The sequence below is a fragment of the Vipera ursinii genome (genome assembly GCF_947247035.1).
Source record: "Vipera ursinii genome assembly, chromosome: 4".
NCBI lineage: Eukaryota > Metazoa > Chordata > Lepidosauria > Squamata > Viperidae > Vipera > Vipera ursinii.
Window position 1 is genome coordinate 107,881,637 of NC_139514.1, and position 60,948 is coordinate 107,942,584.

General features: G+C 46.5%; 2 protein-coding genes across 4 annotated transcripts; one reads left to right on the forward strand and one right to left on the reverse strand.

Moving 5' to 3' along the window:
* Positions 1-29,906: 29,906 nt before the first annotated feature.
* Positions 29,907-53,451, reverse strand: UCHL3 (ubiquitin C-terminal hydrolase L3). Of its 3 annotated transcripts, XM_083362358.1 has the most exons (9): positions 53,353-53,451; positions 53,233-53,244; positions 52,923-53,051; positions 50,940-51,096; positions 49,832-49,917; positions 46,956-47,003; positions 34,610-34,685; positions 32,382-32,440; positions 29,907-30,109 (listed from the first exon to the last, which is right to left on the reverse strand). In XM_083362358.1, exons 1-9 carry the CDS (start codon positions 53,392-53,394, stop codon positions 30,026-30,028), a joined length of 693 nt encoding a protein of 230 aa, XP_083218484.1. In that variant the 5' UTR covers positions 53,395-53,451; the 3' UTR covers positions 29,907-30,025. The 3 variants fall into 3 exon arrangements, with proteins under 3 accessions (XP_083218484.1, XP_083218485.1, XP_083218483.1); XM_083362359.1 differs by lacking the exon at positions 53,233-53,244 and having other exon boundaries at positions 53,353-53,402; XM_083362357.1 differs by lacking the exons at positions 53,233-53,244; positions 53,353-53,451 and having other exon boundaries at positions 52,923-53,171.
* Positions 53,452-53,582: 131 nt separating this feature from the next.
* On the forward strand, positions 53,583-60,277 carry COMMD6 (COMM domain containing 6). The gene is made up of 6 exons (XM_083363068.1): positions 53,583-53,718; positions 54,866-54,931; positions 55,008-55,084; positions 55,279-55,447; positions 57,754-57,906; positions 59,611-60,277. The coding sequence occupies exons 1-6, from the start codon at positions 53,644-53,646 to the stop codon at positions 59,659-59,661; spliced, it is 591 nt and encodes a 196-aa protein (XP_083219194.1). The 5' UTR covers positions 53,583-53,643; the 3' UTR covers positions 59,662-60,277.
* The last annotated feature ends 671 nt before the right edge of the window (positions 60,278-60,948 follow it).

A 60,948-nucleotide genomic window follows, 5' to 3' on the forward strand; every position in this document is an offset into this window, starting at 1 on the left:
TCAACAAGCTCTCTCACACACACACACCACAACTGCTTTCTCTAGGGACCTCCTACCCACATTCTTTTTATGTCTCTACTACTAAATTATGAAGTGTTGCATTAATGGGATGGCCACAAAAATACTTAGGAGTCATCATCTGGAAAAAAATTTACTCTTGCAAACATGAGCTTCAAATCCACGCCCCTGAGATACTCCTGGTAATGGGAATATTATTGTGCTCGCTTGAAAGGGCCTTTCCAGACAATCCACCTGGCCTTAGAGAAGGTGCTGTGAGGACAAATGGGGTGAGCAGCTGCCCCTAATGGCTAGAGAGATTTGATTAGCAGCAAGGAAATTATTGTGGTGGTAGTTCCAGATGAGAAAGTAAGCAAGTTGAACACGTGAATCTGCTGACCTTGTGGTTTTTCCCCCCTCTCTTTTCTAATCAACTAGCAAAAACAAAGAGGTTCTGGACCCTTTAATATTTATAGCCACTTCCACTAGCATCTGCAAATTAAAATGATCCTTCGAAAGAAAATTCCATTTCCAAATGGGATTTGTGTGTGTGTGTGTGTGTGAATGCAATTGTTACCTCTAATAAATCAAATCGTAATTAATAAAGGATGTTCCAAAGCCATTTCATTTGTTCACACCAGCTACAAAGGTCCCCAAGAAATGTGGTCTGAAGTCTTAACCTTTCTGGAAGATGGCATCTTGACCTTCAGTTGTCCACACGGTCTCTGTGCCTAGAACAGGGCTGTTCAAACTTGGCAACTTTAAGACTTGAGGGCTGGCTGAGGAATTCTGGGAGTTGAAGTCCACAAGTCTTAAAGTTTGTCAAGTTTGAAGACCCCTGGCCTAGAAGATAGTGGTGACGTCTCCTTCAAGGCAGACTCAACATTGGGGTGGTCCACGTTGATTCCTTGGGCATGATATCGAAGGGGCTAGCACTGTCTTCTTCCAGGATAAATTTCTGATTTCATACATGCAGCCCTGATCTAATTCAAGCTTGGTTCATGAGTTAGGGAAAGTCAGCCAGAGAAGGTCAAATGGAGAATATGTGAGCTATGATTGGTACAGAACAAAACAGGCAAAACAGGTGGACGTAACTCTAAATGAAGCAGTGAAACTGATCATGGGATGTCTGAAACCAACCCCTATACAAAAGGTACATTGTCTAGCTAGCTGCTTTCCTTCCTCCAAATTTCCACCGGGAAAGTGCTGTGCAGAAAGTGTGGGTTAAAGTGAAATCTAAAGTGAAATACACCTATTATACAGCCAACAAACTTCAAGGTCGAGGCTACAAATGAGGAACAGCTTCCTTAAAACTTCTACCCCTTCTAACAACCAGGTGCCACAAATCACCCTGGAGCTATAGAAGGCAAGTAAGGTGCTATCAGACAGCTGGGAACAGCCAGAGAACTATCTGCCATCTGGTGAAGAACAACGGATGGAAACTAGTCAAGGAGAGAAGCAACCTAGAACTAAGGAGAAACTTCCTGACAGTTAGAACAATTAACCAGTGGAACAACCTGCCTCCAGAGGTGGTGAATGCTCCAACACTGGAGGTTTTTAAGAAGAGACTGGACAGCCATTTGCCTGAAATGGTATAGGGTTTCCTGCCTGAGCAGGGGGTTGGACTAGATGACCTCCAAGGTCCCTTCCAACTTTATATTATTATTATTATTATTATTATTATTATTATTATTATTATTATTATTATTATTATTATTATTATTATTATAACCTTGGCCTGTATGGAAACTGCTAAATAGATTGCCCTGCCAAGGACAATCTAAGAAAATGGGGCTTCCCTTAGAAAGGGAAACAATGTGTGAATGTGGAGAAGAACAATCTATCTCACATACAGTATGTTAAGGTGCATACACTGTCCTTCAACATGTATGAAGACCTCATGCCGGTGCGAGAAAATGGCCCAATACTGGGTGAATGTCATTTAGTTATAATCCTATTTATTTCACATACTTTTTACATGTGCTGTATTTCTATGAACCTATTTTATACTTATTTTACATGCTCAGTGTTTAACGTTATGTGTCTAGAATCTGAAGGCGCTTCTGACACAAACAAAGAAAGGCCAGCTACCAATATCTAAGATTTCGCATCGATCCACTGTCTTAGTTAATTCAACCCCAACTTCAAAGCCATTTCCATTCATTAAGGCAGGGGTCTTCAAACTTGGCCCTTTTATGACAGGTGGACTTCAACTCCCAGAATTCCTCAGCCAGGCATGCTGGTTGAGGAATTCTGGGAGTTGAAGTCCACAAGTCATAAAAGGGCCAATTTTGAAGATCCCTGCATTAAGGCGAGTTAAATCCAGGGAAGCAGAGTTTTCCTGTAAGGGGCTCAGAGTACGACTGCTTAAAAACAAGGCAACTTTGCTGTTACTGCAATCAGGTTTGTTTGGCTTTTCCAGGATCTCCACATCTGGATCCCATCACAAGCACTCAGAAGATGTTACAAACACAGGCAGTAAAGATGTTACAAACAAAGGCAGTAAAGAGATGTTTATGAGGATTGGAATGGGCTGCCGTGGGGCAAACGAAGGCCAAGCTACAGCGGGTATGGCTGCCATGTGTCCCGTTTTCCTCAGCGGCCCCAGCTTGGCACAAAGACCTGCAGGTAGAATTGGAAAAAATTGACTCTTCAACCAAAGCCCCACAGAATGAGCAGTCCAGGAAAAGCCAAAGAGAAGAAACCACTGAGAAAGAATGAGGCTTTATGGCCGGGAATAGTTCCACAGGCGAATTTTCTTTTCTTACACTCAAAGGGACCATTGGTAAACTCTGGAGAAGGTAAGCAGAAGCAGCATTACTCCATGTCTCCTTCCCTTTCCCCCCCCCCCCCCGCCCATGTTGCACTCCAGCTCTGATGGACTTGCAGCTTCATCATTCCCAGGAGATGGAGTGACTGGAATCCTGATCACATCTAGGAGGGGGAGACCCATTCCAGGCCTTGCAAGGAAAAGCAGTGGGTTAGGACGCTGAGCTTGTCGATCAGATGGTCGGCACTTTGGCAGGTCGAATCCTGAGTGCCGCATAACAGAGTGAGCGCCTGTTATTTGTCCCAGCTTCTGCCAACCTAGCAGTTGAAAAGCACGTAAAAATGCAAGTAGAAAAATAGGGATCACTACAGTGGGAAGGTAACAGCGTTCCGTGCGCCTTTGGCGTCTAGTCATGCCGGCCACATGACCACAGAGACGTCCTCGGACAAGCGCTGGCTCTTCGGCTTTGAAACGGAGATGAGCACCGGCCCCTAGAGTCGGAAACGACTAGCACGCATGTGCAGGGGAACCTTTACCTTTACGTTTTACTCTTCATACAGTGGGAGACCCCGAGAGCTACCTGGGACAGAATAACAAGAGTTGGAAGGGACCTTGGAAGTCCTCTAATCTAATCCCATGCTTGGGCATGAAACTCTATACCCATGGTGGCGAACCTATGGCACGCGTGCCACAGGTGACACGCAGAACCCTCTCTGTGGGCGCATGTGCCGTTGCCCCAGTCCTAGGCCTTCAGCTGGGTTTTATAAAACCTTTTTGCTTTAGGCCTCCGCTGCCATGTGCAAAAAAAAAAAAGAAAGAAAGGTTCGATCAATCAATTTCAACTTCTCTCGGGAAAAATAAAGATCTCGCAAAGTTGGATTGATTGAACTTTTTAGTCCCACCCAGTCTGCCATTACCACCGCAGCCACGCCTACCCAAAGGACCACACCCCACCCAATGGACCACACCCACCCGGCACCCGACAATACATAAGTGGGTTTTGGATTGCAGTTTGGGCACTTGGTCTCTAAAAGGTTCGCCATCACTGCCCTATACCATTTCAGTCAAATGGTTGTCCAATCTCTTTCTTAAAATCCTCCAGTGCTGGAGCTTCCACAATTTCTGGAGGGAAGTCGTCCCACTCATTCTCACTGTCAGGATTTTTTCCCTTATTTCTAGGTTGCTTCTCTCCTTGATTAGCTTCCATCCATTGCCTTATATCCTGCCTTCAGATGCTTTGGAGAACAGGTTGATCCCCCTGTGGCAGCCCCTTAGATATTAGAACACTGCTATCATGTCACCCCTAGTCCTTCTTTTCACTAAACCAAGCATACCCAATGTGCTGGACCAGTAGATACTCAGCTGCTCCATTTTATATCTAGTTTAGGAATTAAGAACTGTGTTAGTGTATTCAGCATTTACAGGGTTAATACAACACCCTTAGTAGCATTGTATGTAAGAACATGTAGCATTTACAGGGTTAAACATTATTTCCTCAAGAGATGCCCTATGGGAATTGTAGTCTAACTGTTTAGTGAATACCATGCTTACCTAGTTAAGTGGGTGGAGTTTAAAGTTTTATGGCAGGACTTCCGGGCTTTTTTGTCTTTGTTCTACATCTCTTCACGAGAAGCAAGCAAGGACGCTTCTTCGCTCCGAAACAACATGGGGTAAATTTACCTTTAATCTTTTACAAAGTCAGGATGGAAAGATCTGCCATGGTTGGATGAACTTATCCGCCAACATAAGTCTGCCTAGGATTCCTGACCAATAAAAAGTCTGTTTAAAACCATTCTGCAGAGTTTATGCTATCCGGATCATTAATTATGAAGCATCTTAATTCATGTTCCACGATACCCAATTCCTACAACCCGTTCTTTGTGTGTTTTAGCCTCCAGTCCCTTAAACATCCTTGTTGCTCTTCTCTGCTCTTTTTCCAGAGAGGACATCCCTCCGGACAAGAGGGGGGGATTCTGGGGATGAGATCAGAAAACAGCTTTTTTCTTTTTTTAATCCCATTTATATCCCGCCCTTCTCCGAAGACTCAGGGCAGCTTACAATTTAAAGCACAAATCAATGTGCTTAGCAATAGCCTTCATTCTATGTATATGCCTGCTTATTAGGGCTTTCGCCCCCCCCCCAAGCGGCATTATTACAAAGTCAGCTTATTGCCCCCAACAATCTGGGTCCTCATTTTACCTACCTCGGAAGGATGGAAGGCTGAGTCAACCTTGAGCCTGGTGGGACTCGAACCTGCACTAATTGCAGGCAGCTGGTGTTACTTAAGGAGGCATTAGCCCACTGCTCCACCAAGGCTTGAGGGAAGGGAAGGATCTTCACATTGCCACATTGAGATCCCAGATCCAGTGGGGCTGGAAAGTGTGGTTCACACTGAAACAGATGTGGATAGTCCCTGGCCTGCACCATACAAATCAAAACTAGACCAACGCACACGGCAAATGCCATTTAAATACAGCATGTACACAGTTAGTCCTTAACTTACGGCCACAATTGACCCTAAAATTTCTCTGGCTAAGTGAGACAGTTATTGAGTTTCGCCCCATTTCATGGCCTTTCTTGCCACAGTTGTTAAGTGAATCACTGCATTTCTTAAGTTAGGAACACGGTTGTTAAGTGAATCTGGCTTCCCCATGGACTTTGCTTGTCAGGTGGTTGCAAAAGGGGTTCACGTGACCCTGGACGCTGCAACCGTCGTAAATATGAGTCAGCTGCCCAGCGTCCGAATTTTGATCACGTGGGGGTGCTGCAATGGCCGTATGAAAGGGGCTCCTAAGTCACTTATTTCAGTGCCGTTATAATTTTGAGCAGTCACTAAATGAACCATTGTTAAGTCGAGAACTATCTTATCTGCCAATGAAGATGATATCTGAAAAGAGTGAGCTTTGCCCCACATTTGTGGATGAAGGAAGGAACCCAATCTCCCTTTCTGACATTTGACATGAAGGGGTTTTTTTTCCTTCTTCCTTTATTTGTGATTTGGCAGAGATGCGGTCTCTGGATGTATTTTGAAATAAGTCCAAAGGTTTTTGCCCAACTCCTGTTTTCACCCACCCCGAGACACGAATATCCCCTTGGCAGCTATTTATACATATCCTTTAAGCAGATGTTTAAAGAATCAAGCCAAGAGCATAACATAGGAACTCTAAAAAGCCCACCCAGGTTTTACAACAGGAGTGCATTGCTTGATGGAGATGCCGGTAGATTATCCATTGTCCTTCAGATTTTTTCTAAATCAACATCTGATTTTTCTTCACTCAGCCCTCCGGCTGTTCAACACACCATTATCCAATCCCAGAATATTCCTCCAGTTGCTCTTGGCCCAAAACAAGAGACCAAGCAGCCTTTTTCTTAGATTCTTCTCCTATTTGTCTTGACTGACCCCCCTCCCCACCCCACAAAACCTGATCAAGCCCAAGAAAGATTTAAGGACAATGGAAAGTTCTTCATGTAGATTTAGGAACTCGGTGCAAGATGAATCTTTTTCTGTTGTTGTTGTTTTGGCCTTGGCAGAAAAGCAAACCCTGAAAACAGCGGTAGACAAGATGGTTCTAGAGCAAATTCCAGAAATAGCAGCCTAACACAGCTAACCTTGGCTGCTAACCTTAACAGCAACTGTGTTTAAAACTCTAAAAGCCGTTCTTCTTCCTAGAAGATTATTCAGTGTGTACAGCGTTTCTAACCATCGACATGGGCAACCGACAATCAAAGAAAGACAATCCACTTGGAGCGAAAACCGAGTGGCACCCAGGGAAATCCAACAATTTGCTGAGTCCTATAACCTGATGGTGACCTCAAATCAAGGCACATCTCTTGGCATATCAAACCAGGAGGTCTGTAAATAACTCTGGTTAACAATGGTTAGTACCCTGGTTTGGGGAAAGAGCAGGTAGGAATCACAGTTTCGGACGTGGTATTAAAGAAGGTCCCTCCATTTGGGTTAGATTTTTGGGCAGTGGGGTGGGGGAAGAAAAAATGGGGTGATAAAATGCATGAAGATACTTGCTGGTTGCTGACTAATCAAGTTTCTTCTCTCTGTTCTTTCTGCAAATTCTCACGGTAACAACAATGCAAAAATGGACGGTTCTGTCTTTCCTACTGATCTGCTCGGCTGACTTAAGGAGCTGGTTATTTTCAGGTGGGTTTGTCTGACATTACAGTAATTTCTTTCAGATTTTTGGATAAACAGCCTCAACTTTTACTTTTGACATTCACCAGATTTTTTTTTTTAAATTTTTTGAAAGGCTATATTTTTCTTTCACACAAACCGCATCGCTCTGGGACAACGGCAAAATGATCTTCTCCGAAGGAAAGGGAAAAAAAAAACCCTTGTAGAAATGTAGCATTTCTTCCAAATTACTATGTCCCGGACCAATTGCAGACATGATCTCAGCTGCCCTTGGGAGAGGGGGGGGGCGTTGCAACTACCCCATCGCTCACTTTTACACCATGCCAACCCAAATGAAGAACCGTGAACAGGCAGGATGTCCAGATTAAAACAGCAGAACTGCTTGAGGGACTTCAGGAAACTCAACACCCTCACCGTTTAGAAAGTCAAACTGTTCGTGCGGAAAAAAAAACCCACAAAAAAACAAACCAAAACCTATTTTACGGCCGTTCCTGCGTTTCCCCAATTTCTAGAAGCGAATCTCCAGATGTAGTCACCCTCTTGTTTCACACGGAAATCTAGCATTCCTGGTGACCAAGCATCCATCAAAGATTGTCTGACGTTTTGCAAACGCATTTGACTATTCAGACTTCAGAAGGTTGGGTCACAAGGCCATTTTCAGAAGGAATAGGCTGGGAGGCTACCAACTCAATAGGCACCCCCCCACCCCAACCCGCCCAGCCTTTCTACAGCCCCGATGCTACAAACCCTGATTGCAGACAGAGGCATTTCAGTTCCAGCTCATCAATATTCCCAACCGCTCGCTTATTCTGGGAGAGAGCTGCTAATCAAGGACCTTTCATGCAATGCAGGCAAGATACAGTCACCCATGCACTTGTGACCTCTCGTCTAGACTACTGCAACGCTCTTCACATGGGGCTGCCCTTGAGAACCACTCGGAAGCTTCAACTGGTACAGAGTGCAGCTGCACGAACACTTTTGGGGGCTTCCCGATACTCCCATATCACACCTCTCCTCCGTGAGCTACACTGGCTTCCAGTTGCCTTCCGAGTGAAATTCAAGGTGCTAGTGATGACATACAAAGCCCTACATGGCATGGGTCTGGATTACCTACGGGAGCACCTACTGCCAGCGTCAACACCCCTCCGTCCTGTGCGCTCCCACAGAGAGGGCCTCCTCAGGGTGCCACCGGTCAGAGAATGCCGGCTGGTGGCCCCCAGGGGGAGCGCATTCTCGGTGGGTGCACCAACCCTTTGGAACTGCTTGCCAGCCGAAATCCGGATGGCCCCCGACCTTCGCACCTTCCGGCGTGACTTAAAAACCTACCTATTCCAGCAAGCCGGCCTGGCCTGATAGATTTGGGGTTCTATTTGTTTTATGATTGCTTTACTGTATACCTACTTTGCTCTGTACACCGCCCTGAGTCCTCCGGGAGAAGGGCGGTATATAAAACAAACAAATAAATAAATAAATAAAATAAATATCCAAGATATTTGGATACAGGTCGTCCCTGACTTATAACCACAATGGAGCCTAAAATTTCCGTTGCTCAGTGAGGCAGTTGTTCAGTGAGTTTTGCCCCATTTTACGACCTTTCTTGCCACAGGTGTTAAGTGCACCGCTGCAGTTATTGAGTTAGTAACCTGGTTGTTAAATGGATCAGGCTTCCCCACTGAGTTTTACCCGCCAGGAGGTTGCAAAAAGGATGATCACGTGACCTTGGGACACTGCACCCGACATAAATATGAGTCAGTTACCAAGCGTCTCAATTTTGATCACGGGAACACTGGGATGTTGCAACGGTCCTAAAGTGTAAAAAATGGTCACAAGTCACTTTTTTTCCCCAGGGCCGTTGTAACTTGGAATGTTCACTAGATGAACTGTTGTAAGTTGAGGACTACCTGTATTTCATTCAAGGGGAAGGGAAGATAGGAGTATTTCAAGTGGTCAACCACCAAGCAATGTGCAATGTACTCACCGCTCATATTAGCCCAAATAGTTTGAGCACTTAATTCTGGGCTCTCTACAAGAAACGGAATTCGGATCATGGAACATGCCCAAAGTTCCAGTTTTCTGGAAATGGTTGGACCCTGACATGAATCAGCTCTAAGCATCAGACTCTCTTGGGCATTTTGAGGGCAGAAGGGCCCATTTCCCACAACAATGGCTGACTGGTGCTAATTTTAAGTGGTTGTCACCTCTGAGGTGTCCCTCTGTCAGAAATCATACACTTCCTACAGCTGAAGTCATTATTGGGTAATAAAAGTCATTTGGATAATGAAACATCTGAAAGAAAACAACCAAGTTTTTGTCTTCCGGTGCTTTGGAAAATACATAAGGCAAGACAAGAAACAATGGGTGGAAACTAATCAAGGAGAGAAGCAGCCTGGAATTAAGGAGAAACTTCCTAACAGTGAGGACAATCAACCAGTGGAACAGAAGTTGCCTTCAGAAACTGTGGGTGCTCCAACACTGGAGGTTCTTAAGAAGAGACTGGATGGCCACTTGTCTGAAATGGTATAGGATTTCCTGCTTGAGAAGAGGTGGGGCTAGAAGACCTCCAAAGTCCCTTCCAGCTGTATTCTGATTGATTGACTGAAGTTCAGAGAGCGCCAAGGATCCCTGAAGTGATTATGCCAACAGCTAGAAGGTAACTCCAAGATTTCTTCATTAGAGCCCACTGCACCTCAAGCAGGGATCAGATGGAATGGGGAGGGGGCTCCTGGGACAAAGAGAGGCCTCTTTCTCAGATATATGAATGGACAGAAAGCTCCTCTAGCAGGCAAAAAAGGAACACGCTTCTGCCGGAGGGACCAACACACTACAGATGTGTTGCTCCACAAATCTAGGACATTACAAATGTAATGAGCTGCAGGCAACTTGACCAAGCATAACCCATGGCTTAACAAACAACCATGGTTCTGTTCACACCAATCACTAAGTCGAGCAAATCAATCACATCACGCAACGTACGAAACGTGCCATGTTTTCCAGGATCTCCAGCAATCACTTTGGAACGGTCCTTCTCCAACATGTCATGTCTACATCGGAATTACAATTCTCGGAATTCCTAGAAGTGGACGCGAAGGAAGTCGAGAGGCTTCCATACCCAGATTTCCACAGAAGCAGGTGGTGGCTTTTAGCAATATCAATGCCTAAACTCCCTTTTCTGAACAAGTGTATGTACCACAGCGGAAGCTCAAAGTCTGGAAGAGATCCAATAGTGTATTGTTTTTGTTTAATGCCAGAACTGTTTTCTTTCAAATACTTGTTCTGCGATCAGTGGAAAGTTGGAAGTGCATCAGCATCAAGACATTCTTATTTTTTTTTACAATAAATGTTATTGTAGAAAAGTCACCTTCACTCTGGCAAGTAAAAGTCACTTCAGAGGAGGTTCAAGATGGCATCTTGTATCTCTGTGTGGATGTCCTTTGGATCCATGCAGGGCAAATGCTGAAATGTCAATTATTTTAAGATTAGGGATCAAGGGATTGTCATGCCTCCTTTGTTACTATCCATTTGAATATTAACCCCAGAGTGTAACAGGAGGGCAAACATCCCAAATGTACAGGGCGGAAGTACAAAAACTATCCATATGGTGTAGTAACAACAACTTGCACCTGAACATCGGCAAGACGAAAGAGATGGTGCTAGACTTCCGGAGGAAAAAGGAGGAACCTGCCCCACTTTACTTTGGGGAGGGCTGTGTGGAGAGAGTTTCCTCCTTTAAATTTCTGGGAGTCTACCTCTGTGAAGATCTGACCTGGAAAGTTAATACAACCCAGGTGGCCAGAAAGGCCCATCAGAGGCTTCACTTTCTCAGGGTCTTGTGGAAGAACAGGGTAGAACAACGGCTAATGACCCTCTTTTACCGGTCTACTATAGAGAGCGTCCTCTCGTACGGTATTGTGGTTTGGTATGCTAGTCTGACAGCCGCGGATAGGAAAGTATTACAGAGGGTGGTGAGCACAGCACAAGACATTGTGGGCTGTTCCCTGACACCACTGGATGACAACGCCAGGGCTCGCTGCCTTGGAAGAGTGAGGAAAGTTCTCAGGGACGACTCACACCCTGGACGGTATCTCTTTACTCTCCTACCATCGGGTAGGAGATATAGGAGTATAGCCAGCCGCACCAACAGGCTGAAAAACACCTTTTATCCGTGGGCTGTTAGGCTTTTGAATGAGAAATAACTTTTGTGAATTTTATGCAGAATTGACTTGGGAGGCTGGTGTGTGGTGTAGTTGGTTCACATGGTGTAGTAAGATGGAGGGTTTGTTGTCACTGTGTGTTGGGGGGTGGGAGCACAAAGGGAGGCTCAGCTAATCTCAACGTATACACAGTTGTACTTTGACGATCAAGATTCATTCATTCAAAAGGCAACTGGACTTTCTTTGTTTTTATTTTTATTTTATTTTAATTCCATTTATATCCCGCCCTTCTCTGAAGACTCAGGGCGGCTTACAAGCTTAGCAGTAGCCTTCATTCTATGTATATGCCTGCTTATTAGGGCTTTCACACACACACCCAAGCGGCATTATTACAAGGTCAGCTTAATTGCCCCCAACAATCTGGGTCCTCATTTTACCTACCTCGGAAAGATGGAAGGCTGAGTCCACCTTGAGCCTGGTGGGACTCGAACCTGCACTAATTGCAGGCAGCTGGTGTTACTTAAGGAGGCATCAGCCCACTGCTCCACCAAGGCTTGAGCAAAGGGAAGGATCTTCACATTGCCACATTGAGATCCCAATGTTGCTCCGAAACAACATGGGGTAAATTTACCTTTAATCTTTTACAATGTCAGGATGGAAAGATCTGCCATGGTTGGATGAACTTATCAGCCAACATAAGTCTGCCTAGGATTCCTGACCAATAAAAAGTCTGTTTAAAACCATTCTGCAGAGTTTATGCTATCCGGATCATTAATTATGAAGCATCTTAATTCATGTTCCACGATACCCAATTCCTACAACCCGTTCTTTGTGTGTTTTAGCCTCCAGTCCCTTAATCATCCTTGTTGCTCTTCTCTGCTCTTTTTCCAGAGAGGACATCCCTCCGGACAAGAGGGGGGGATTCTGGGGATGAGATCAGAAAACAGCTTTTTTCTTTTTTTAATCTCATTTATATCCCGCCCTTCTCCGAAGACTCAGGGCAGCTTACAATTTAAAGCACAAATCAATGTGCTTAGCAATAGCCTTCATTCTATGTATATGCCTGCTTATTAGCCCCCCCCCCCCCCAAGCAGCATTATTACAAAGTCAGCTTATTGCCCCCAACAATCTGGGTCCTCATTTTACCTACCTCGGAAGGATGGAAGGCTGAGTCAACCTTGAGCCTGGTGGGATGCGAACCTGCAGTAATTGCAGGCAGCTGGTGTTACTTAAGGAGGTATCAGCCCACTGTTCCACCAAGTTCAGTTCCTTGACGATGTCTCGCTTCTCATCCGAGAGGCTTCTTCAGTTCTTCTTCAGACAGAACCGAAGAAGCTTCTCGGATGAGAAGCGAAACGCCTTCAAGGAAAAACAGAGAAAGTCCAGTTGCCTTTTGAAAAAAAAAACATCTTTGGGACAACCATGACCTGGATGACTGAGACTCTTCATAGACAGGAAGGAACACGGGCTTTTCTGCAGTCCTTCTCTTCCCCAACATTACTTTCAGGCGTTTTGAAAAGAAACCAGCCCTGTTATGCCTTCAGCACCCCTCCAAAAGTGGGCTCCTGTGCCATCTCCGTTCTCTCTTTGAAGTCACGGTGATGGGTTGAGATGGCCCTGCTGCAACCAGCCTAACATCAGAGCCACCTTCAAAGGTTCAGTCGCCAGCTTGGGAATAGTTGCATGGCTTCAGACATAGCCTGACCTTTGCCCCCTTGGAAAGTCACACCAAGAAAAGGGTGGCAAATGATGAACAGACCTGGAAAGACTTATGGTTGTCCTGTAGTGTTTGTGTTTCCATTGTTGTTGTTCAAGAGAAAGAACCCACTTCAAATTTGGGGATTAAGATGTTGTCTCTGATTCCCAGACAGATTGATCTGATCCAACCCCTCCTGGGATGCCAGCATCACAGTACAGAAATACATCCCTGGCTTCTTTAACTAGCTATCAAAAAGGTTGTAACAAAAATGTTTGTGATGAGCCAAATAGTCCTGGAGCTACAACCATAACTGAGCTCAGAGTTTATGTTGCTAAGTGAAACATTCATTGAGTTTTAAGCCCAAAGTTCATGTTGCTAGGTGAAACATTTGTTAAGTGAGTTTTGTCCCATTTGACGACCGTTCTTGCCAGAGTTGTTAAGGGAATCACCACAGGGGTTAAGTTAGTCACATGGTTGTTAAGTGAATCTGGCTTTCCCTTTGACTCTACTTGTCAGAAGGTCACAAACTGGGATCACATGACTCCGGGACACTGCAACCATCATAAATATGAATCAGCTGCCAAATATCCTAATTTTGATCACCTGACTGTGGGGATGCTGCAACGGTCGTAAATGGGAAAAACGGTCATAAGTCACTTTTTCCAACTTTTGAACGGTCATTAAATGAACTGTTGGGAGTCAAGGACCGCTCTAAGGAAAGAACAATTCTATGTCCATTTGAGAGGGCTGCGACAGAAATTACTGTATTTCAACAATGCGGTTTGTCATATTTAGCTGTAAGAGTTTTCAGCGCAATTGTCAATGCTGCTAACATCGGATGTTCTTGCTTTGACAATATAGGGCAGTGATGGCAAATCTTTTAGAGACCAAGTGCCCAAACAAACCGACTTATGTATCATCGGGTGCCAGGTGGATGTGGCCCATTGGGTGGGTGTGGCCAATTGGGTGGGCGTGGCTGTGGTGGTAATGGCAGATTGGTTGTGACTAAAAAGTTCAATCAATTCCAACTTTGCAAGATCTTCCCCCCCCCCGAGAAGTTGAAATTGATTGATTAAACCTTTTTTTTTTTTTGCACACAGCGGTAGAAGCCTAAAGCGAAAAGGTTTTATAAAACCCAGCTGAAGGCCTAGGACTGGGGTGACAGTGCGTGTGCCCACAGAGAGGGCTCTGCGTGCCACCTGTGGCACGCATGCCATAGGTTTGCCACCACGGACATAGGGAGATGCAGCCTTTTTCTTTCCTATGCTTTACTCTTAGAACTAGGTGATACTGGGGGAGGAGGAGGAATGTGATGGGAGTTAGACATAACAATTCAGGGGCTTTTGAAATAAGAGATGATAAGAAATGGTGGGTTGGAGAACGGGAGAGAAAGCTTGCATTTCAAGCTAATTGGAGAATGTGATTTATGACTGTTAATTGTGCTTTGGTACCATGTGTTTAGGGGAGGAGAATTCAGATTTCGGCTTCGACCATGTATGTGCCGAAGGTATGCTACTCAAATAAAGATTCTTCAAGGTAAGCAATGCCTTGAAGTTCTTTGATGAGTTTCGTTTGTCGGAACCATGACAGCAATACTCAATGAGCTTTCAAGACACCAGTCCCTGACTGGGCTGGACTAAGGAGAATGATGGGAACTGTAGCACATTTCCTTAGAGAGGAAACAGCTGACATGAGGCGTAGACATTTTATACCTATGAAACGCTACTCAGAATAACAGAGTTGGATGGGAATTTGGAGGTCTTCTAGTACAACCCCCTGCTCAAGGCAGAAGACCTTATTCCATCCTGGATAATTGGATGTCCAATCTTTTCTTGAAGACTTCCAGCAACGAAGTACCCACAACTCTGAGGGGAAAGCTTTGATTAATTGTTCTTACTATGAGGATATTCCTCCTTATTTCCAGTTGGATCTCCTTCTGCCAAGTGTCCACCCATTGCTTCTGGTCCTGCCTTTAGGTGTCCTCTATGCATCCTTGGCTGGGAATGATGGAGGTTCTAATCTAGCACATCTGCAAGAATGGAAGGACTTGGATTGATCTGTGGCTATCACTGCTTAATAAAGATCCTTCATCTTATTGCAATGATTCCTGCATTCAGCTCTTGCATTTACATCTAAACATTGCAGTGTTTAGAATAAAAAAATCTCAGCTCCACCATGGAAATTCTCTCCACTCCTGTTCTTTAAACACACACAGACTTGTGTTTTACTTTTCCTATTTCAAATGGCCTCTGCCATCCCTGTCGGCATTACAGGCAATGGAAAAGAGGGATAATTGTAGGGTCCCGTTTACAGAATGTGTTATCCATCAAGAAGAGTCATGGTTTAGATTCTAGCCTTAAAATACATTTTTTCTTTAAGTATCAAGGGTATCAACTTACACAAACTGCTCTGGGTTGAAAGGATTACAATAAACATTGGAAACGCGGCTGCTGCGAGGCAGACCGTTTAAAGCAGAGGCTGCATAAAAATAATTCTGGATTCAGCGCACACCGTCATCTCCTTCACTGCTTCGCTTTCGCTTTATACTTGCAGAATGTAACGTTTGAAAGAGAAGATTAAAGGGAACATGGAAACAGGCGCTACAATCTTTCCACAAAGGAAAAAGTCTAAGGGGGCGGGGGGGGGGGGAAGGTCTTTCCACAGATGTTCTCGCTGCTGGGTGAGGAGCACTTGATAAATGCAGGTCCTGAATAATCTCCTCCATGGGCTGGGGGCAACAGAGAAAAGGAGAAGGGTCTTCTGCCACACACACACACACACACACACACACACACACACACACACACCAGAAAATCAGGGCTCTACTGGAGGTGAGGGGGAGGGAGATCTTTTGCAGATCTCCAGAGACAGACTGATTCCTGACCAGGCAGCAACTCCTTCAGGGAACCAGGTTGTAAACCATGTGAAAAACTAAAGACCATTACCAATAGCAATAGCAACAGAACCTACATAGACTTATATACTGCTTCACAGTGCTTTACAACCCTCTATAAGCAGTTTACAGAGTTAGCCTATTGCCCCCAACAACAATCTGGCTCCTCAGGTTACTGATCTCAGAAGGATAGGAGACTGAATCAACCTTGAACTCCAGACTGTGGGCAGAGTTAACCATTGTGCTACCAAGTCTCTTGGACTTAGACTTATATACTGCTTCCTAGTGCTTTATAGCCCTCTCTTTATAGAGTTTACAGAGTCATCATATTGCCCCCCCCCAACAATCTGGCTCCTCATTATACCGATCTCAGAAGGATGGAAGAGAGAGGCAACCTTGAGCCGGTCAGGATTGAACTCCAGACTGTGGGCAGAGTTAGCCTGCAATACTGCATTCTAACCACTGCACCACCAAGGCTCCTGGAGGTAGACTTATACGCTGCTTCATAGTACTTTACAGCCCTCTCTTTACAGAGTTTACAGAGTCAGCATATTGCCCCCAACAATCTGGGTCCTCATTTTACTGACTTCGGAAGGATGGAAGGCTGAGTCCACCTTGAGCTGTTCAGGATCGAACTCCTGGCAGTGGGCAGAGTCAGCCTGCAACACTGCATTCTAACCACTGTGCCACCATGGCTTAGAACAATTAAATGCAAAGTAACTGGTACCTGGAGCCAGTGGACACCGTAAGATCTCTGCCCCTTGGTTTGTACTGTAGTTGAGTGTTGCCTTACATTCAGCTTCTGGACACTTTTTTTTCAATTAGCCCCCCCCCCCCAAAAAAAAGACAACCCCCAGGAGACATTAAGCAGAGATATAGGAAAGGCGCAGGCAACCTCTGCCAAGTTCAACAATCTTGAAGGGTAATGGCTGATGCGCCAGGCACAATTGTGCAAAGGCAGATCTCAATCCAGCTACCACCCACATAGGGCAAATCAGCATCAAAGGGACTTTTTCTGGCTACCAGCCAGTTTTTTTTTTTTTCCAGGGGAGGACAACCCTATCCAAGCCTGCTTTTCTCCTTAGCATCAGTATCCCTACGTTTCACTTAATTCCAGCTGCTTCCCACATTTAGACCCTCCCCCCTCCCCCTTATTAAATTTCTTGGGCACTCCCACTGCCGTGCTAGGGTGACTTTCTCCAAAAGCTTCTGCGAGGCACGGGGGGGGGGGGAAAGTCCCAGGATGAAGAGTCTGAAGCCCCCTTCTCCTTTTTTTTTTAAGAAAAGGGTTCCTAATCTTTGAATCGAGGGCTCCTCGGCGCTCTCTGAGCTTGATTGCTTTCTTCCAAACATCTCACTTACCCAAACCAACTGGCCCTGATGAGGTTGCCTAGATTGGGTAATGGAAGGTCTTCAGGAAAACAACCAAGGAAGTAGGAAGGTTGGAGGGAAAGAGGAGGAGAAGTGGGGAGAAACGGGAGGGGAGTGGCGAGGGAAAGAGGAGAGGAGAGGAGGAAGAGGGAAGTAGGAAAGAAAGGAGAGAGGGAGAAAGAAAGTAGAGAAGAGGGAAGAGAGAGAAGGAGGGTGGATACAGTGAAAGGGGAAATGGACGAGCAGCACCCAAACTTACGTGTATGTATTTATGTATGGCGATATATAATACCTACAGCAGGGGTCTTCAAACTTGGCCCTTTTATGACTTGTGGACTTCAACTCCCAGAATTCCTCAGCCAGCAAAGCTGGCTGAGGAATTCTGGGAGTTGAAATCCACAAGTCATAAAAGGGCCAGGTTTGAAGACCCCTGACCTACAGCATGACTGATATAACAAATGTTAAAATGCTTGAAAACATGTTTATATTTCCTTGGTTAGTTTGTGGTATATTAAAGGAACTGTGAAAAATAAAATAAATAATTTATTTTTTTTAAAAAAAGGGAAAACAACCAAGCTCAGAGAGCACCAAGGACCCCGTCGTGTCAACCCTCAGCTCCAAATATTCTCCTTTAAAGAGCAAATCACAGGACGTGGTGTAAGGCGCGTAAGGCGGGTAAGGTGAATTCTACAAGATGGGAAAAGATTTGCAGAGAATAAGCCTATTAAGTGGCATGAGCCGCGACAGATAAACCAATCCTTTAAAACTGAGGACAAGTTTGTATCCGCAGGAAAAAAATAAGGAGAGTTTTTTTATATACCGAGACATCCGATTAGCTGCTCTCAGAAACAAGAGCTGATCTTCATTACTGGCTGATTTCTGAGGATAACTGTTACGTTTCAGTTAGGTTTAACCAAAAGATTAACCAAGTGCCAGTCCGAAATGACTGCCACTGTGCCACTTGCTTGGAAGATGGTATCTGGTATCCCTGGAGAAGTTGTAGCTCAGCTTCCCCCCACCCCCACCCCGCCGCCCCCACAAATCACTAAGATGATTAAAGGCCTGGAGACTAAAACATATGAAGAACAGTTGCAGGATTTGGGCATAGCTCGGTGGAGCCTTGGTGGAGCAGTGGGCTAATGCCTCCTTAAGTAACACCAGCTGCCTGCAATTAGTGCAGGTTCGAGTCCCACCAGGCTCAAGGTTGACTCAGCCTTCCATCCTTCCAAGGTAGGTAAAATGAGGACCCAGATTGTTGGGGGCAATTAAGCTGACTTTGTAATAATGCCGCTTGGGGGGTGTGTGTGTGAAAGCCCTAATAAGCAGGCATATACATAGAATGAAGGCTACTGCTAAGCTTGTAAGCCGCCCTGAGTCTTCGGAGAAGGGCGGGATATAAATGGAATTAAAATAAATAAATAAATAAATAGCTAGTCTAGAGAAAAGGACTAGGGGGGGACATGATAGCAGTATTCCAGTATTTGAGGGGTTGCCACAAAGAAGAAGGGGTCAACTTATTTTCCAAAGCACCAGAAGGCAGGACAAGAAACAATGGATGGAAACTAATCAAGGAGAGAAGCAACCTGGAATTAAGGAGAAACTTCCTAACAGTGAGAACAGTCAAACAGTGGCACAGCTTGCCTTCAGAAAGCGTGGGTGCTCCATCAATGGAGGTTTTTAAGAAGAGACTGGACGGCCACTTGTCTGAAATGGTATAGGCCAGGGGTAGGCAACCTTGGCTCTTTTAGGACTCGTGGACTTCAACTCCCAGAATTCCTGAGCCAGCCACGCTGAGGGGAAAGAGAGAGGTTTCCAAGCTGAGCCATGCTGGCTCAGGAATTCTGGGAGTTGAAGTCCACGAGTCATAAAAGAGCCAAGGTTGCCTCCCCCCTGGTATAGGGTCTCCTGCTTCAGAAAGGGTTGGACTAGAATACCTCTAAGGCCCCTTCCAGCTCTATTCCGATTCTGATTCAGTCTGGTTTCTCACATTCTCTCAGTTGCAATCCCAACAGATCCCTGATTGTAGGAGAGCCATTAGAGGATTATAGGAGAGCCATTTAAGAAGCTGGCCCCAACAAGCCTCTCTCTGGAATCCAGTCACAGGTTAAAAGCAGAAAGGGGGGGGATTCCCCCTCAGCAGCCCTTGGAAAATGCCCTCCCTTGTCCAGAAAAGTTTTCACCTCAGGCCAAAACAATATCCAGGAAGCTGCCATTTCCTCTTGGAAATACCGGCCGTGATTGGAATTTAATGGCACAGTCTGGGTTCCAGCACACCTGTGGCAGCAGGGTAGGAAGTCTGGGTCTGTGCTTCCCAGCCAGAGACCATAAATACAAACTTAGTTCAAAGTCTCTGCGTTGAGAGCTTGGCTTGCCAAAACAGGCTAAGGGACAAGAGCTGCACTTAAAATTCCAGAAGATCCACTTCTCAAGGTGAAAAAGAAACCCTAGAGAAACTATCTTCAGATCTATTTTTTTTTTCTGTCAGAAGTCTGAGAAAAATACACCCTGTAACTTCCAAAGTTTGTGATCATCTTGTTCCAAGACTCAGTGAGACGAGACGAGGAGGTCGGTGACAAAGCAAGGCCAAAGACTTGCGGTGAAACGGAAGCCATTTGCTCCCCTCAAACTGCCCCGCTTGTTAATCAGGCTCTTCCAAAGGGCCCCTCCTGATTCCCAAAGGGTTCTCCATCAAGCATCAACTACAGATGTCGTTCCATCACATCAACAGGACAACCTGTTGGGGTTGAGTTATCCGAGAGGCCATCTCTTCCGGTTACATCCACACGGCCCACTAGATCGGGGAGGAAAGGAACGCTGCAAATCCCACCTCCTAAGGTGGGATCCAGAAGAAAGGCCTTCTCGGTGGTGACTCCCTCCCTTTGGAACATCATCCCTGCAGAGATTAGACGGGCTCCCCACTCTGACATTCTTGGGCAAGGCCCTGAAGCCCTGGTTCTCTTAATAGGCCCGGGGGACCCAAAGAAGCATGGAGCCCATCAAGCGGCTTGTTTGATTGTGTGTTGTCACCAAGGGAATGGTGGGGGGACAGGGGTAGGCAACCTCAGCTCTTTTATGACTCATGGACTTCAACTCCCAGAATTCCTGAGCCAGCCAAGCTGGCTCAGGAATTCTGGGAGTTGAAGTCCATGAGTCATAAAAGAGCTGAGGTTGCCTACCCCGGGGGGGGGGTGTTAATCCTTTTTTTTATTCTTGTATACAGGTAGTCCTCGACTTACAACAATTCATTTAGTGACCCTTCAAAGTTGCAACGGCACTGAAAAAGGGGACTTATGACCGTTTCCCACACTTACGACCATTGCAGCGTTCCCCGCCCCACAGAGTCACAGCATCAAAATTCAGATGCTTGGCAACCGGTTCATATTTATGACCCTCGCCGTGCCCCACGGTTATGGGATCCCCCATTGCGACCTTCTGGCAAGCAAAGTTCGAGGGGGGGGGAGCCAGATTCACTTCACAACCAGGTTCCTTAGCAACTGCAGTGATTCGCTGAAAAAACCCGAGGCAAGAATGGTTGTAAAATGGGGCAAAAACCTCCATTTAGCGACCCTTCAAAGTTACAACACCACTGCAAAAAGGGAGGGACTTGTGGCCAGAAAATTGGGGATCAATTGTAGTCGTAAGTTGAGGACTACCCGTGTTGGGCTTTTTTGTTGTTTGCAAGTCACCCAGAGCGGCAGCGAGCGAGTGGGCAGCCGTATAAATCTTCTGAATAAAAAAGCAACTGAACCTTGTTGGGTAGATTTCTGAGCAAGGGTTAAAAGACCTGCAGGCTGAGACAGCCTGGAGGCAGCTACTATGGGCCCTGCCCCACCCCTTCCCTCCGACTCTTTATTGCTCAGGAGAGAAAAGTTGAGCCTTTCCGGGCAAATGCTCCGGAGACACACAAATGCATCCACCCTCCCCACGCTGCGAAACATCCTCAGGGTTTTATAGGGCTTTTGGCATAGCGGGGGACAAGCCACTCCTGGCTACAAAGAAAGATCTGTCTCCATCATTGGCTTGTTCTGTGGGAAAGGGACTCTGCAGGGTTTCTGGCATCCCACAAGCAAGTCGGAAGCTTAGGGAGCCCGCTACAAGAGGCTTTGGGGGGGGGGGAGAGTACGGCTCCCTCCTCACTCCTCTCTTAAACAAGGGAGGCAAAACACACACACACACACACACACACAACCCAAACTCCCACCGACTTTTGGCCCCGCGGGCTTCCCAAGGAGGCAGGCTTTCCTCCCGGGCCCCCTGGGTCGGACTGGTCCAGCTTTCCCTTCTCTCCTGAGCGGGGCAATGCTTTCTGCACAGAGCTACTCGGAGGTTGCCCAGGGTAGGAAGGCCCGAAGGAGAAGCTGAAGAGGGTCAGGGCTCCCACCACCAAGAGAAGCGGCAGCGCCAGCAGCTCCTCGCACAGACGGCCGGGGCGCCGTTAAAAGCCCGGGGGGGGAGGCCGAGGGAAGCGCCACACGCCGGGGTCAGCATCCCTCTCCCACCCACCCCCGACAGCCGTGGGGTGGGAAGAGGCTCCTAAGAGCCCCCACCCCACTCTACCCCCCTCGAGGGGTTTCTCCTGCGCTTAAGCGTCCGGCTTCCTTCCCACCCGGCGTCTTACCTCGACCCACCGGCGGGCTTCGACGAAGGCTGCGCGGCCGTCCTCTCGGCCGTCCATAGCCGAGGCTGCGTGGTGGTGGGGGTGTGTGTGTGTGTGTTTTGGGGGGGGGTTGAGAGGCGGAGAGAGCGGAGCCTGCAGGGCGACCGGGACCTCCCAAAGGAGACGCCGGTCTGGGGAGTTGCAACCTGGAGCCCGGGGCTGCCGGAATCCCCGTCCGTCCGTCCGTCCGTCCGTCCGTCCGCCCGCCTCGACGTCGGTTGCAGGGAGCAGGCAGCGCTCTGCCCGAGCCAAGCCGGCAGCGCCGAGTGAAGCCCAGCTCGGCTGTCTGCCTGCCTGCCTGCCTGCTTGCTTGCTTGCCTCGCCGGCCCCGCCCCGTCCCGTCCCGGACGGCGGCGGAGCATCCAGGCGCACCTCCTTCTGGCCCTCCGGCCCGCGCCTGCTTCCACCTGGCGGCAGGTGAGGGCGCGGCAGACGCTTCCCCTCTGCGCTGCGAGCGCGCCCTCTGCCGGCGGGACGCTGGAGCTTAGGGGAGCTAGGTGCGCGCGCCCCTCCCGAGACGCCAAGGTGCAAGTATTCCCCCTTTCTGAGTTGCGTGTGTATTATGCTTGGATGAAAGAATCAATCAATCAATCAATCAATCAATCTGTAAAGTCGCATGCTTCACCTAGAGACGGACACAGAGCTGGGGTGAAGATGAGTTTATTCTGAACAGAACGAACTGGGGAAACAGGGAAACCTGGCGTCTATTTGTACCTGCCCAGGTGGATGGCATCCAATCAGTCCAAACCTGGGCTTCCTGCCAGTGCAGGTGACAATGGGTGTAGATCCTGGCTTCCCCCGTCCGTCCGTCCGTCCGCCCGCCTCGACGTCGGTTGCAGGGAGCAGGCAGTGCTCTGCCCGAGCCAAGCCGGCAGCGCCGAGTGAAGCCCAGCTCGGCTGTCTGCCTGCCTGCCTGCCTGCCTGCCTGCCTGCTTGCTTGCTTGCTTGCCTCGCCGGCCCCGCCCCGTCCCGTCCCGGACGGCGGCGGAGCATCCAGGCACACCTCCCTCTGGCCCTCCGGCCCGCGCCTGCTTCCACCTGGCGGCAGGTGAGGGCGCGGCAGACGCTTCCCCTCTGCGCTGCGAGCGCGCCCTCTCCCGGTGGGACGCTGGAGCTTAGGTGAGCTAGGTGCGCGCGCCCCTCCCGAGACGCAAAGGTGCAAGTATTCCCCCTTTCTGAGTTGCGTGTGTATTATGCTTGGATGAAAGAATCAATCAATCAATCAATCAATCAATCAATCAATCTGTAAAGTCGCATGCTTCACCTAGAGACGGACACAGAGCTGGGGTGAAGATGAGTTTATTCTGAACAGAACGAACTGGGGAAACAGGGAAACCTGGCGTCTATTTTGTACCTGCCCAGGTGGATGGCATCCAATCAGTTCAAACCTGGGCTTCCTGCCAGTGCGGGTGACAATGGGTGTAGATCCTGGCTTCCCACCAGGCTGACCATGCCTGGGGCTGTCAAGAGCTTAAGTCATTAGGCTTATCCTGAGTGAGCAGTCATCGCCCCGGAGCTGTCCAACCCCTCTGCTGATCTGCACCATCAGCCTCCTGCTGTGCTGTCCTTTGGGTATGCTGGGAGGCGTACACTGCACCATCTCCCCAGTGCGAACCAGGATTCATGTCCTGACCAGCCGCTCCAGGTTTGGGGAATGGCGCTGGGACACAGAGCATCGAATAACGAGAGTCGGAAGGCACCTGGGAGGTCTTCTAGTCCGACCTATTGCTGGAGCAAGAGATCCTATATCAGGCGGGGCTTAGCTGCACGATTGCTCCCAGAGGAGAGATCATCCCAAAGTGCACAGCTAAATGCCTACGGAGGTTCTCAACCATCCAGTTCATGGTTGTCCCAAAGGTGCTTTTTTTTTTCAGGAGGCAACTGGACTTTCTTTGTTTTACTCTGAAGAACATCTCGCTTCTCATCGGAGAAGCTTCTTCCTCGTCCAAGCAGCTACTTCTTCGAAGGCTCTGACTGGATGGTGGGCAACGGAAGGCTTTATATTCCTTGCGGACAGCTGGACGTTTTGCCTACTTTTAGGGCGGTCTTTGGGGCCGTTCGGAGGCTTACCGGTGTCCTCAGGGTCCTCATGCAAATGACTTGCAGCTGTCTGCCAGGAGTATAAATCCTTCCCTTGCCCACCATGAGGTCAGAGCCGAAGAAGTTTCTCGGATGAGAAGCGAAACGCCTTCGAAGAAAAACAAAGAGAGTCCAGTTGCCTCCTGAAAAAAAAAAGCATCTGTGGGACAACCATGAGCTGGATGGTTGAGAACCTCCGTAGACATTTAGCTGTGCACTTTGGGATGATCTCTCCGCTGGGAGCAATCGTGCAGCCAAGCCCTGCCTGATATAGGATCTCTTGCTAGAGCAAGGGGTTGGACTAGAAGACCTCCCAGGTGCCTTCCGACTCTTCTTATTCGATGCTCTGTGTCCCAGCGCCATTCCCATATATCCAATGCACCTTTCACCTCCTATTGCGGCCATTACAATCCTGTTGGGCTGAAAGAGTGACTGACTCAAGATCTCCCAGCTGGCTTTCATGTCTAAGGCGGGACTAGAACTCCCATCTCCTGGTTTCTAGACTAGTGTCTTCACCACTAGACCAGGGATAGCCAACCTTGGCTCTTTTATGACTCGTGGACTTCAACTCCCAGAGTTCCTGAGCCAGCGACTAGACCATGGGTCTTCAAACTCGGCCCTTTTATGACTTGTGAACTTCCACTCCCAGAATTCCTCAGCCAGCGTGCCTGGCTGAGGAATTCTGGGAGTTGAAGTCCACAAGTCATAAAAGGGCCGAGTTTGAAGACCCCTGCAGTAGACCAAGCTGGCTCTAGACTGGGGCTTTGCAAGTCTCCTCTTGCTGCCCTCCAGCTGTGAACTCGAGTTTTCTTCCAGAGGCAAATCTGGAACGCAGCTTGTGGGCTACAGATGCGATTTATTCTGCACCACGTCTGCACACCACAAGCCACTTCCTGCCTGAAGGAGGCTTCCAAAAGAATTAGGAATGCGCTTACTGAAGGGGTAGGAAAACCCCAGCAGTCCCCTTTGCTGACCCTGGTACCACAAAGTCCCCATTTGCTTTGGCTGAGGCCCCCCGAAACTCCATCCATCGTAGCTTATGCAACAGACCTGATGGCTTAGTATACTGGCCTGTTGTGATTTGCTCAATAATAATGTACCGAATGCAACTGCTCTTTTAAAAAAACAACAGTAAAATATTCCTATTAGGTTGCAGCATTAGATTAATAGCACAAGTACAGGGCGGTCCATCCAATATCCCTACCACAAATGTATTTACGGAGAGGAATGTTATGCATATGTTTGTTATTTTATAGCCCTGCCAGCATTTTTTTTCAAAAGAAAAGCTTTCTTTAGAAAACCTCAATTATCTAGAGCATTCGAGGCTGTTCTGCGTGTCAAGATTCTGATCAGAAACCTATTCCATTAATTCATGCATATTTCATCGCTACAAAAGGTTTATAACATGGTTGAAGGATCAGGCTAAGGGGAAGTAGGAATTATAATGTCATTTAAGTTGCAGAATGCAATCTCAGGAACAGTATACAAGTAGTCCTTGACCTACAACAGCTTGTTTAGTGACTGTTTAAAGTTACAATGGCATTGAAAAAAGGGAGTTACGACCGTTTTTCACATAAGCGTGGCAGCATCCTCAAGGTGGTGTGATCAAAATTCAGACGCTTGGCAAGTGACTCATATTTATGACGGTTGCAGTATCCTAGGGTCATGTGATCTGACAAGCAAAATCAGCGGGGAAGCCAGATCCAATTAACCTCTGTGTCATCAATTTAACACCTTCAGTGATTCACTTAACAACTCTGGCAAGAAAAGTCTTAAAATGGAGCCAAATTCACTTAAGCAATGTCTCACTTAACAACAGAAATTGGGGGCTCTATTGTGGTCGTAAGTTGAGGGCTACATGTATTTTATAGCCCTAGCAGCGTCCTTTGTTTTTCCCAACAACAACAAAGCAGCTTTCTTTGGAACTCCCTAATTAATTTAGTGTTCAAGACTGTTTTTGCATGTCAAGATTCTGATCAGCAGTCTACTCCATTATTTCATGCTCCATTTCATCCCTACAAAAGGTTTAAAACATGGCTTCAGGACTGTGCGAAGAGGAAATAAGAATTGTAATGTCATTAAGTCGCAGAATGCAATCTCAGGAATTGACGGAGACTTTATTGTTGTAAACTTTAGAGCAGGGGGTCTTCAAACTTGGCCCTTTTGTGACTTGTCAACTTCAACTCCCAGAATTCCTCAGCCAGCATGCCTGGCTGAGGAATTCTGGGAGTTGAAGTCCACAAGTAATAAAAAGGCCAACTTTGAAGACTCCCCCCCCCCCCCCCGGTTTTGAGCTCAGGAATTCTGGCAGTTGAAGTCCACAAGTCATAAAAGAGCCAAGGTTCCCCATCCCTGCTTTAGACCAACACTACATAACCCATCCTGGAAAGACATTTCCCTGTCAGCATGAAGGCAACAGGGTAAGGCTTAGATGGTCCACCATCACCCCACCGACTTCAGAGATGGCGGCTTTGTCCCCACATGGGAGAAGGCAGCCTTTGTGCAGTCGTGTGGTAGAAAGGAAGGCGTTTGTTGACTGCGTCCATATCAATCACAACTATTGTTCTCCTGGAAAGTCCAACAAGGGAGATGTCAGCGGGGAGATTTGATATTTGGATGACCTCGGGTGACCTTCCCTACTCAGAGATGACCACACAAATGTTTCAGCTAACAGATGCAGGTAACAGATACGTTGCTGAGCAAAATGTTTGTTGAGTTTTGTCCCATTTTACGACTTTTCTTGCCACAGCTGCATTGCATTTTGTTAAGTTAGTAACGCGGTTGCTCAGCAAATCTGGATTTCCCCCACTGACTTTGCTTATCGGAAGGTTGCAAAACGGGATCACGTGATCCCGGGGGACGCTGCAACCGTCACAAATACGAGTCAGCTGCCAAGTATCTGAATTTTGATCACGCGACCGTGGGGAATGCCGCAACGGTCGTTAAGTGTGAAAAATGGTCATAAGTCACTTTTTTCAGTAACTTTGAACGGTCAATAAGTGAACTCTTGTAAGTCAACAACACAACACACACACACCCCCGTACACATCCTACTTCTCTCCAACCATCTGGATACTTCGCATATTTAACCGTAGAGTACACAGTGCAGACAAATAAAATCCATCAGTGTTTCAACACTGTGCCTCCAAACGTCTGAAAACCCGTTAAAAGAAAAAAGACTCATTTTTCCTCTAGCAATCTAACAATAAGCCCAAATCAAAGAACGCTTGAATTTTAATAGGTCTGGTTGTCATCACCGAGGTCTTAGCACAGCAAGACCTGGAAGCGCTTTGCAAAGATGGCCGGCACATAGAAGGGTGAGGATTGCATTGCCTTGACTTTTGCAAGGCTGATGATACGGGCCTTTGCCCTGGGCTCACTGGGATATTTGGGGGGGGGGGAGGAGCAGCTTCTGGAACAGCTGGGCAAATCTCACAAAAACCTGAGGTGTAGTCCAAAGGCAACTGGACTTTCTTGCTGTTTTTATTTTTATTTCTTTCTTTCAAAAGTTTCGCTTCTCGTTCAAGAAGGTTCTTCGGCTAAAACCGAAGAGGCTTCTTGGATGCAAAGCGAAACATTTTCAAAGGAAAAAACAAAACAAAACAAGAAAGTCAAGTTGACTTTTGGGGGAAAAAAACACCTTTGGAACAACCATGACCTGGATAATTGAGAATCTCCAGACACCTGATGTGTGAGTACTTCAAGGGGAGACATTTCACAAATGAAGACGAATATAGCGTGTCCCAGGATAATGTTGCATTTGTTTGATGGCTGGCTATTAAGTCATTGGCTGTTGTTTCCTTCTGCTGCCAGGCCCTTCCCTCCTCAGTACTTGATTAGCTGGTGGTAAATCAGCACTCCTGTTGACTGAGAAGGGGCCTGTTTTCCAGCCTTCAGGCACTTCCCTGGCTGTTTTTGTGCCTTCTCATCCAACAATCTTTGTAGCTGCAACCTTAAATTAAAATTAAAGAGATATTTCACTCTCCCGAGTATGCTGGAAAAACCACTCCCTCCAACACTTTGTCCAGCCACAGTAAACACACACAAAGCCTATGAGCCCCAAAGGGGTGATTTAGATTAGCTAGTCTCCAGAAAGACTGGACTACAACTCCCATAACAGAAAATAACCAGCTCATGTGTCAACTTTCCTAATACGGGTAGTCCTCGGGTTACAACCACCACTGAGCTCAAACTATATGCTGCTAAGGGAAACGTGCGTTAAGCGGGTTTTGCCTCATTTCACGACTTTTCTTGCCACAGTTGTTAAGGGAATCACTGCATTTGTCAAGTTATTGGCATGGTTATGATGGTGAATTTGGCTTCCCCGTTGACTTTGCTTCTTGAAGGTCGCAAAAAGGGGATCACGTGACCCCCAAGACACTGCAACCGTCATAAATGTGAACCGGTTGCTAAGCACCTGAATTTTGATCACACATGACCACGGGGATGCTGCAACGGTCGTTAAGTGCGAAAAACCTTCAGAGGTCAGTGCCGTTGTAAATTTGAATGGTCACTAAATGAACAGTCGTAAGTCAAAGACAACCTGTAAGGGGACTCGGCCACTACTCCTCCCAATTTGGTCCTGATGCTCTCCACTCAGTGGTCTGCCATCCAGCGGGGCCTCCTCCCGGCTGTCGGAGGCGTTCAGAAAGGCTGAACAAGAAAGACAAGGCTGACCCCAGGCCAGGTTTCTGGGCTAGCCCCACCTTCCTTCTTTCAAGTCTTTTGCAGTGGCCGGAGGAGGATGGAAGTCCTGCTGAGTGACCAAGTGACCAAGAGCCAAATACCTTGTTTTTCTTTTCCTGGGCTCTCCTCCCTGTGTAATTCACACACATTCCTGAAACTCTATTCCTTAGAGAATAGGAACATTAGAATAGGAACATTAGAGAAAAAGTGATGGCGAATTACATGCTGAGAACTTGGCACGCTGGCGAAGAACTGTGGGTTTCTTGGAGTCTGGAAGAGCGCTGAAAGATTGGCTCTGCTGGGTTGTACTCTCCCAGACCAGAACTAAGATTAAAATCCTGGCCTAAAGAACCTTTCCCCACCCTCCCCACCCTCCGCCTTAGAATTGGCTGTTTAGCCACAGCATTAAAAGGCTGCGTGTAATCCCGTTGAATTTACTTTTTAAAATCTAAGCTGCTGTTCTATATCCATTTTAAAATGAATTTCTTGCAAACTCCTACGGCATCCTAAAAAGAACACGCAGAGAAATAACCACATACACAGTGCTATCTTCTCTGAGTACACAACCGTTATCATTAGTAGCAGGCTGCCTCACAAGGGGCTCTGCTAAATAGCATTTTAGGTCGGTAGGCGCTCTCAGTAAATCATATAATTAAATTCACGATTCCCTACAAATGCCTTTGAAAACAAGCTGTAGTTTTCATATACTAAGCCGGCGTTTCTCAACCTTAGCCACTTTAAGACCAGTGGACTTCGATTCCCAGAATTCCCCAGCCAACATGGCGAATGTTAAGCCAGTGACTTAATAGCCAGCCTGTTTTCTCTCAACTTCATTTTGCAGTAGTCTTCTTCTCCCCCCACCCCCCGCCCCCCATCCTTTGCAGGGGTCTCCAAATTTGGCAACTTTTAAAACTTCTGGATTTCACCTCCCAGAATTCCCAGCTGAGGAATTCTGGGAATTGAAGTCCACAAGTCTTAAAATTGCCGAGTTTGGAGACCTCTGCTGTATTGTAACAGACAAGGAACTGAGGGGGTCCTTGGTGCTCCTTGATTGGTTGCTTTCTTGCCCGATGTTTCATTACCCAAACTAGGTAACATCATTAGTGCACTGATGATGTTACCTAGTTTGGGTAATGAAACGTCTGCAAGAAAACAACCAAACTCAAGAAGCACCAAGGACCCCTTATTTCAACCCTGATCTACAAATATTCTCCTTTACTGAGACAAGGAACAACACCCCCATAAGATCTGGAGCATTAATATGGGGCTAAAATAACATTCTTAGGGGTAGGTGGTCAGTTAGTTGAGCTGGGATGTCTTGTTGTGTTAACCTACACAGCTCCCCTCTTCCAATAAGCCAATTGCATGTGTTGTGCTAAAGTCAGGGCCTTCCTAACAGCTTCCCCCTGTAAATTCTCGTCATGTAAACGCGGACAAAAGGTCACAGGAAGCAATGAGTAATTTCAAATTTAATTCACATCAAAGTTATCAAAATTTGATCGTTGCTGATTTGTGGCTAAAACCTATTCTTTGTGACAGTACATTAGATGCCATTTCCCCTTACGTAACAGTGATTTAGGCCGCTGCTAAGGCAATTGCATTGAACCTCAATTCGTCTGGATCACGCTCCATGAATTTCTTGCAAACTCCTACGGCATCCTAAAAAGAACACACAAAGAGATAACCACATACACAATGCCATCTTCTCAGAGTACACAACCGTTATCATTGGTAGCAGGCTGCCTCATAAGGGGCTCTGCTAAATAGCATTTAGGTCCGTAGGCGCTCTCAGTAAATCATATAATTAAATTCACGATTCCTTACAAATGCCTTTGAAAACAAGCTGTAGTTTTCATATACTAAGCCAGCATTAGCCATTTAAGACCAGTGGACTTCAATTCCCAGAATTCCCCAGCCAACATGGCTGGCTGGGGAATTTTGGGAGTTGAAGTTCATCAGTCTTAAAGGTTGAAAAACATTGTACTGAACAATTCTGTTACTGTACTGAATTTTAAATCTGTTTGCCTCTCCCTATTTTTTTTCTTTTTTTGGAAGACAATGAAGAATCTATTTGCTTTTAAAAAATTAGCAGCTCTTCAAATTAGAAGCGTTGTGTCCGTACTTAAGGTTGTGTACAGGTAATCCTTGACTTGCATCCATTTGTTTAGTGACCGATCGAAGTTGCAAAGGCACTGAACAAAGGGACTTACGAACATTTTCCCCATTTATGACACTCCAGCATCCCCATGGTCACTTGATCAAAATTCAGACGCTTGGCAACTGACTCGTACTTATGACGGTTGCAGTTACCCGGGGTCATGCGATCCCCTTTTGCGACCTTCTGACAAGCAAACTCAACGGGGAAGCCAGGTTGACTTCACAACCATGTGACTTAACTTAAAAATTGCAGCGGTTCGCTCAGCGGCTGTGGCAAGGTGGTCGTAAAACTGAGCAAAACTCACTTCACAACTGTCTCACTTAGCAATGGAAATTTTGGGCGCAGCTGTGGTCGTCAGTCAAGGACTACCTTTATCTTTCTAGAGTGGGAGATTCAGTCTTCCTAATATGGAGGACAATGAGTCCCCGCTGCTTTGTTAAAGGAAACCCAATAATAATTGTTTAATGAAGAGAAGGACGAGGGGGGACATGATAGCAGTGTTCCAATATCTCAAGGATTGTACCCACAGAGAGGGCTCCGAGTGCCACCTCTGGCATGCGTGCCATAGGTTCTGCCAGCACTGCCCTATACCATTTCAGACAAATGGCTGTCCAGTTTCCTTTTAAAAACTTCCAATGTCCACAACTTCTGGAGGCAGGTTGTTCCACTGGTTAATTGTTCTCACTGTCAGGAAGTGTTTCCTTAGTTCTAGTTCTAAGAAGAAGGAGTCAAGCTATTCTCCAAAGTGCCGGAAGGCAGGACAAGAAGCAACGGATGGAAACTAACCAAGGAGAGAAGCAACCTAGAACTAAGGAGACACTTCCTGACAGTTCGAACAATTAACCAGTGGAGCAACCTGCCTCCAGAAGTTGTGAACATTGGAAGTTTTTAAGAGGAGACTGGACAACCCTTTGTCTGAAATGGTATAGGGCAGTGATGGCGAACCGATGGCACGCATGCCAGAAGCGGCACTCGGAGCCCTCTCTGTGGGCACATGTGCCGTTGCCCTAGCCCCGCCTCCCCCTATGGCTCCCTCCTCACCAGCAGCCCACCCGGAGGAGAGTCATCCCCAGGCACAGCCTGCCCGGAGCAGTCCAGCCAAGGACATGGCAGCCGGGCAGCAAGGACAAGACTCTGCCCTCATGCCCTGTCGCGCACAGATGATGCTCCGGGGCATGGGCAGAGGGCATGGCTGCCATGGCATTGTACGGCTGCCTGGGCAATCTGCAGTGGGCTGTAGAGGCGGTGGGTGGCCCTGTGGGTGGGCGGGGGCTGGGCAGAGCAGGGGTGGAGTGGGTGGGGCGTGGAGAGGAGGTGGGCCGGGGGAAGGAGAGTTTTTGGTCACTCAGTCTCTAAAAGATTCGCCATCACTGGTATAGGGTTTCCTGCCTGAGCAGGGGGATGGACTAGATGACCAAGGTCCTTTCCAAGTTTATTATTTTTGTTGTTATTATTATTATTGTTGTTGTTGATCGTCGCACAGTCAGCCAGATGTTCAGACTGGATTTGGCATTTTTGTCCACCTATCGAGTCCTTACTAAGGACCTGGGATAGGCAGATGTGGATGTTGGATGGTATTACAGATATCGTCGCAGGATGGAAGCAGTTCCTAGTAAGGTCGCCTTTTGCAATTGACTAATGGCGAATTTGTCAATGCCAACGGTGTTCAAGTGGTGCTCCAGTTGTTTTGGGACTGCACCCATCATCATCATCATCATCACCATCACCATTATTATTGTTATTATTATGTCGCAAGTGGTGGAGAACTCCTACCTCTAGAAAGGTGTCAACGTTGGACTGCCCGTGGTTTATCGGGAAAGGTTTGCGTCCATCTGTTGGGATGCAGAAAAGTAATTCTTCATTCCTCAGAAAAAAAGGGGCTCTACTTTCCCAGCTGCACGGCTCCCTCCCACTGATCCCGAACCAAAGATCTCATAAGGTCATGCCATCTGCCAATTGCCATCGCTCAAGGATGGAGGCCCGCTGGCACCTCTAAGCTCGCTGCCAACCCTGGACACTCAAGGTTGAACGTTATTAGATAGTCTTCTAATTCTTCCTTATCTTTATCTGCATTCCAAATACAGTGAATTCCAAAGTGCTGGAATTTCTCGGGCATCTTATCGGATGAGTGCCCGAAAAGTCCCGGGCTAATCTAGAGAAAAGAAGGACTAGGGGTGACGTGACAGCAGAATTCCAGTCTTGGAAGAGCTGCCACAATGACGAGGGGGTTAAACCTATTCTCCAAAGCACCAGAAGGCAAGGCAAGAAACAATGGATAAAAACTAATCAAGGAGAGGAGCAACCTGGAATTAAGGAGAAACTTCCTGACAGCGAGGACAATTAACCAGTGGAACAGCTTGCCTCCAGAAGTTGTAGGTACTTCATCACTGGAGATCTTTAAGAAGAGACTGAACAGCCACTTGTCTGCAATGGTATAGGGTCTCAGGGGGTTGGACTAGAAGACCTCCAGAGTCCCTTCCAGGTCTATTCTGATTAAGGATATCTCCAGGTCCAAGTCACCCTGAGGACCAGTGCCAGACATTTTATTTCCTTTAAAGCCCATCCTTTCCATGGGAGAAATCCAGAGATAGGCTGGGCTGTAACTGAACCTCGTAAAGGGATCTTTTGTGGCGTTGCTTTTTCCAACCCAACTTAATTTAGTGGCCAAGGATAGCAAGCCAGTTTTCCACCGCAGCAGAAGCACCTATTATGTCAAGTCAGACTGTCTCTGTTTTCAGGTCCTGCAAATCACTTAATGGGGTAACACTTTGCATATTTCTGTCAGAGAGGAGTCTGAAACCAGATTAAAAGGAGGCCACAAATGCTTAGTTCACTTACGTGGCTAACCTCCAAAAAGGAGGGGGCTACCCAACAGGCCATCCAGCTGAACACAGCCGTCTCGCGCCCCAACCCACCCCCCACCCCTTTCACTGACCAAGTGCCTCTGGATTCCTCTCCCAGTCTATTCTGGGAAATGGCATTTGAACCAGTCATCCCTAAATGCAAACTGCCCGCTTTCTATAGCACAGCTGAAGCTTCTTTGTGAACGCAGCCCCCCACCTCACACACACACACACACACACACACAGAGGAACCAAGAGCACCAGAAGGAATTTGTCTCTGGGGCAGAAGCTCCCACTGAACATGCAAACAGCTGGGTGTTGAGGAAAGCAAATTTGCTTTAGAAAGCCTTTCATTGGTTTCTTGAGACCTTCTCCCAGAAGGCAGGGAGGGACATGGTAGCCTGAGCCCATGATATGTGAGAGAGGCATTCTTCAACAGATCCTTACCGCCATAAGACCCACCCTGCCTTCCTCTCTCCCTAGGCAGGGGTAGGCAACCTCGGCTCTTTTATGACTCATGGACTTCAACTCCCAGAATTCCTGAGTCAGCTATGCTATGCTGACTCAAGAATTCTGGGAGTTGAAGTCCATGAGTCATAAAAGAGCCGAGATTGCCTACCGCTGACCTAGGGTCTTTCTTGGCACTGGATGGGAGGTGCTGGCCCCAGGAGGATTACTGTTCAAGTCCTTGAAGAAACCATCATCATAAGTGTGAAGACATTAATTAAAAACACCTAGATGCAAACATAAAAAAAAGCCTTCTTACAAGATCCATTCTGGTTCGACTCACTGGGACCCAAAGTTTGTTCCAAAGGGAACGTCTCTGCTCAAAAGCTTGGAAGAACAAACCTTTGACCCCAGTGACTCAGATTAGGATCTTGCAACATTACCCTGAGACATGAATATTTATGAATGTATCTTCCTGTTATGCGTTCCTCCTTTTTTTAAAAAGCTATTATTGATCACAGTTTATGCCTGCGGTTCTCAAGTGAGAAATACTGTTGCAACACTGGAAGAAAAACGAAGTCCTCTTGAAAACGGTCACTGCTTCTCCCTCGACAGGGCGAATTAAGGAATTAATGGCACTGAAGGAATGAATGAATGGCACTAAAGTCAGCCAGCACACATCATGGAGGGTCTTGGATCCAGTCTTCTTACCTAGTTCATAAAGAATGCCATCAACATTCACTAAAGCGATGAAATGAAGATCTACTTTCTCATCTATACTTGGTGCCTGCAAGAAAAGAGGATAAAATTTGTACACGTGATGAGCAGAAAACCTGTCTGTAGATTTGGAAAAGAAAGTAATTCTATTCAAAAACTCATTTCAACCCCAGAAAAACCTGGATCCCAGTTTTGGCATATCTGCTACTTCCATGTTGGGGTCATTCCCTCACTACTGGCACTTCGGGGACCCACAAAGAACACATTTTCCAGATGGCCTTTGGGAAAGATGTCATCCAGTGCATTGTCCCAACGGTGCTTTTTCTAAAGTCAGCTGGACTTTCTTTGTTTTTCCTTGAAGATGTTTCGCTTCTCCTCCATGTAACGTCTTCAGTTCTTGCATGAGAAGTGAAACACCTTCAAGGAAAAACAAATGAAGTCCAGCTGCCTTTTGAAAAAGCACCTTTGGCACAACCGTGACCTGGACGACTGAGAATCTCCATAGACATCCAGGACACGCTTGTTGATTACAGAAACTGCACTTTCAATATCAGGCGATGTGCTTTTTCTTCCTAACCTAGTTTTCATTTTTGCTCTCTGGCATTATTTCAGTGAATTGGAAGCCACCTGGAGTGGAATGAGGCTCTTTACAAATCTTGGTGTGTGTGTGTGTGTGTAAATGCATAGACAAAGGATTTCCCCCATATAATCAAGTTTCTGTCACCTCGTCTTGCACATGATTGATAAATGCCCACTATCCAACATCTCAAGGAGGACTGTGTGGTGCAAATTTATGCTACTCTACAGCCCACATACATGAAACTCAGGACTGGAGGTGAAGTTTATGAAGATTATTGCAACAAGTGTAGTGGGCAGGTCAGACACCCTGGAACTAGCAGCAGCGGGCAGCCCAAAAGAACATATAAAATCCCATTTGTGTCAGAGGCACTGTTTAAGGTTTAGTTGGTGACATCACAATTGCCTAGAAAATGCCTGTGGGGGCTCCTTTCATCTCCCCGTCAAGGAGCTGAAGTGAATGACAGGAGCTCGCCCGGCCCCGCAGCAGCATTCGGAACTCAAACGTGGGCTCGCTAACCTCCTGCCCAGCATCCTAACTATGTGAGCCACTGCACTCCAACATATAAAATAAAAATGAAGGAATAAATGAATAAGGGGCAATTTCCCATATCTTCATTCTTCCCTACCATATTATCTACCTACGTGCCGTCATTCCCTCTGCATTTGCTCTGCAAAGAAGTCCAACCAATGTTCTCAGAGATTTCGCTACTTGGGTAGACATCCTGACTCCCGCATCATAAGAACATAGGAAGTACATTAAGCAGCTGAACTATAGTAAAAGACTTCTTCCCAATTACTTGAAAGGGGGGGTGGGGGTGCGGGGAACAAGCCAAAGAATGAACAATCATCTTTGACTGGCAGAGAAACGAGGCTGCTGCTGCTGCTGGCGTTTGGAGAATGCCGAGAATAGTCCAGAATCCTGAAGTCACCTTTTGCATCACTCCTGAAAGACCTCGCTTGAAGAAGAGAAGGAGAGGAGATTGCTATGAAGCCCGGAGAAGCAACAGCTCAGGAAACCAAGTAGACCAGCTTGGAAGGTCTGGAAGTCAAGAAAAACACCAACCCGGGAGGGAGAAAGAAATCCAAGGAAGATGGAGCAGCCTGCATTCCCCGTGACTTCCTGGATTTTTTCAGCAGTGGCTTCCATGAAGCTCTGGAGATAGCAAAGCTGTACGGATCTGGGTTGAAGGAAAAGCAAACCCAGAGGAGGCTTCAAAGAGGTGGAGACATGTCCTGAGATGGGAAGGAGGAAGCCACAGCATTGCCCCCCACCCCTGAGCAGAGATGGAAGAGAAACCAGACTTACAGCTGGGGGGTCCCCCAGAGACGATAATGGGATGGTGGGCCGCCAACTCTGCAGGCAGACAGGAGGGCTTGTGGCCCCCTCTATGGGGCTGGTGGCTTTGGCACAGGCAACAGGGCTGGGTCTGATCAGGGTCAAGGAGGCTGAGCGATGCAAGGGTGAGGCCTTCATTTTGCAGTGGCTAAATTCAGGCTGGGTTGAGGAGGAGGAGGAGGAGAAGCCAGGCAAGGACTATACAAATATTGAAAAAAGACACACTTTACAGGTAGAGCTTGTGCCCGGCAATCTAGGCCAGTTCAGTGGCCCTCAACCAGTTGCCATTTAAACCCCGTGAAATGTTGTTTCTAAGCATGACAGGCATTTGTAGGCACGAGTGCCCCTTGGCGCTCTCTGAGCTTGGCTGTTTTCTTGCAGACGTTTCATTACCCAAACTAGGTCACATCACCAGTGCTAGAAGCAATGAGGTTTGCTCTCTGTTTATATATCCCAGTGGTTTGCCTTATCGGGATAGTACTGATGATGTTGCCTAGTTGGGTAACGAGACGTCTGCAAGAAAACAACCAAGCTCAGAGAGCGCAAAGGACTCCTCATTTCAAGCCTCGGCTACAAATATTCCCCTTTATTGACATCATTTATAGGCAACTGGTCAAAATTCATTTACTCATGTCCCAAACAAGAGCTTCCCAGGGAAAACTATGATGGACCTTCCTCCCACTTCCTGCTTCGATTTTCCCGCTTGCTGGCAATTTCTGACCGATTTTCTCTATTTCCCTCACACTGTCCTGCACTTTGCATTTGGGGGGGGGGTAATAAAAATAGCTGTCACCTTAACTTGCTCTTTTGGTCCAAGAGCACCCCAACCCAAGCATCTGCTGGAACCGCCAACTGCGGACAAGACGCCTGGTCAAGAGAACAGCTGAGTCTTCTTCTAAATCCAAGCTATGACTGGACAATGGTTTGAGAAGCCAGCTACACACACAGACACACACACACACACACACACACACACACACACACACACAACTCTGGCCCAGATGAGGGAAGAGGCATCACCTGGCTGTCACAGCCCAGGTGATGCCTTCTGGAGACCGACTTCCCTGGGGCCTGATGCTCGTGAACCTTCCCAGAAGCAGAAAAGCATGACGATGAAGGTTGTTTCACGAACATTTCCTTACCAAGCTAGGTAACGAACATATAACAAACATAGGGGACGTCAGTGTCCGTGTTCTTCTGTTTACATGGGCTTCAGGTGCGGGGGTGTCAAGTGAGGGTCTTATGATGGGTCAGGTGTGAGTCACCAGTGAGAATCTTGTGATGGGTCTTGTGATGAGGAGGTTGCATGAGGTCAGGGTCATTGGGAGGGGAACTGCTAGTTGGGGGGCTTGCATGGGTTGGTTGAGGTTTGGTGCCGTCTCAGTTGGCTGTGTGGTGGATTTGGATTCTGAGGGGTTCGTAGGTTGGTTTAGAGCAACGTGCCCGTTGACGGAATTGCTCGTGGGGTGCCCGGCTTCTTCAGTGAACTCCCGAGTGTGGTGGGTGGTAGTGTGGCTGATGATTTTAGGGTCGCTCCAATTGAACTGGTGTTGTTTGAGGTGCGTGTGATTTTCCCATCGGCCTGAAGGCACCCAGAAGGGCATCCGGGCACCCGTCTGGCTGCCGCGTGGCTTCCCCAGAGTGAAATTGCCAAGGCTGGGTGAAGCTCTGCCTTCCTCAGCCCTGGCCCAGACTGGCAGGGGGAAGGGCTTGACTTCCTCAATCACTCTTGTTTTTTTCCTTCTTCAGCAATTGTTGACTTCAAGAGTGCTTTTTCTGGACTGCTCGGCCATCGGGGAGGAAATGGCTTTTCCAGCAGGTGAACTTTGCTTTGAAAAACAAGACTTAGGAATGCGGCGAGGGAGAGATAAGCTCCCCCTCCCCCATAAAACTCGGACTGTCTGGACATGCAAGGAAAAGCGGAATCAGGCAAGCAGGGTCCCCCACGTCCCCTCGATGCGACCGGGGTTTTGGCTGCCATCTCAGCTGAAGGGAGTCGTGTCCCCTTTTTTTAACTACTTCCCAATTCTAGCAGGTTCTCTTGCGGACAGTCTGGTGGCAAACTGCTTTACAGTGGTAAGAAGATGACTCTGGGGCAGGGGTAGGCAACCTTGGCTCTTTTGTGACTCGTGGACTTCAACTCCCAGAATTCCTGAGCCAGCATGGGGGAACTATGGCCCCTTCATAACTTGTGGACTTCAACTCCCAGAATTCCTGAGCCAGCATGGGGGAACTATGGCCCCTTCGTGACTTGTGGACTTCAACTCCCAGAATTCCTGAGCCAGTATGGCGGAACTATGGCCCCTTCATAACTTGTGGACTTCAACTCCCAGAATTCCTGAGCCAGCATGGGGGAACTATGGCCCCTTCGTGACTTGTGGACTTCAACTCCCAGAATTCCTGAGCCAGCATGGGGGAACTATGGTCCCTTCGTGACTTGTGGACTTCAACTCCCAGAATTCCTGAGCCAGTATGGCGGAACTATGGCCCCTTCATAACTTGTGGACTTCAACTCCCAGAATTCCTGAGCCAACATAACTCAGCATGGAAACCTCTCCCTTTCCCCTCAGCATGGCTGGCTCAGGAATTCTGGGAGTTGAAGTCCACGAGTCATAAAAGAGCCGAGGTTGCCTACCCCTGCTCTAGGGGATGTTTAATGGCAAGGCAGCCATTTTGTACGTAGCTGATGCATAAACAATAAACAAAAATATTTATAATAAAATAGACCCCCAAAGCACATGCAGCCATACAAGTGTGCCATGAGGGAAAGGGAAAGGTGCTGTACAAGGAGTTCCCCCACCCACCCACAGAAGAAGAGAAATCTAAGCCAGTCTCTTTCATATCCCAGTACTAGCTGGGTAGATAATAGTCCTCACCTTTAACAGAGAGGCCTTCAACCTATGGAGGACTGATTCGGGTCGATTATGCAGATCGTGAATTTATTTACCGTGATATGCACAAGGATAATCAAAATGATGAATGTGTGACTACAATTTTGAATATAAACTGAAGGAAGGGCGTCCATTTGTACTTGGGACAAGCAGCGACTTTGTAACGGGCATAACTTTGGGCTGCTTTTACTACGAGCTCATGAAGAGAAATGCGATTCTGCTCCACGTCTACTCATTGGCTTCAAAGACAAAAGACAACACTTTTTTCTGATCAAATCTCACCAGAACTTTGATCACCTGAACCGTGGTTTTCATACTTGTGACTGTTGCAACATCCTCCTGGTCGCGTGACCAAAATCCAGACGCTTGCCGACTAACTCGTAGTTATGACGGTTGCAGTGTCCGGGGGTCACGTGATCCCCTTTTGTGACCTCCTGACAAGCAAAATCAAGGGGGGAGGGCCAGATTCACTTAACAACCGTGTTACTAGCTTAAGACCTGCACTGGTTCACTTAACGACTGTGGCAAGAAAGGTCTTGCAATAGGGCAAATCTCACTTAACCAAGGTCTTACTTGGCAGCGGAAATTTTGAGGTCAGTTCTGCTCGTAAGTCAAGGACTATCTTTAATTCACACTCTGGATCAGTTGATCCTTGCCCTTTTCCAAAATAGCCCCGATTATCAGCCAGTGGTGTGTAGATGCCAAGGTGTCAGAACCAGTTTGAACCCATCCTCAGCTATGCAGACTTACTGGGAGATTCTAGTTCTGTGCTCAGCCTATCCTCAACAGGTTATTATTTGTAGGGCTAAGTTGAAGCGAGAGGAATGGCACCTGTTTTGCCTGGAGTAAAGTAGGAGTAAAGGAAATCTTGTAATCAAGACATAAACCTGTTCTATTCTTCTCAACCTGAGAAACCTGATCTGGCTTCACCAGAGTTAACCACCTATGATGGTGGCCCCATTTCCAAATTTAATCCCTGTCATTAAACCATTGAAAAACCAGTCTTGAAGAAACCCAGAGAGGGCTACAAGTAGTCCTTGAATTACAGCCACAACTGAGCTCAAATTTGCTGTTGCTATGTGAAACAGTTGTTAAGTGAATTTTGCCCAATTTTAGTAATACCACTTATACTTTACAGCCCTCTAAGCGGTTTAAAGAGTCAGCACACGGCCCCCAAAAATCGGGTCCGCATTTTTACCGACCTTGGCAGGATGGAAGGTCGAGTTAACCTTGAGCCAAGGAGGATTGAACTCATGGCAGTGGGCAGAATTAGCCTGCAATATTGCATTCTAACCACTGGGCCACCAGAGCTCCTTACAACCTTTACTTTGTCACAGTTAAGTGTATCACTGCAGTTGTTCGATTACTAACATGTTTGTTAAATGAATCTGGCTTCCCCTATTGGCCGCTTGTCAAGACGGTCGTAAAAGGTGATCATACGACCCCGGGACGCTGCAACCGTCATAAATATGAGTCAGTTGCCAAGCGTCTGAATTTTGATCACGTGAGATCCTGCAAGGGTCGCAAGTGCGAAAAATCGTCATAAGTCATTTTTTTCACTGCCATTGTAACTTCAAATGGTCACTAAAATAATGGGTGTAAGTCAAGGATTATCTGTACTTTTGCCCCCACAGTAAACAACAATATTTTCTGCTATTTTCAGGCCCAGCCAGTTTGCCAAGGAGTGAGCCGTCCAGGCGGCAAATAAATTTAATAAATAAAATCAAATCCATTTATGGACACCTCCTACAAAAGTCTGTAAACTGAGCTCCGATTTCCACAGATTTAAAGGCCCTGGCCCAGCCCAGAGCTTTTTGCATTTTTGAATGTAGTGCTGTTATAATTGCACACATGATCCAAATCACACTTCTACAATTTAGGGAAGACGTTCCGTATTGGCAAAATACCATTTTAAAAGGCTCAGACACAGATCACATTTCAACACGAGAAACAGCCAACTGGCCATCTGCAAGATGATCTACGTTACCCCAAAGTTGGAATGCAGCCAGTTCCATTCAAAATAACCGAACTTTTTACACCTAGGCAGGAAAAACCAAAGGCACAAGTACAGATTAGGTGAAATCTGGCTCAAAAACAGTAACTGTGAGTGGGACCTTGGACAATCACTTAAACCTGAGCCAGCAGTGTGCGGCAGCAGCCAAAAAAGCGAATACAATCCTTGGTTGTGTAAACAGAGGCATAGAATCAAAAGCACGTGAAGTATTAGTACCGCTTTATAAAGCCTTAGTAAGACCACACCTGGAATTCTACATCCAGTTTTGGTCACCATATTTCAAAAAAGATGTTGAGACTTTGGAAACAGTGCAAAGAAGAGCAACTGATGATTAAGGGCCTGGAGACAAAAACATATGAAGAACGGTTACAGGAATTGAATATGGCCAGTCTAGAGAAAAGAAGGACTAGGGGTGACATGATAGCAGTATTCTAGTATTTGAGGACTGTCACAAAGAAGAAGGGGTCAACTTATTTACCAAAGCACCAGAGGGCAGGACAAGAAACAATGGATGAAAACTAATCAAGGAGAGAAGCAACCTGGAATTAAGGAAAAACTTCCTAACAGTAAGATCAATCAACCAGTGGAACAGCATGCCTACAGAGTGCTCCATCACTGGAGGTTTTTAAGAAAAGACTGGACAGTCACCTATCTGAAAGGATATAGGATCCCCTGATTGAACAGGGGGTTGGACTAGAAGACCTCCAAGGTCCCTTCCAGCTCTATTCTGGTTGAATTGATTGAAAAAATTCCAGAACTGGGAAGACGAAACGTCACTCATCCACGCTATTCCAATCCTGACTTCAAGGAGAGTGTCCTTGAGAAAGGAAAATACATGTCCTTTATGACTGAGGCTCAGCATCTTTAACATGCATTGCATGATCATACTAGGACAGCCATCATCTTGACCACACTGGGAGCATCCTCAGATTCTCTAGATGGCCCATGCTAGGAGAGACAGCACATTAATAGGGTACCTCTTATCAAATTATACCATGCTATTTAATTCTCTTCAAAAATAATCTTGTATAACGCAACATCCTCTGAACTTAGAAGTGTGAGACTTCGGGATAATATGATTGTGGCATTTTGAATAATTCTTTACACTATGAACAATTAGAGGTTCTGCTACAGAATGCAACTCAGGAAACTTGGATGGCCCCAGGAGCTGCTGATACAGTTCTACAAAGGAATTATTGAGTCTGTCCTTTGCACCTCTATCACTGCCTGGTTTGGCACTGCAACCAAACAAGATAAGACACAGACTTCAATGGTTAGAACCGCAGAAAAAACAATTGCAACCAGCCTGCTTTCCATGGAGGACCTGTATACTGCACAAATGAGAGAGAAGGCTGAGAAAATATCTATAGACCCCCTCATATCCTGGACTTAAACCGTTTCAACTTCTTCCCTCAAGACGATGCTATAGGGCTGTGGTGGTGAACCTATGGCCCGTGTGCCACACGTGGCACGCAGAGTCCTCTCTGTGGGCATGCGCACCATCGCCCCAGTCCTAGGCCTTCAGCTGGGTTTTATAAAACCTTTTTGCTTTAGGCCTCCACCGCCGTGTGCAAAAAAAAAAAGTTCAATCAATCAATCAATCAATTTCAACTTCTCTCGGGGGAAAAAAGGTCTTGCAAAGTTGGAATTGATTGATTGAACTTTTTCGTTCCACCCAGTCCGCCGTTACCACCACAGCCATGCTCACCCAATGGGCCATGCCCATCCAATTGGCCACGCCCACCCAATGGGCCACACCCACCCAGCACCCAATGATACATAAGTGGGTTTTGGGTTGCAGTTTGGGCACTCGGTCTCTAAAAGTTTTGCCATCACTGCTATAGGGCATTGCATGCCAAAACAACTAGACACAAGGACAGCTTTGTTCCCCCATGCCATCACTCTGCTAAACAACTAATTTCCACAACATTGTCAAACTACCTAGTAAGGCTGTACTACTACTATTCTTCTCATCTTTCCTATTACCTATCTCCTTATCTTCTTATGACTATAACTTTGTTGCTTGTATCTTACCGTTTATATTAATTGCTTTATTTAGTAGCCTAGTATGATTTATGGTGTTTGCTTATTTACTATCCTATGACTATCACTAATTGTTGTCTCTTACGATTTATGATGAATGTATTTTTGTGAATGATTACGATTTATCGCTTGTTGCTTGTTATGTCCACTGAGAACTTATGTACCGGAGACAAATTCCTTGTGTGTCCAATCATACTTGGCCAATAAAGAATTCTATTCTATTCTAAAACAATGCCTCTTTGCCAAACCAATAAAAAAATTTTTTTGAGTCTTTTGCATTCTGCAACCTGGTCAGTGAAAAAAAATCCATATTTGTTTCCCTTTTGCAGGAAGGCAGTTAAAAAGAAAATAAACATATCCATTCCAAATGTATCTTGAAGAGATCTTGGTTTCAGACAGGAAATAGCTCAGAGACTGGAATTTTTTTGAGACTCCATCCCTTCCTTTTTAGTAAGCTTTGCCCTACAGACTCTTTGAAAAAGACCCACTTTCTATTTTTGGAAGCTGCCAAAGACCTCAATACTTGAACACTCAAGCAACAGCATCTTTAAATTACTTGATTTTTTTTATAAAAAAAATGCATGCAGGAAGCAAACACAAGCAGGATATATTTCTTTTTCAGATTTAGCCCAGAGGTTCACCTACATTATTCTGAGTAGATTTTACTGATTAAAGGTTGTAAAACGTTTAAAAAGCAGTTGCCCAAGCAACTAAATAACAAAACAAATAAATAACATAAAAGTGGTAAATAAAAATAAATAAATATCAGAAACAGGAAGAAAAAAACATTCTCAAAGAAGCAAAAATGATGCCCTAAAAATTCCCAGGATATTAACAAACTTCAAAAGCTTTTTGTTCCACCAGCTCATCCTAGTTCTTTTGTGTTATTGCTCAATCAATAAATTATAAGGGCCAAAAAAAAGTATGGTACTTAAAACCATCTGTTTTACAGGACTTTTATATTCTACACTCATTGGTTTTTAAATCAACCTTTGTGCTCTACTTTCAGATGTGGCATTTGAGGTGATCATGTCTTTTAAGCTATAAGTAAGATGAGCAAAGGGAGGCGGTGGCTCAGTGGGTTAGGACGCTGAGCTTGTCGATCAGAATGTCGGCAGTTTGGCGGGTCGAATCCCGAGTGCCGCGTAGCAGAGCGAGCGCCTGTTACTCGTCCCAGCTTCTGCCAACCTAGCAGTTCGAAAGCACGTAAAAATGCAAGTAGAAAAATAGGGACCACGACGGTGGGAAGGTAACAGCGTTCCGTGAGCCTTTGGCGTCTAGTCATGCCGGCCACATGACCACGGAGACGTCCTTGGACAAGCGCTGGCTCTTCGGCTTTGAAACAGAGATGAGCACCGGCCCCTAGAGTCGGAAACGACTAGCACGCATGTGCGGGGGAACCTTTACCTTTACCTTAAGATGAGCATATAGTGGACCATACATGAATGGCAGTGAAAGTTGGACCATAAGAAAGGCTGAGCGCCAAAGAATTGAGGCCTTTGAGCTATGGTGCTGGAGAAGACTCCTGCGAGTCCCTTGGACTGCAAGGCGATCAAACCAGTCAGTCCTAGAGGAGATCAACTCTGACTGCTCTTTAGAAGGCCATATCCTGAAGCTAAAACTCAAATACTTTGGCCACCTAATGAGAAGGAAGGACTCACTGGAGAAGAGCCTAATGCTGGGAAAGGTTGAGGGCAAGAGAAGAAGGGGACGACAAAGAATGAGGTGGCTGGATGGAGTCACTGAAGCAGTAGGCGTGAGCCTAAATGGACTCCAGAAGATGGTAGAGGACAGGAAGGCCTGGAGGAACGTTGTCCACAGGGTCGCGATGGGTCGGACACGACTTCGCAGCTAACAACAACAACATGAATGGCTGATCATTCTGTTAGAAAAAAAACTCAGGGTATGAACTGGGGCCAGAACTACAAATATTGGTCAGGCTACAGGCTACAGTTTTATAAGCACTCCCGTCAAAAAGCTGCATTCTTGCAAGTTCTGCATAGTTGCTTCCCAGGTCTTTTTATCTGCAAGCACAAGAACAGCCATTTTGCCAGAAGAAAAATGAAGTAAAACAATTGGAGAAACAGTCACATAAGACCTACAAATAATGGGATGCTGAAATATATCTTTCCCAAATACTTAGTACAGCTGCACAGTTTTACTCTAGAGGCCTATTACGGGGAAAAAAATGGTGACAATGTCTTTGGGTCCTGGCTTAAAGATGACCGAGAGCTTTCTAGATTAATTAAAGCTTAATTAAAGAATTAAAAGCTGGCTGAAAGTCTTATAGAAGCCAAGTGGAGTCCGAGCTTAAAAGGAGACACGGAAAGAAGCCAGTTTCAAAGCAAAAGAAGCACGGTTAATGCTAACAATGTTGCCAGCTATAATTCCTCCTTGCAGGAATATGCTGAATTCCCTCCCTCCTGCAAAGTCATGTAGATGCTGGTCACAGTGGTCAGTCAGCGGAGACTTCTCATCTCGGGTACAGTGGGACTGGTCAGCAAAAAACTAGTCATACTTCTGCCTCTTTCGCACTATCCCAACAACTCTCTTCCATCTTCTTGGTTGGCATGGGCCAGGGGTAGGCAACCTTGGCTCTTTTGTGACTCGTGGACTTCAACTCCCAGAATTCCTGACCCAGCACAACTCAGCATGGAAACCTCTTCCTGTCCCCTCAGCATGGCTGGCTCAGGAATTCTGGGAGTTGAAGTCCACGAGTCATAAAAGAGCCAAGGTTGCCTACCCCTGGCATAGGCCAAAGGGTGAGACCTACAGGGCTAATACAGCTGAAGGACAGAATTAGCCTAGCAGTTTCTCCTTCCTTGGGCAGGAACATCTCAAAGGGCCACAGGCAAGCCCAGATGAAGCCAGCATCCAAGGTAGAATCAAAAGTGGTTTTTATTTTGAAAAAGCAACTGGACCTTTTTTTTTCTTTTTGAGGAAGAAGATGTTTTGCTTCCTATCCTGGAAGGTTCATGCTTTCTTCTTCTGGAAAAAAAATCAGTCCAGTTGCCTTTTCAAAATAAAAACCACTTTTGATACAACTATGCCCCGGATGACTGAGAATCTTCATAGAAATAAAAGGTGGAATTTTCACTAAGCCCAATTCAAAGAGTCTCTTTAAAGGCCTCGTGCAAATCCTTGCCTTGGGTCATACCAGCTTTATTTAAAAAAAACACCAATGCAACTCAGAAACTGCATCAGGAATGGAATGGAATGGAATAGAATAGAATAGAATAGAATAGAATAGAATAGAATAGAATAGAATAGAATAGAATAGAATAGAATAGAAGCTGGATGGGACCTTGGAGTTCTTCTAGTCCAGCCCCCCTGCTCAACTGAATGAAACCAAGTGCTGTTCTAGAACTTTCTTCCATCCCACTCACTCCCTTTCAGGACCACGGCAGGATAAGAGTCACTGTGTGTTCTTAAAAACCATATCAAAAGCTTTACTCAGGGAATAATTGAATTGTGTACCTCAGTCTGGCCTTCATGGGCACTGGATTCGTGCGTCACACGGATGGCCTGAAATTTCAAAACAGACCATTAGCTTGTGGTCGGGGAACAACCCGATTCAAAAGGCCATCAGCCCCCAACCCAATCATCTGACAGAAAACCAATTTGCCAAACACCAGTTTGTTAAGTGAGAAGAATTCTGCTTAAAGCACCAGAAACGCTGCAAATTCGTCTCCCAAAGCAGCCCCAGGATTTAACGACCGGAAAGAGGCGTACATCTCCCGAAACTAACCGCCCTTTCCGACAAACGCAAGCCCAGCTAGGGCTGGAATTCCTCCTGGGAAAAAGGCCTCTTCCGCAGCCTCCCTCTGGGCTCAACACAGAAGCCTCTCTGCAGTCAAGATAAATAATGGCCATCTCTTGTTCTCATATGTTGCGCAAAGCCAGGACAGGGAGTTTCTCTTTTGAGTGGGTTGTGCCAGCTCAAAAATGGAGTTGAGCAACCATGACAAACAGGTTCTGGCAGGTCCTCAGCCTCTGCTGGAAGATAAGCTTTGACTGGAGACCGAAATGACCGAATCATGGGCGGCAAATAAATTTAATAAATAAATCTCTTGGCCAGCCACCCTAAAAAAGGCAGCATTCTTCCAAAGCTGATGGATAGGTCGGCTTACAAGCTGCTCTGAACCAGGACTCAGGAACAGATAGTCCTTGACTTACGGCCCAAAATTTCTGTTGTTGAGACATTTGTTAAGTGAGTTTTGCCCCATGTTTACGACCTTTCGTGTCACGGTTGTTAATGGAAACACTGCAGTTGTTAAGCTAGTAACACGGTTGTAAAGCGAATCTGACTTTCCCCATTGACTTTGCCGGTTAGAAGTTTGCAAAAGTTGATCACATGACCCTGGGCCAGTGCAAGCGTCATAAACATGAGTCAGTTGCCAGGCATCTGAATTTTGATCATGTGACCTTGGGGATGCTGCCAAGATCATAACTATGAAAAACGGCCATAAGTCACTTTTTTCAGTGATTTGAACGGTCACTAAATGAAGCGTTGTAAGTCAAGGACTAGCTGTATAGTGACTGACAATCAAGGTAATACTATCTGAATTTTAGATAAGCCCAATGAGATTAGATAATCTTTGTCATCATTTTTTTTCCCCTGTGGGCACAACAGCACGCATTAAAAATGAAATTTAGTTGCTGGCTCTCAAGTGTACACATACATTTAAAAACATACTCTATGCAACACAGGTATAGACCTACACCCTTACATACAAGTAACATATAAATATTAATCACTGTCCATCTTGAATACGTAACGGAAGGAGGAAGCTTGAGAGTTCACAAAGTTAATGCTGTATGGAATGAAATTGTGGCTGAATCTGGATGTTCTGCTTCGGATACCACGGAGCCCCCTCCCAGAAGGTAGCAAGTGAACCATTGTTGGATTTGTGAACAATTTTGTGGCTTGTGATGGATAACTCATGCCTTTACCAAAAAAAAAAAAAAAAAGGAAACGGGTATTCCTCTAAATATTGAACATCTTAGCCTTAGGCCTTTACGACAGTCTCCTTGGCAAGATACAGGCAGTCCTCGACTTACGACAATTGAGCCCAAAATTTCTGTTGCTAAGTGAAACATTTGTTAACCAAGCTTGCCCCATTTTACGATTTTTCTTGCCGCAGTTTTTAAGTGAATGACTAAAGGTAAAAGGTAAAGGTTTCCCTGCACATGCGTGCTAGTCGTTTACAACTCTAGGGGCCGGTGCTCATCTCCGTTTCAAAGCCGAAGAGCCAGCGCTTGTCCGAGGACGTCTCCGTGGTCATGTGGCCGGCATGACTAGATGCCAAAGGTGCACGGTACGCTGTTACCTTCCCACCGTAGTGGTCCCTATTTTTCTACTTGCATTTTTACGTGCTTTCGAACTGCTAGGTTGGCAGAAGCTGGGACGAGTAACAGGCGCTCAGTCTGTTACGCGGCACTCGGGATTCGACCAGCCAAACTGCCGACCTTCTGATCAACAACCTCAGTGTCCTAACCCACTGAGCCACCGCGTCCCTCAAGTGAATGACTGCAGTTGTTAAATTAGTCAAACTGCTATTCGGTGAATCTGGCCTCCTTACTGACTTTGCTTCTTAGGAGGTTGCAAAAGTCGATCACGTGACCCCGGGACACACACCAACCGTCATAAATATGTGTCCATTGTCAAGCATCTGAGTTTTGATCACACGGCCCTGGGGATGCTACATTGGTCGTTTCAGTGTGAAAACTGGTCCACAAGTCACTTTTTTCAGCGACGTTGTAACTGTGAACGGTCACTGAATGAACAATTGTAAGTCGAGGACTTTCTGCATTGCATGGTATCATGTCAAGCAGCAAAACGTCCCTGTAAAAAGCCCTTTGCTTTTTCATGCAACTGTGAAGCTCCACCGGCAAAGAATTCTTATAGTTTGAAAGTTCAGTTTGAGAAGACTAATACTGTAGCGATGTTACTATAATTGTGGCTGGGATTGCCTATCGGCCTATCCCATTTATTTTATTTTTTTTAATTTTAATTCCATTTATATCCCGCCCTTCTCCGAAGACTCAGGGCGGCTTACAAGCTTAGCAGTAGCCTTCATTCTATGTATATGCCTGCTTATTAGGGCTTTCGCCCCACCCCCCCAAGCGGCATTATTACAAAGTCAGCTTAATTGCCCCCAACAATCTGGGTCCTCATTTTACCTACCTCGGAAGGATGGAAGGCTGAGTCAACCTTGAGCCTGGTGGGACTCGAACCTGCACTAATTGCAGGCAGCTGGTGTTACTTAAGGAGGCATTAGCCCACTGCTCCACCAAGGACTATTGTCTGCAATAGAAGACAGATTGCCCTCCAAGTATACATCATCACTCACTTCATAAGTTTCTAGGTATTTGGCTCTTTGTTCGGGACTCAATGGTACCGACTCATCCAGGAATTTCTTCAGTGAAGAATCTTTTTCTAAAAGAGGCAGCATTAATACAAAGAAAAGAGAATTAACATTAAAAGGTACGGGTTGAACATTGACACACAACACTTTCCAATGCTTCTTTTTACACTGCAGGTAAAATGATACTGAAAAAAAACACTCATGTAACACTAGAAATCCAAAAGTTTCTAGAGATTTTCTAAGCTTATCAGCTTGACAAACAGAACACAAACACCGGGAGACATGTCTACGGAATGTATACCAGAATGAATAAGCTACTTTTCGTTAAAGTGGAAAATTACAAAACTGGGTCTCGCTAATTTTGGCTATCTCATGAGGGGGCAATTCACTGAAGAAAGCAATTCTGGAAGAGTTAGCGATACAAGGAAAACAGGACGCCAAAGAACATGGCGGCTGGACACCATCAAAGCTGACACCAGCCAGAGAACTTAGAAACTCAAAGAAGCAGTGCAAGCTGGGAATATGTGGCCCACACAACCGCCAAGAGTCGGACATGATTGAATGAATATCATCATCATCATCAAAATGGTTAAGACAGCGTGTTCTGGCTAGTATAAAGTCCTCAACTTACGACCACAATTGAGCCCAAAACATCTCTTGCTAAGTGAGACATTTGTTAAGTGAGTTTTGCCTCATTTTACGGCCTTTCTTGCCACAGTTGTTAAGGGAATCACTGCAGTTGTTAAGTTAGTAACCTGGCTGTTAAGTGGAACGGGCTTCCCCGTTGACGTTGCTTGTCAGAAGGTCGCAAAAGGTGGCACTGCGACCGCCATAAATGTGAGTCGGTTGCCAAGCATCAGAATTTTGATCACATGACCACGGGGATGCCGCAACGGTTGTACATGTGGAAAAAAAGGCCATAAGTCACTTTTTTCACTGCTGTCGTACCTTTGAATGGTCACTAAATAAACTGCTGAAAGTCGAGGACTGTGTGTATAGGCTGTGCCCTGTAAATTTTTTCCCCTGGGTCGTAAAAGTTGCCACCCATCTTCCCAACCATTGAAGAGTAACCTGGGAGAAGGGAAAGCTTTACCAAAGTCAATTTTATCCCTGTTGTTTGCAATGGCATGAATGAGGCCGATGGTTCCGCAGGCGTTGCTGATGGTCTGCTTCATGAAATAGACACCCGGTTTGACTTCTTGTCCTTTAGCTTTGATCATCTCTTCCTCTTTTATCCGGAATGTTTCATACTAGGCAGCAAGGAAGAAGAAAAAAAAAGAGACCTCTCTTTTTTTCAAAATCCCCTTTTCAAAGCATCCATTTTGGAAAAAAAACAAACAGCGCTCGTCAAAGAAAGAAAAGGCATTCAGAAACCTGAGGGGAAAAAAGTTTGTTCTAAGACATTTAACCACTAGAATGTGGCCGTCTAATGGTGAAGACGCTCGCCTCCCACTCGGAAGGTTGAGAGTTCAATCCCAGGTAGAGCGAGGGCACAAAAAAAAAAAAATATCTGCTGCAGACTCTGCCTGGCTTCAGGAAGGGCATCTTGCCAGTAAACGCTCAGTTCCATCCAATCTACCCCGAATTAAGGGATTACAGGGTTGTAAAAAGGAATGTTTGCTTTTTTAAAAAAATTATCAACTGGAAGGTTTTGCAGGCCTTGCAATGCCCTAAACCAGGGGTAGGCAACCTCGGCTCTTTTATGACTCATGGACTTCAACTCCCAGAATTCCTGAGTCAGCTATGCTACCCCTGCCCTAAATGCACAGCAAGTGCATATTTCTCCCACCTTCCTTGTCTCGTGTGACCTTGCTAGAAAAACTATCGTTTTACTTTCCAGAGAGCTAGAAAACTGGGCCATTTTCAACAATTCTGTTTCTATGGAGGGCTGTGGGCCATGAACATTTGCCTTTCCCTCTGCTTAGCAGTCTTTAAAGCCACTTTTCTGCCCTTTACCCAGAACATTGGAGAGGACAGCGGAGGACGGATATCCCTGGGCGGTATCGCTTTGAAGATGCTGAAAAGGCTTTGAAGAAAGAAGATTTAAAGAGGGGTGTGTGTGTGGGGGGGGGGGGGGGAAATGCTCCTTTATTTTACACACAGGGTGTCCTGCAGACCAGAAAGTCTCAAAACTCCAAATACAGGCAGTTCTTGACCTACGATCACCTTTTAGCCTAAAACTTCGGCTGTTAAGCGGGACAGTCGTTCGGTGACTTTTGCCCCATTTTACGCCCTTTCTTACCACAGTTGAATCACTGCAGCTGTTAGGTTGTAACACGGTTGGGAAGTGAATCTGGTTCTCCCCATTGACTTTGCTTGTCCAGAAAGTCGCAAAAGGGGGATTTCGTGACCCCCGGGACATTGCGACCGTCATAAATACGAGTCAGTTGGTGAGCGTCTGACTTTCGGTCACGTGACCGAGCGACACTGCAACAGTCGTGTGAGAAATGGTCGTACGTCTTTCCAGTGCCGTTTCAACTTCAAATGGTCGCTAAATGAATAGTTGTAAGTCGAGGACTACAGTACCTGGTAGTATGTGGACTTCTCCACCCTCCAGAGGCAGCTGGGCTACAACTACAACTCCCAGAAAGCCCTGCAGGTTGGAAGCTGGAGAGGAACCCCAGGTGGGTAGGGACCTGGCGGGCTGGCTGGCTATGCCGGAGGGATCAGGAGTCCTCCGGATCTCCTGCTTGAGCAGAGGGTTGGACTAGATCAGTGTTTCCCAACCTTGGCAGCTGGAAGATGTCTGGACTTCAACTCCCATAATTCCTCAGTCAGCTTTACTCAGACATCTTCCATCTGTAAAGGTTGAAAAATGCTGGACTAGATGACCTCCCATGATGCCTTCCAGCTCTAGTCTGAATCTATTGCAGGGGTCTTCAAACTCGGCCCTTTTATGACTTGTGGACTTCAACTCCCAGAATTCCTCAGCCAGGCATGCTGGCTGAGGAATTCTGGAAGTTGAAGTCCACAAGTCATAAAAGGGCCAAGTTTGAAGACCCCTGATCTATTGCACTGAGACCTTCTTTCGAAGGGGCAGCCCCTTCGGCGGGGAAAGAGCCCCGGCTCCACCTACCTTCTCGGTGACCGGGAAAAGCAGCATCAGGGCGCAGACGGGCCGGGGCACCATGCCGAGCAGCTCCGGCTCGGACCCATAGACGTCCACGAACTGCCAGCTGGGGTGGATGCCCAGTTGCCGGAGGAACTGGCGGGAGACAGACGGACGGACGGACGGGTAGACGGGCTGTTCGCCCACCGCCTCCCTCCTCTTCCTCGCTTCCCTCCCACCCACCCACCACCACCACCACATCCCCGGGAGACCCTCCCCGACCCGAGGGGGGGGATGCGGACCGTCCAGGGGCGCCGTGCGCGGCGCAGCAGCTCACCTGGTTCGTTACCTGCAAGTCAGAAAGGGCGGGAAGGAGGGGGGAAAAGAAGGTCACTCCGGGACCGGACACAGGCGACCCTTCCTTCCCTCCCGCCCGGCCGCCCGCCCACCCACCCACCTCGGGGTTCGCCTCCAGCGGCAGCCAGCGCTGAACCTCCATGGCAGGCCGGCTTCTTGCCTGGGTCTCGCTCCGCCCCGGCCGTACCAAGGCTGGAGGGAGGCGGCGTCTGCTTCCCCCTCTCCCCCCCCCCATCCCCGCGTGGGCTCGTCCAAGCCGCGGGGAGGCGGGGCTGGCGGGTGTGGTCAAGCGGAGAGACCCGCCCCTTCCCGCCGGGTCCGTGTGTAGAGGTGGGGGCGGGGGGAAAAGTGCCTCGATCCGGCGGCTTCCCTGCACCGCGCAGCTTCCGCGATGCCGCCCGTAGCGCCGGGGGGAGCCGGGGCTGCCGCGCTGGCCGCCCTCCCGCGGGACCTGCTGGCGGAGCTGGTGAGACACCCTCCCCCCCGCTCCCCGTCCTTGCCTCCTCCGCCCGAGAGGGCAGCATCAGCCTAGAGCTGGAAGGGACCTTGGAGGTCTTCTAGTCCAGCCTCCTGCTCAAGCAGGAGATCTTTTTTTAAAATTATTATTATCATTATTATTATTATTATTATTATTATTATTATTATTATTATTATTATTATTATTATTATTATTATTATTATATTATATTTTATTTTATTTATTTATTATTATTATTATTTTATTTATTATTATTATTATTATTATTATTATTATTATTATTATTATTATTATTATTATTATTATTAAAGACTTTTACAAAAAAAAGATTTTACAATACATATCCCCCAAAACCCACCCACCCACCCCAAACCACCCCACTTCCCAGAGCTAAATACAGGGTTATAGATATAAGAAACATATTCTAACTAAAAAGTATCCGTAATATAAAATTAACCAAATTCATAATGTGCTTTAACTCTCCTTTAACATAAATTATTATTTTTTTTTATTATTATTATTATTATTATTATTATTATTATTATTATTATTTATTATTATTATTATTATTATTATTATTATTACTATTATTACTATTATTATTGACTTTTACAAAAAAAAGATTTTACAATACATGTCCCCAAAACCCACCCACCCCAAACCACCCCACTTCCCAGAGCTAAATACAGGGCTATAGATATAATAAACATATTCTAACTAAAAATTATCCGTAATATAAAATTAACCAAATTCATAATTTGCTTTAACTCCCCTTTAACATAAATACATCCAAAGTAGTAACACTGAAATTAATAACAATATCCCTCTCTAAAATCTACTCATAAGCTAAATGGAACTTTTTAGTCCCATATTTATTCTGAATATAATCTATCCATCTCCTCCAAACTGAAATATATTTAAGCAGGAAATCTTATACCTATAGAGCGGTCTGCCCTTCCTTCCTTCCTTCCTTCCTTCCTTCCTTCCTTCCTTCCTTCCTTCCTTCTTGGGATCTGGGTGGGAGTGGGGCTGGAGCTTCCTCATGGGACCCCGGGATACCCCCCCCACCACAGTCCACGCTGCCTCTTCTTGGGGTCTGCAGAGGGGTGGGTCTCCATCTGCCTTCTTTCCACAGTGCGAGCGAGCCGTGCAGCGGCTGCAATCTAGCAGGGTCGCTTTCGATGCACCCCAGATGTGCCAGGTAAGCGGGGTGCTTAGGGACAGCTGAGGGGCGGGCTGTCGAAGGACCAGCCTCCACAGCTGCTTTTCTCTCCAAGAGGTGCCATACAGCCGGCGTGGTAATAGCCCCAGCCGACCTGGGCCAGGCGCTCCAGGCCCTCTCCTGGCTCTTTGGGTAAGTTCCCTTTATTCCTTCTCCACCAGCCCGCTAGGCTGTGGGGGGAGGGTCTCCCTGCCCATTACTTTGGGCCATTGGACCCTTTGGGGGGCAAGGCTGGCATCCCCCCAACCAAAGGAGGTGGAGGGAAGATGGATATAAGTTGCTGAGATTGATATTTAAGAGGACAATTTGTTTTGCTTCCCTTATAGCACAGCAGCAAAAAATAAACTCGCCTCCGAAGAATTTTCCACCGAGCTAGGCAAAACATTCAGCTTTCTGCCGCAACAGTCTGGCCAGGTAATCCAGCAGGTGTGGAACGAGAAAAGGAAATCCCTGGTGGAATTGGAGGATGCGATACCTGTGGCAGCCGCTGGACAGGTAAGGAGTAAAAGGAAATTAAAAGTGCTACATATTAAGATTGGTCTCCTTCCTTGCTCCGGTACAAATATCCCTCGGTTTTACCCTCCAACAACTGCCCTGTCTTCTGCCCAAACTTCCCAGGGAACTTCCATGGTGGAGGGTGAACCTGTGTCTTTCCAGTCCTGTTCCAACACCACAGGTAGTCCTCGACTTACAATATTCTCTCACCCTGGACGTCCTGGGGAAGCTGAAGGATGAGCATGAGACACTAAATACGTTCCTCCATATTTGCAGTCAGGACATCAGCTGGCGAGAGCTTTGCATTTCAGTTGGATTATGTTTTAGTGCACTGGGGTGACGGCCTTGCTTGCTCGGAGAACGCTGGGGTTATCTCTGGAGTGATGGATCCAGGAGAGCCTTCAGAACTGAGCCACTGCCCAGTGGAAGTTTTTAAAAGGAGTCCTCAACTTACAACAGTTCCTTTGGTGACTGTTCAAAGTTACAACGGCACTGGAAAAAAACGACTTAATGACCGTTTTTCACACTGACCACCACTGCAGCATCCCCACGGTCAGGCTCTTGTCCACTGACTCGTATTTATGACGGTTGCAGTGTCCCGGGGTCATGGGATCACCTTTTGCGACCTTCTGACAAAAGTCAATGGGGAAGCCAGATTCATTCATTCTTTCTTTCTTCTTTCTTTCTTTCTTTCTTTCTTTCTTTCTTTCTTTCTTTCTTTCTTTCTTTCTTTCTTTCTTTCTGTCTATCTATCTGATTAGCTGCTTCCATGCATGCTCGTGCAGAAAACCAGAATTCAACTGTTTATCCCAAAGATATGACTTTGTAACCATCCTGATTTTTAACCCGTGCGAGTCTCCACCAGGTCTTTGGGGACCTGTCCTCAACAAAAGTGCCAGAGGTTCCCTAAAAAGCATTTCAAAGAAGGGGAGCAAGAGGTGGTGATGTGTCGCTGAGCCATAATGACTTGCTTACTTTTGACTTATTGTCATAACTGAAGTAGCTCAGCCCTGGTGACTGGTTAAAGGCTTCATATTATGCACGAGCCTAGATTTGTGGCTCGTCCAACAAACCATAGCTAGGGCAATACAGGGTTCTCCTAGCTCTGGGGTTGGCAACCTTGGCTCTTTTATGACTCATGGACTTCAACTCCCAGAATTCCTGAGCTAGCATGGCTCAGCTTGGAAACCTCTCCCTTTTCCCTCAGCATGGCTGGCTTAGGAATTCTGGGAGTTGAAGTCCACGAGTCATAAAAGAGCCAAGGTTGCCTACCCCTGGCCTAAGTTGTGAGTTTAATCTGTGTATCAAGGAAATGTGCCACATGTACAGTTAGTCCTCAACTTAACAACAGTTCATTAAGTGACCATTCAAAGTTACACCAGCATTGGAAAATCAGACTTATGACCGTTTTTCACAGTTACAGTCTTTGCAGCATCCTCCTGATCATGTGATCAAAGTTCAGATGCTTGGCAACTGGTTCATACTTATGACCGTTGCAACATTCCAGGGTCATGTGATCACCTTTTTGTGACCTGACAAGCGAAGTCAATGGGGAAGCCAGATTCCCTTAACAACATTTTCACTAGCTTAACAACTGCAGTGATTCACTTAACAGCTGTGGCGAGAAAGGTCGTAAAATGGGGCACCTCTCTCACTTAACAACAGAAAATTCGAGCTCAATTGTGATCATAAATCAAGGATTACCCGTAACCACTGACCCTCCTGCCTTCCTTAAGGAAACAGCTCCAGCCAGGCCTAGAGATTTTGAGGCTTTCACCTAGTCCTGTTTTGGAATCTAGACTTTTATAATCGCTTTGATTTTTTTAAACTCCATCTCTTCTGAAACTCAGCCATCAGATACTGAAAAGCAGCAGGCCAGCGCGGAAAATCTTCTCTTCTTTTCATCCCCAGAACAACAATCCTGTGAAGTAGATTGGTCTGAGAGTATAGGGACCAAGTCCTCGGATAAACTCTCAGGCTGAGGAGGTATTACCACTTTGAGTCAAATGGCTTGAAAAAGCATTGTAGTGGGGGCCAGGTAGAACCAGCATGAATTTTGCTTTTCACGGCTCACCTGAAATATCCTTCAGGATGATTGTTTGACAGATGTCCCCACACAATAAAGGACATCTTTATTGTACTCCTTCCTTCCTTTCTTTCCTTCCTTCCATCCATCTTTTCTCCTTCCTTCCTTCCTTCCTTCCTTCCTTCCTTCCTTCCTTCCATGCTTTCTCCTTCCTTCCTTCCTTCCCCGAAGATGGTGACTCAACTGCAAATACCCAAAATATTCATTTCTTCTTTTGCAGCTTATTGGTTTTCAGTGGAAGCTGGGAATGGCCATTAGTGCCGACAGCTGCAAATCCTTGAAACTGCCTTGTGTTACGGTGGCGTTCAAAGTTGCCGATGGTTTGGGGAACGTCACCTGCAAAACGTTTGAAATGACTGTCTCTCAGTTTCAGGTTTGTAAACAGCCTTCCTGGTCTTTGCCCCTTTTGAAAAACGTGCCCCGTTGTGTAGTTTTTAAAGCTTTGTAAGCAGACACGGCTTCTGTTGGTTGGATTCTGCAGCAGCTGACCCTCAAAAACAGAAGACAGTGGGCGAAGAGTGTTAAAACTTGGCCTGGTGGTTTGAACGTTTGAAATGGTGCAGATGAAGTGAAGCTTCTGCATTAAATTGAGGATTTCAGAATGAGTGGATATCAACCAATGGAACTCAAATGGTAGTTTTGTCACCTGTGTAGCCTGGGTCCTTTTAATTTATTTTTATTTTATTATTTATTTTAATTCCATTTATATCCCGCCCTTCTCCGAAGACTCAGGGCGGCTTACAAGCTTAGCAGTAGCCTTCATTCTATGTATATGCCTGCTTATTAGGGCTTTCACACACCCCCCAAGCGGCATTATTACAAAGTCAGCTTAATTGCCCCCAACAATCTGGGTCCTCATTTTACCTACCTCGGAAGGATGGAAGGCTGAGTCAACCTTGAGCCTGGTGGGATGCGAACCTGCACTAATTGCAGGCAGCTGGTGTTACTTAAGGAGGCATTAGCCCACTGCTCCACCAAGGCTCTTAAAATTAATCCAGGAAAATTAATTAATCCCCCTGGTAGTTTTTCAGCGGCAGTGGAACTTGGATTCTTTCACAAATGTACTTTTTAGTCGCAGTCGAATTACATGCGGATTCCTGGTGGCCTAGCATCCAATACCAGGAATAGTTACCAAAATCAGATTTATTCAGTCTGTCCAATATCAAGAGATTGGGGGGAAAAAATCACATAAGGTGTCTTAATTGTGCTGTGCGGACATGATATTTTGTGTACACTAGGGATTCACTGGAACATAGTATGTGTCTGTGTGTGTATGGGGTGGTGGTGGTAAACCTTTGTATGCAAACATGCATTTGTTCCCCTTTGCTTTCCGGCTATTTCACTGGCTGTTGCTAGCATTGAAGCCAGTTGTGTTAGTGTTTACAATGTGGTGCTTTGAGTTAAAGGTGAACGTGCTAATGATAGCAATAGCAATAGCACTAAGATTTATATACCGCTTCACAGTACTTTACAGCCCTCTCTAAGTGGTTTAGAGAGTCGGCCTATTGCCCCCAAACAATTTGGGTCCCCATATTACTGACCTCAGAAGGATGGAAGGCTGAGTCAACCTTGAGCCGTTCAGGATCGAACTGCTGGCAGTGGGCAGAGTTAGCCTGCAATACTGCATTCCAACCACTGGGAAGGAAGGAAGGAAGGAAGGAAGGAAGGAAGGAAGGAAGGAAGGAAGGAAGGAAGAATAGCAATAGCACTTACACTTATATACGGCTTCACAGTGCTTTACAGCCCTCTCTAAGCAGTTTACAGAGTCAACGCATTGCCCCTAACGATCTGGGTCCTCATTTTACCGACCTCGGAAGGAGGGAAGGCTGAGTCAACTTGAGCCGGTGAGATTCAAACTGCCGAACTGCTGGCAGCCATGATGCAGGTATAACTCAGCCCTTGGTTAGCTGAGAGGCATCAGGCTTGAAAAGAAGTGAGGGATGTGTCGGCCATGTGTGCATGTGTGTCAAGCTGTAGAGCACATTGTGTCTGTAGAGTGAGATTTTCAGCGTGAGCACACCAGCCCTTGTTGGTGTTCCCTCAGTGCCTTCTCTTTTGTTTTTTTTCCTCCCTTTAGAATTTCCATAACCAATTCAAGGAAATGGCAAGCGTTCTCGAGACATTTTGAACAAGGGGTCCAGTCTTCCCTTGCCTCCTAAAAGATCATTCTGCAGAATGATTCTCCAGAAAGAGATGTAGGTTTATTCTTCTTTTTTTTTTTTGGCTTCCATCATGGCTTTCTCCAGCTGAAGAGCTGCAAAGTCTCCTGTACTGAGTGAAATTCTACATACGAGTCCTCCTCCTGATACGGACCTCCCGTTTCACCCCAGAATTTAGGCGGAACCTATCTCAGCCACTCAGCAGAAGACCAGGGAAGTCTAGGAGAAATAAACCCAATAATGTCCTTAGAACTACCCAAGATATGCCTTCCTTTAATGTCTTAGCTCTCTTCATCTCTGCATCTATAACTAGCTTTATTGGGAAAGCAGTGGTACCGTCACCATCTAGGACTCTGCATGGAAAAATCCAATGGATCCGGAAGGCAACCTTCAATTCCTTAATAAAAGGATGGGAAATATGCAAAGCTGTTCTTTGTGTCTCTCTGCTGCTGCTGCCTTCGTTCCGCCAACTTTGGGCTGGGTGTTGCATACCGACCCTTCTTAACCACTGCCCCAGCTTGTCTATCAGGCTATGTCAATTGATCACATTTTATTGAATAAACCACATTTGTCAGGTTACCTACTACATTAATTCCAAACATGGAAAGCCAGTCTAGAACCTGGGTGATGGTAAGTTCTAGTCCTGCCTTGGACACAAAACCAGTTGGATAACCCTGGGCCAGCCCCTCTCTCAGGAGGGACGGAGGGAAGGAAGGAAGGGAGGGAGGGAGGGAGGGGGGGTGAACAACTCCTGAAAAACCTTGCCAAGAAATGGCCCAGGCATTTGTCAGGAGATACCACTGATCCACCCGGGGGAAAAAAGCCGTGGGTCTTTACAGCCACCGGTGTATAGCCATGGGTGTAATTTTGAATAATCCCTAACTAAAAAAAAAAAAGAAATTCTTCAGCTCACTGCATCTATGCTGCCAAGGAAAGGGCTCCATCTATTGATGACTTGCTGTCACCATTGAGTTATTTACACCAAAAAAAAAAAAAGAGGGGGGGGGAAATCTTGCAGAGAGTCTTGTGTTTTTACAAAAGCAGAACCTCTGTTCTTCTTGTGAGTTTTTTCATGAACCATAAATAAATGCCAGCTGAAAACCAAGATTTTGGTCTGCAGAAAGAGCAGGGTGTGTCTGGTGCTGGGAAGTGGGGTGGGGAGGCCGTGGTTCTGAGCTGCTGCAGTAGGCAGGCAGACCCTTCTAGGGTGTGTCTCCCACCCCCCCCCCACCCACCCTCCAATCCTGGACAAAAAG

What these genes read in the sequence shown, in the direction of transcription:
- UCHL3 (XM_083362357.1), bottom strand. Translation starts at nt 53,156, where the DNA reads ATGTGGTGGTGGTGGTGGGTGGGTGGGAGGGAAGCGAGGAAGAGGAGG. An exon ending in AATACCTAGAAACTTATGAA is followed by an intron (nt 47,004 to 49,831) that starts GTGAGTGATGAT and finishes TTGAAATTTCAG; the next exon opens with GCCATCCGTGTGACGCACGA. An exon ending in CCCATGAAGGCCAGACTGAG is followed by an intron (nt 34,686 to 46,955) that starts GTACACAATTCA and finishes CTTTTCTTGCAG; the next exon opens with GCACCAAGTATAGATGAGAA.
- COMMD6 (XM_083363068.1), top strand. Translation starts at nt 53,644, where the DNA reads ATGCCGCCCGTAGCGCCGGGGGGAGCCGGGGCTGCCGCGCTGGCCGCC. An exon ending in GGGACCTGCTGGCGGAGCTG is followed by an intron (nt 53,719 to 54,865) that starts GTGAGACACCCT and finishes TTCTTTCCACAG; the next exon opens with TGCGAGCGAGCCGTGCAGCG. An exon ending in ATGCACCCCAGATGTGCCAG is followed by an intron (nt 54,932 to 55,007) that starts GTAAGCGGGGTG and finishes TTTCTCTCCAAG; the next exon opens with AGGTGCCATACAGCCGGCGT.